At 44.7% G+C, this 72,089-nt stretch overlaps 1 protein-coding gene across 1 annotated transcript; it reads right to left on the bottom strand.

Annotated features, from left to right (window-relative positions):
* Positions 1 to 19,038: 19,038 nt before the first annotated feature.
* On the bottom strand, positions 19,039 to 53,482 carry MRPL42 (mitochondrial ribosomal protein L42). The gene is made up of 5 exons (XM_082252763.1): positions 53,315 to 53,482; positions 50,736 to 50,793; positions 44,560 to 44,644; positions 32,738 to 32,895; positions 19,039 to 19,198 (listed from the first exon to the last, which is right to left on the bottom strand). The coding sequence occupies exons 1-5, from the start codon at positions 53,421 to 53,423 to the stop codon at positions 19,153 to 19,155; spliced, it is 456 nt and encodes a 151-aa protein (XP_082108889.1). The 5' UTR covers positions 53,424 to 53,482; the 3' UTR covers positions 19,039 to 19,152.
* Positions 53,483 to 72,089: the final 18,607 nt, after the last annotated feature.

The raw sequence follows: 72,089 nt of genomic DNA, 5'->3' as shown, positions 1-72,089 counted from the left end.
TGCAGTAAATACCTGAAATCTGACTTGTATCTTAGGCAGACTTCTGGGAAAAGCAGTGAGTCAATCACACAAGCAGGAAATGATGTTTCTGGGGTGCGGTCAGTACACATTCTGTGTATAGAACACCTCCAGGTAGCCATATTGCATTTCCAGAAAATTACAGTGGCTGCAGATTGAAAAGGAAAGGTCATTTTTAATAACATTCAATTACAATATGACTTGTGTCACAATTGTGTACGCTATATTATTATTATTTTATTTGCTATTCCCCCCCCCCCCCCCACAAAAGTGGAGTTACCCTTTACGTAATCCCACTGTTGAACATCCTGGTTGTATGGTAATCCACCCTTGAATCTTGGCTCCTGATATCCATCCATCCCATGGGGATACTGGGATAAAGTGCAGCCAGACCCCCATCATGGGGTCAGAGTAGCTGGTAAGTGGTTTGAGAGTTGGATGTGCACTTTTTAGTGCAAAGATTTTGCTATCTACATTGAAATATAGATTTTTGTTGATACACAAACATAAATTAACTTTTTGCACAAGAGCACTTCTCTTCTTTTCTTCTGATAAATTTACTGGATTATTTATGAATTTTTTTTAACACTTTCTTATTTACAGTTTTATATATATATATATATATATATATATATATGTGTGTATTTTACTTGATTGAATAATTGTTATGAATTAATGCACTTTAGATTGTCAGCTCAACACCTTTTTAGTAATATTAATATGCATAATGTTTATGTGAGGCTGTCACTGAGAAATTATTTTTTTTTTACTATTTGGTGACACTTTTTGTGCAACTTATTTTTTGGTTTAGTTTTTTGTCAAGATTATGAATCCAGAAGGTCTTCCACTGACATAGTTTATGTACGAACACATTGCAATGGTCATGGAACTTTAAATGAGGCAGGTTACTTGATAAAGTACAAATTTATTAAAAGTAGTAATAGTAACACATTCCTTGATTTACATAAGTATATTTAATCCATTTCCAAATATAATACAGACATATGTTAAAAAAAAAGAGCTGACATAGGGAAATTTAATAAAGTAAATGCAGTAGAAGCCGTGAGCGTGTGTGTGTTCAGTGCGGTGTTGCTTTCGGCATCCAGAACCCTAGCCCTACTAGTTTCGTCTATTGATGTCTTCCGGGAGCGGCAAAGCGTGTTTGCTGGACAATACCAGCTTATTCACTGGTGAGTTTATTTAGTGAGACCTTTAATACACGGATGGTGGGATCCTCACGAATGTGCACTGAAGGCACTTATTATATGTGGATTTCTGGCACCTTTTTTGCACTATTCCTGCACTGGCACCTTGCTCTTTATAAAGACCTCTTTTGATGAACTGTGGACTTTTTAAATTATTTTTAAAAGAGTTTAGGCACTTTACATACATTTTCCAGGAAGCTGGTCAATGTTCTTATACATTAATTGATTTTATTTGCACTGTTTTGCACTTGCTCATGCATATATAAGAATGTATCTATTTGATGGCACTTAGCACTTTTTAAAAAATAATTAATTTATAGACATTTGACACACATAGAATTCTCACATATTTTCTAAGTTTGGATATTGTTACACCCAATTTTGGAGACATATCAAATTATAATATGGATCTTTGGTTCACATTAGCAGAGGATTACTAGGGAATTGCGCTGATTGCTATTTTCATATCACTTTTATGCAGATCACCTGCAATTAATTAGCAGCACTTTACCCCACTAATAATTGGTTACCTACCTTTGGTGTCCTGGGCGCCTGATCATTTATTTTTTCCTAATAATATCAGAGTTGTGTGTCTTGTAAATCCTCAAGAAAAGACTCCAAAGTATAATTGTGGAGAAAGGTGTGTGAATAAATTGAACAGAGGAGGAAGGAAAGAAAAAGTCCGTAGTCATGTGCCAAATCAATTAAAGTATGATTGCTCAGGAGTGAGTGAAATGTGAATCCAGTAAAAATAGATATAGCCCCTCAAAAAATCTTGTCTATGGTATTCCAAGTTCATAGAAGTGATCCCAGTATATCAAGTGTCGGACAGATATGTGAATTAAGGTCCTGTCTGTGAACGGCTTAATAGCCCAGTGGCCACGGGGTGGGTCCCCGCCAGTGTCATGCAGACGCCGAACGGAGGAAGGGAAACGGTATAAGACAATCCCACATCCATCGCGTGCATTGGAAATGGGTTCACTCGGACCCTCCCACCAGCGTCAGATGGAAAAACGCCCGACAAAAAACGTCAGGCGGCGTTGTGGGTCGGGCGCAAGTGCATGACGCCATTGCACAGCGAGACAGACCCACCCCGGATGTATCAGAGACAGGAATAGAGATGAGGCATCAGACAGCGCATCGCAACCCCAGGACATGAAGGCCCAAAGAAGCCCCACCCCTTACCTGAGCCAAATGGTAATGATAATAACAGAAACTGAAAAATAATGAAGAGAATCTCCCATATGTAGATAAGGACTACTAAAGTGGGATTTATTAAAGCGGAGTTCCGGGCACAAAAACATTTTTTCAATGAACATACCCCCGGGACAGTCAGGGCTAGTACATTCCACAATGGCTAGCCTCTGATCTGTCCCGGTTCGCACTTACCTGCAAGAAGAAATACTCACTTATAAAATTTCTTCTACAGCGTTGCCATCTCTGTTGTGGGCACCTGAAGCCAGCGCGATCCTCTTCTGCGTCCTCTTCCGTGTCTTCTTCTCCCAGAATGCGCCTGCACCGGCCACTCTCGTCACTTCCGGTGCGGCGCCGCATTCCTACACAGCTTCTGGGCATGCCCAGAAGCTGTTTAGCAGGGAATGCGGCGTCGCACCGGAAGTGACGAGCGGGGCCGGTGCTGTCGCATTGATTCCTGGGAGCGATGACGTTCAGCTCCCAGGAATCATTGCAAACCGGAAGTGACGGCGCGGGCCGCGGCCACAGAGGGAGGAAGTGGAGAATAGGTGAGTATTTCTTTCTACAAATACAAGGTGAGTAAAAAAAAAAAATAACCCTAACTATCCAATTCCTTTTCAGGTGAAGAAGAGCAAGCGGATGGGCACAAAATCGATTAGGTCGATTTTGTGACCGGAACTCCGCTTTAATACCATGGAAAAGGTATAAATGTTGCATACATGTCTTCCAACCAATTAATACATCAAAAAGAAAGATACGAGCTGAAGCATACAAAGACTCATGCCTCCATCCCTAATTATACATACAAACACATTGCAATAGTCATGGGACTTTAAATGAGGCAGGCCACTTAATAAAGTACAAATTTATTAAAAGTAGTAATAGTAACATATTCCATGATTTACATAAGTATATTCAATACATTTCCAAATATAATACAGACATACAGACAATCTCTCTTTTTTTTCTGACATAGTTTATGGAACGCTTCCATAAACTATGTCAGAGGGAGACCTGGATATATAATCTTGACACCCTTTCCCCCAGTTCGGCCTCAATGAGAAGTTGGAGATGGCTACCATCTTTTAGGAACACTAAATTTGAGTTGTCCATAGAAAAGTAAGAGAGGGGAAAACTTCAATAGGGACACTAGTTCTGGTGACCTGGGGGTCCTGAAGAAATTCTCTTAATTTGCACGGATCTCCTCACTTCCTGTTTTGGCTATGGGACAGGAAGTGAAGAGAAATCTCCCCAATGGGATGCAGATGGCAAAAAATAAACTGACAGGGGTTAAAACCCTCCCTTACTCTATCCAAAAAGTAAAGATTTGCCTATAGTTCTACTTTAAAGCATAGCTCCAGCTGGACTGTTTGTTTCTGCTTGTCGTCAATGCTGTTGAATCCCTTCCACTTGAAGTTCACCTTTACAAAAATATAAATTAATTAATAAATGCACATTTGTTTACAGGTGAAAAAAGATACACATTTATTTATTTTTTGTTAGGAGTCTGTAAAGCATTGCACCCACAATCAGCAGATTGTGGGTGTAATGCCACGGTCCTGCAGACTGTTTATGTAGCCGTCTGCCCGTACCTCCAATACGGCAGGGGGTTACGGAATGACAGGAAGCTCAATGAACTACCTAGAGCAATCAACAGTGCCCTGGCAATTCATTGAGAACTACAAGCCAACAGCCACAAAGGCTGTCGGTATTTGTAGTTAATAGAGATGGGCCGAACGTCCCCTGTTCGGTTCGCGGCAGAACTTTAGAACATCCGCAAACTGAAATCTAACCCCTTTGAAGTCTATGGGACCGGAACTGGAAAAATCAAAAGTGCCCATTTTGGAGGCTTATATGCAAGTATTTGGGCATACAATGGTTATGGAAATCCAGGTACTGCCCTGGGGGACATATATCAATGAAAAAAAAAGTTTGTAAAAAACATAATTTTTAAATGAGCAGTGATTTACTGATGTTTAAAGTGAAACCATCAAAATGAGAAATAACAATAAAAATGAAAAATTCCTTTCAATATAGTGCCTGGGGCATCCCCTTTAGTCTGCCTGTTAAGTGGAACGTCTGTACTGTGTATAGAGCCTGCTGCAGCAATAATGACATTTATAAAGCCAACAAAAATAACATTTTCCATTCAAGCTTTCTATATTTTATAAACAACGGCTTGAGGAGCCAGTCTGTATGATGAGGCCACAATTTAGTGCACTCAGAACAAGATTAGAGATTTTTTTGGATAAAATCTGGTGTCTCTTTCGCAGACTTTGGATAGAAGTAACAGTTATGGAAAAATTGGTCTTTGGGTGTCGGTGGTGCCTTTACAAAGTAACTCTATACAGGTACTCTTGATGAAAGCAAGAATTGGCCTTGCTGTCAAAATTTGCAATGATATACACCTGTCAAATAGGTGCGTAAAAATGGGTCTTTGAGTGTAGGTGGTGCCTTCACACTGTAGCCCTATACAGGTACTCTTGATGAAAACAAAAATTGGCCTTGCTATCAAAAGTTTAATGATATGTACTTGTCAAAAAGGTGCGAAAAATTGGTCCTTGGGTGTTAATTGTGCCCATGAAACCTACACCAAAAAAAAATTCTTCCAGATGAAATCAACACCCACAAAGCTAGGTAGCCTAGACAGTCTTTCAGGGATTCAAGATCCAGAAAGTACTTAATAGCAACATCGGCATCAGGGGCTTGATAGCTGCTGCTAATCCAGGACTGATTTATTTTGATAAATGTCAGCTGGTCCATGGAGTCTGTGGACAGACGCACTATCTTATCTGTCACAAAACCAACGGCAGTACTGAATGCCTGTTCAGAAAGAGCACTGGATGCAGGGCAGCCCAGCGGCTCTATTGCATACTGGGCAAGTTCTGACTAGTGGTCTAGTCTCATCATGAACCAGTAACCCAGTGGATCGTCAACTGGAAAGTTTTCCATAGCTGTTTCCACCCCTAGATAATCTCCCACCATTTGATGAAGACACTGCCGATGGGATGTGGAAGCTGACAGCCCTGGGCACCAAGGACTAAAAAAATTTTGAAGCAGTAGGAGACTCTGCTTGCAGGAGGAGGTAGTCCAAGTAGCCCAGTACAGCGATCCCAATGCTAGCACCGGGGCCAACACTTTTGTGAAGACCTGAGGAGCAAAGGCGAGACCAAAGGGTAATGCCACAAACTGATAATGCTCCTCTCCCACGGCAAAGCGGAGGAAGCGCTGGTGACCGACACATATTGGAATGTGAAGGTAAGTGTCCATGATGTTGATGGAGGCAAGAAAACCCCTCTGATGCAGGGAAGCCACCACCGTGCGAAAGACTTTGAACTTCTGCACCCACACAAAGCAGTTCAACGCCTGGAGGTCCAGAATTGGACGCACCTTGCCTTCCTTCCTAGGGACTGTAAACAGGTTTGAGCAAAAACCCCTGAAAACGTTCTGAAGTCGGAAACCGGGACAATCACCCTTTGAAGTAAAAGGTCTTGTACTGCCCCAAAAAGAGCCTGTAAGCGGACCGGGACTGTCGCACGTTGGAAGGAAGAACCTTACCGGAGGGTAACAATGAAACTCAATCTTGTAGCCGGACCGTATGATCCGTGGGTCCGGGAACTGGCGAAGAAGTCCCCCCACCCCAAATACCGGTGAGGTCGCACCTTCTTGCTGAAGGGGCCTTGTCCAGGGGTCTAGAGAAGCCCGCTCTTGACTTGCCAGACCAAGTTCACTTGGATCCTCCAGAGGAGGCCCTGAAGGGCTTCGATCCCTTGTCAGTCGACCCCAAGGGACGAAAAAACTTCTTATGAGCCGAGAAGGAGGGCCTACATCTACGACGAAGGTCCTTGCTCTTAGTAGCCTGCAGAAGAAAGGTACTCTCCCCCCCCCCCCCCGAGACCTTTAATGATGTCATCCAGGGTAGCACCAAACAGGCGATCTCCTTGAAAGGGAAGATCAGTCAGGCCTTTTTAGAAGTCTGGTCGCAGACTGCTATGGTGAAAATCGGGGGACTCCTCATATGGGGTATCGCCTAGCAACTCGCTTAGGGACCCCAAGGGGACGCTTTGGTCGTCCCCACTCTTTAGTGACAATTCTGTCAAACTAGGAGAGGAAAGGGAACATCTTTGCTGCTCTGGATTGCTTGTGAGTGCCAAAGGAAACCTGCTCCTCCGTCGCAGCTGTGTCCTCCAACTTTAAGTCTCACGCACAGATACAACCAGTGCATCCACCAGCTCCTTTTCGTGCACAGTTGCAGAAGTGAAGGAATCCTTCTCACTATCTGAGGATTCAGGGTGTGTGGCTACAGACTCAGCAGGGTGACCCACGTCCGCAGCGGCTGAATCAGATTCAGTATCTGATGAGAAAGATGAGGCAGGGGAAGGTGTTGGGCGCTTTATGCCAGCCCATCACCCAAAAGCCACCTCCACCCAGGACACAAAGGACTCCAGGACCGCCGTCAGTACATCAATGGATGGGACCCGTAGAGCCCCGCAGCCCCAGAGAGGGGATCAGGTGCGGAGATGTGCTCCAAAGACTCCATGAGTCACCAGGGGGACCCCACAAAAAAGTGTAAAACACTGCTAAGGGACAACCCCCACGCTCTGACAGCACCACCCTGTTTCCAGTCACAGAGCACCAATTGATCCTCAGCATAGAGGGAGAGGACCCCACCAGACTCACCACCCCGCAGAAACCAGGCACCGCAGCCACCAGGAGAATCTGCACTGCACGAGCAGCAATCAGGAAGCAAAAGGATCCAGGAGTCAGCACTGGGGAATGAAAAGGGGCTCCCAATGCTGAAAACGCCGCCCAGAAGACTCCACAGACATGGCCGCTGCAGTTTTCTATGGCAGACCACCACAAAATGGCCGCCGCTGTGTTCAAATAACTAAGCTGACTCCTTCATGCCTGATGCTGGGACTATGGCAGGAGTAGCTGTGGACAAGGAAGCAGAATAAGATGAAATAATGAAAGCAAGAACTTGCTGTCAAAAATTGATATGATATGCTCCGGCCAAACAGTGGCAGAAAAATTGGTCTTTGGGCGTTGGTGGCGGACAAGGAGGCAGATTAAGCCACTCTGGCAGCTGCAGTGGACTGCGCACTAGTCTCTGCTTGGGTGACAGAGGATGAGGCGGATGATGATGATGGTTTAGTATCCACCACCTCCTCTGTATGCTGTGGCTGGATGGCACTGGCAACATCACTAAACAAAGGAAACTCACCAGAAATACCCACCCCGCACAGGGGTATAGAGCAGGTATATAAATATATCCTGCCGCCAGAGAGATCCTGGTGTCCTCGCCTAATCCTGGGTGGGGATTAGGCGAGGACACCAGGATCTCTCTGGCCGCAGGATATATTTATATACCCGCTCTATACCCCTGTGTGGGGTGGGTATTTCTGGTGAGTGTGCTATTTGCTAGAGGGATCACCCAGCACCTCACCGCCCACCACGGGGTCACTCCTTATAGTTTGTTATAAGATAATCGTCACCTGCTATCAACATTGAACTTTGCTCATCATACTTGTATATATATTTCTTTACGGTCACCACACCTTTTGTATAGACACCAGCACCTATATTGGACTTTTTATTGCTTTTTATTGGCTGCTATATACTCTGTTTGCACCCATTTTTCACTTCACCTTTATACCCCAGTGTGTGGTTTTAGTTGGGATACTTTGATATGCACAGAGCACTTTAATTTGTCTATAGTCTTTATATTGTATGATGTAGATTTTTATACAGTTTATGTTTTGATCAATATTTTGTACAGCCATTTACGCACACATCCTTTTAAATATTAGTATTCATCCGTACTTTCTGTACCACCGTTATTATACATTTTTTATGTTCACACATATATGCACATATCACTTTATACGCCAATTAGGTATATTTTGTACACTAGAATTTTTTGACATTTTTTTCACATTTTTAATTTGAATATACAGCTGTACTTTTAGTGCTCTTTTTCCAGATTCTGGACTTCCTAGTGCAGTATACACAATTCTTAATTGTTTCTTTCACAAGCACTTTATCAACAGGATCACAAGCACTTTATCAACAGGATCACAGGATGATCACATTTAGTGTAAATAACAACATAACAAGACAAGTGGGGAACATAAGAACCCTAAACTTCAGAAGGGCAAACTTTCCAAAATTGTACTCAATGATGGAAAAGGTAAACTGGGACCAAACCCTGGGATCCCTGACCACAGAGGAAAAATGGGAATGCTTTAGGAACATATTAGGCAAAGGCATCTTGCAGTGCATTCCTATGGGAAATAAATTTAGAAGAGACAAAGCCAAACCTGGCTGGCTAAACTGTAGCGTCATAAAACTTATTAGGGGGAAAAAATTGGCCTTCAAGAAGTATAAATCAGAGGGCACAGTATCGGCTTTCGAGCAATACAAGGAGGCAAATAAGAAAAGTAAACAAGAAATCAAGATGGCTAAAATCAACTTTGAGAGACAAATAGCGGAGGATAGTAAAAAAAACCCAAAGAAATTCTTTAAATATATCAACAGCAAAAAAACTAAGGCAGAGCATATTGCACACATAATTAACGATGATGGGAGGATGGTTACAGAGGACACTGAAAAAGCAACCGTGCTAAATGCTTTTTTCTCGTCAGTCTTTACACAGGAAAAGGAGGGGTACACTGACCATGACTGTATGGTTAGTAGTAATAAACAGGACTTGCCACCATGGCTAACAGAGGGGGAAATCAGGGAAAGGCTGGATAAACTTAACACAAACAAATCACCAGGACCGGATGGCATACATCCGAGAGTACTCAAGGAACTCAGTAAAGTTATATCGAGACCACTGTTCCTGATCTTTGCTGACAGTATTAGGACAGGAGATGTACCAGGGGATTGGAAGAAAGCTAACGTGATTCCAATATTCAAAAAGGGCCAGAGGCATATCCCGGGAAATTATAGGCCTGTCAGTTTGACATCAGTAGTATGTAAACTTCTGGAGGGGATGATAAGGGACTATATTGTAGAGTTTGCTAAGGACAACAACATCATCAGCAGTAATCAGCACGGGTTTACAAATGGGCGTTCTGGTCAAACCAATCTCCTTACATTCTACGAGGAGGTGAGCTGTGAGCTAGATAGGGGGAGACCAGTGGATGTGGTGTACTTGGATTTCGCTAAGGCGTTTGATACAGTTCCCCACAAGCGCTTAATTTATAAAATAAGGTCTGCAGGTATCGATAGCAGGGTTTGCTCTTGGATACGGAACTGGCTAAAAAGGCGGGTCCAAAGGGTAGTAATAAACAGCGCATACTCAGACTGGTCTGAGGTGGTAAGCGGGGTCCCCCAAGGCTCAGTCCTGGGACCAACCTTGTTCAATTTATTCATAAACAACATTGAGGTCGGGATCAGTAGTTCGATATCAGTTTTTGCAGATGACACAAAATTGGGCAGGGCAATAACTTCACAACATGAAGCAGATATCCTGCAGAATGACCTGGACAAAATAACAGAGTGGGCAACGACATGGCAAATGAGGTTTAACGTGGAGAAGTGTAAGGTTTTGCACTTGGGGACTAAAAACATAAAATCACAATACACGTTAGGAGGGGAGCCCTTGGGGGAATCAAAAATGGAGAAGGATCTGGGAGTATTGGTTGATGATAGATTAGGAAACAGCATGCAATGTCAAGCGGCAGCTTCCAAAGCCAACAGAATATTAGCATGCATAAAGAAAGGGATGCATTCCAGAGATAAGACTATAATCCTTCCACTTTATAAAACTCTGGTCCGACCGCATCTGGAGTATTCCGTCCAGTTCTGGTCGCCAGTCCTCAGGAGGGATGTGTTGGAGCTGGAGAGAGTCCAGAGAAGGGCAACTAAACTAATTAGGGGATTGGAGGACTTTGACTATGAAGAGCGTCTACAATCGCTCGATTTATTCTCCCTGGAGAAGAGACGTCTGAGGGGGGACATGATAGCAATTTATAAATATCTTAATGGGGATCCCAGCTTAGAAAAAAAGCTGTTCATTCGAAGGGATTGCATGAGGACTCGAGGGCATACAATGCGATTAGAGGAGAAGCGTTTTAACCTCAGGCAACGCGGGGGGTTCTTTACTGTTAGGGCAACAAGATTGTGGAATTCTCTACCACAAGAGGTGGTTTCTGCGGGTAGTATGGTGGCTTTCAAAAGACTCTTAGACTTACATCTCAAGGATCAGAACATTCAGGGGTATGGGAGATGATTACAGCCACACATGCCTACACAGGTTGAACTGGATGGACTATTGTCTTTATTCAACCTCACCTACTATGTAACTATGTAACTATGTAACACCCTATAACATCTTTTTAATATTAGGCAGCGCCATCACCCTACCTTTCTTCTCCTTTTAATATATAGCCTTCGGACTATATTTTAGGGAGGCTGCAGCCTAATTATTTTTATATACTTTTATATATTTATATACATCCTCCTTTTTATCCAAATAGACCATTAGCGCAGAGTTTTATACTATTTATCTGCCTCCCCTTGTTGGCCTCCCAGACATGATTGGAGGCGCTTATTAACAAAATGTAATAAAGATGTGGAAATGTGTACGTGGATGCACTGTAATCAATGGAAAGCGGTGTTTGGTGCACTTTAACTTGAGTACTCACTCCACTGACATACTACAATATACTGCAGTGATGCACTGCAATATACTGTGGTAAACATGCACTAATATATACTGCGGTAAATGTGCAGTAATGCACTGATATATACTGTGTTAAACATACAGTAATGCACTGATATATACTGCATTAAACGTGCAATAATGCACTGATACATACTGCGTTAAACGCGCAGTAACGCACTGATATGTACTGCATTAAAACTAAAGTAACGTACTGATATATAATGCATTAAATGTGCAGTAACGCATTGATATGTACTGCATTAAACGTACAGTAATGCACTGATATATACTGCGTTAAATTTACAGTAACGCACTGATATATACTGTGTTAAACGTGCAGTAATGCACTCAGATTTACTGCGTTGAATGTGCAGGGTATGAGACCTTAAATAAGACCTTTCTTATAGGCCCCTTTCATCCGTTCAGTCACGTTTTTTTCAGTCAACATCCGTCTGTCATCCGATCCGTTTTTTTTAACGGATGAAAAATAGGGCTTTCATCCGTTCAAAAAAAAAAAACGGATGTTGACAGAAGTGGATGAAAATGGATGTAAATGAATGATCATTCATTTACATCCATTTTTTCATAGGAATGCATTGATGTCCGTTTTTCAGCCATCAACGGATGGATGAAAAACAGGTGAACAGTCCATATGTCTGAAAGGGGCCTAAATGGTGTTAAAGTAATCTTAGTAAACATTTGTGTAATGCCCCTTTCACACATACAGTTGAAAGATGAAAAACAGACATCAATGCATTCCTATAGAAAAACAGATGTAAATGGATGATCATTCATTTACATCCATTTTCAACCACTTCTGTCAACATCCGTTTTTTTTAACGGATGAAAGCCCTATTTTTTATTCGTTAAAAAAATGGATTGGACGAAAAACGGATGACAACATATGAAAAATGAATGACAACGGATGAAAAATGGATATGAAACTGATGTTGACTGAAAAATTGGTCACTTGATCTCAACTGAAGGGGTTTAGGGAGCCTAATATGCCTTTGCCCAAACTTACATGACTGTTAGCTTAGTATCTGGTAATGTGAACAGCTTTTTTTTTTTTTTTTCTGCAAATTTAAGGCAAATCAGTATTAAATATAAAAAGAATCACCTAATTCAGGGTTACCAATTTACAGACTTGCCTGTACAAAGGCTAGACCATGATGTCTTTTGCCTCTACTGGTGCTTCTGTATTCTGGCACTCTTTGTGTGTGTGTTTATATCAGTGATGGCCAACCTTGGCACCCAAGATGTTTTGGAACTACATCTCCCACGATGCTCATGCAGTGTATATGAGCATCATGGGAAATGTAGTTCCAAAACATCTGGGGTGCCAAGGTTCGCCATGAATGGTCTATTTACTTGAATAAACCTCCCGATCGCTGAATACTCCTGTGTTGACCATATTGCAGCCTAAAAGCAAAGCTGGGACTCTGGAGCTGGGCAAGGTGGATTTTTACCAGTTAGCCACACTATTTTGCATGAATGTTTGTTTGTACATATTTTGGGTCCCAGCCTTCACTGGGAACCCCAAAACCAAGACACTTTACTGAGCAAAGATTGACTTCAGTTCTAGTCAAAGCTCTGACCCTGCACCTTTAGCTTTAGTCTTTAATTATGGCAGCCAGCCTTAGTAATCATGTCACTTGATGGCTAAGAGGCTGTTTGATCCTGTCTTCTGTGATCATCCCCTTCTTCCACTGTCCCCTACTAACTTCCTGATAACACAGAGTCTATAGAGTCAGGATGCACATGCTCAGTTTGGTGTGTATTGCTAGAGAGTTTTTTTTTTTTCCTTGGGAGAGTGCACGTGTTCAGCACAGGGACAATCAGCACTGTCCAGACAGAGGGTTAGGGAACCGGCAGTCTAATAGGACAGTCAGAAAACTCCTCCTACAAGCTTTAACCAGTGCTTGACTGGATACTGATAGAAGTCACAAGACTGCTATATAATAATTATTTTCTCCACTGTAAATTGTAAAGTCCACTATGTATAGCCCTAGCTGGGGGCCCAGCAGGGTCAACCAGATATGAAGACATCACCAGGCCCGTTGATTGTTCTTAACCACTTAAGCCCCGGAAGATTTTACCCCCTTCCTGACCAGGGGGTATTTTGCGATTCGGCACTGCGTGACTTTAACGGACAATTGCGCGGTCGTGCGACGCTGTACCTAAACGAATTTGACGTCCTTTTTTTTCCCACAAACAGAGCTTTCTTTTGGTGGTATTTGATCACCTGTGCGATTTTTTGATCACGCGCTATAAACAAAAAAAGAGCGTCAATTTTGCAAAAATAACAATATTTTTCACATTTTTTTATATGAAATTCCCAAAAAAAAAAAAGTAAAAATCAAAATTTTTTAACATTTTCGGCCAATTTGTTTTATGCTACATATGTTTGGTAAAAAAAAAATCGCAAAAAGCGTATTTTGATTGGTTTGCGCAAAAGTTATCGCGTTTACTAACAAAGGGAAAGATTTTTGTCATTTTTGTTGTTTTTTTTTTTAACGCGTAATGGCGGCGATCTACGATTTTTTTTGCGGTACTGCGACATTGCGGCGGACAGATCGGACCCTTGACTGATATTTTTGACACTTTTGGGGTTACCAGTGACATTTCTACAGTAATCAGTGCTATATATATGCACTGTTACTGTAAAAATACACTGGCAGTGAAGGGGTTAACTTTATTTGAGAGGGAGGGGCTGTGTGTGTCCCTAGGGGCGTGATTCTAACTGTGATTGGCTGTGGCTTGAGGTGTAGTTACACTGATCAATGGTTCTACATAGAAGAACCGTATGATCAGTGTCTCTACACAGGGAGAACTGACAGGCAGCTTGTTTACACAAGCTGCCTGCCTTTCTCCCTCTCCCCCGACGATCGCAGAGTGACCGGCGGACATCGGGTCCGCTGGTCACACGCGCGGGGGGGGGGGGGGGGGGGGGTGCGTGACCACGCGGGAGCGCGCCGGCGGCGCCGCACGCTCGCTCCCCAGACCCTCCCAGGCTAGTGAGGTACCGATACGTCACTCTGCCTGTGAGGGGCTGACCACCGCAGTATATAGTCGTGCGGCGGTCGGCAAGTGGTTAAAATGTTGCTAAACTGGAAACAGTAAAATGAGTCTGTATATGCAGTAAAGAATGCTTGTTATACTCACTGTGGAACCTAAGGGGTTAATACTCTGTGTTGTGTAAAAAGGCTGTTTGATTCTGTATGCACAGATCCTCCCCTTCTTGCATTGTCTCCAAAACATGTCCGGATAAGACTGAGTAAATGAAATCAGGTTGAACATGCTCAGTTTGGTGTGTATTGCTAGATAATTTTTTTTTTCTTGGGAGGGTGCAGGTGATCAGCACAGGGCCAATCAGCACTGTCCAGAGGGTCAGGGGTCCTGCATCCTGACAGGACAGCCAGTGCAATAGGAAAACTCCTCCTACAAGCTTTAACCACATACTGCACATACTGATAGAAGTCATAAGGCTGCTATATACTACTGATGAGAAAAGGTATTTAGCAGTTTATATTTACTAAAATAATTGCATTTCCATGTTCCATGTACTGTGGGAGACCAGATATAATGAATGCAGGGTCCTGGGTTTAGTAACACTAACATTTGCAAAGGGAGCACTTTTTCTGTAGTTTGGCTTCAATTAAAACCTTGCAGCAAGCAGTACAGGGTAAAAAGCACTAGCATGTTTCCCCACAGGTTTTGTTTTTTTGAGGAAGTAAACCCATCCATTTAACAGTTTCAAAAAACAGTAAAGAAAACCCAACCAAACAATCCCATATACACAATCCTATACCTGCAGTTGATCCAGAGGAAGGCGAAAAAACCCCAGCAAAGCATGATCCAATTTGCTACAGCAGGGGAAAAAAAATTCCTTCCTGATCCCCCGAGAGGCAACCGGATATTCCCTGGATCAACTTTACCTATAAATATTAGTACCCATTTATATTTATATTATGTACACCTAGGAAAGAATCCAGTCCTTTTTTAAAGCAATCTAGTGAGCTAGCCAGAACCACCTCTGGAGGGAGTCTATTCCACATTTTCACAGCTCTTACGGTGAAGAAACCTTTCCGTATTTGGAGATTAAATCTGTTTTCCTCTAGATGGAAAAAGTGCCCCCTTGTCCTCTGTGTTGACCTTAAAGTAAATAACTCAACACCAAGTTCACTATATGGACCCTTTATGTTGCTCATATCCCCCCTTAATCTCCTCTTCTCAAGCAAGAATTAATTTAGTTCCTCTAATCTTTCCTCATAGCTGAGCTCCTCCATGCCTCTTATCAGTTTGGTTGCCCTTCTCTGCACTTTCTCCAGTTCCCCAATATCCTTTTTGAGAACTGGTGCCCAAAACTGAACTGCATAATCCAGATGAGACCTTACTAATGATTTGTACAGGGGCAAAATTATATCGCTCTCTCGCTGGAGTCCATGCCTCTGTTAATACAAGAAAGGACTTTGCTTGCTTTGGAAACCGCAGCTTGGCATTGCATGCTATTATTAAGCTTAGGATCTACCAGAACACCCAGATCCTTCTCCACTATGGATTCCCCCAGTTAGCCCCCAAGTGCATAACTTTACATTTATCAACATTAAACTTCATTTGACACAAAGTTGCCCAATGAAACAGTGCATTGAGGTCAGCTTGTAAGTTGGAGACATCCTGTAAGGACATGCCTGAAAGGTAACACTCGCATTGGTTGTGCTCTCAACCAAACTGTCAAGCTATCAAATGACTGGTGTCCCCTGCCTCCTCCCACTGCTGCTATGTAGGCAGACAGCAGCAGCCTGCACAGCTATTTGTAAGTAGACCTTAGGTATTTAGCTAAGATCGCCCATTTATTATCTGATGTGCCAAATTGAGTAGTCAGTGCACAAATGTTTTTTTAAAAAAAAGAAGCAAGAGCTGATTTTAAGATTGTACTTTAGAAAAAAAAAAATGTACAGTACATTACTGTAGGGAAAGCCCTCTAGGCAAGGCACAAGTCCAGGCTCAATGGGATAGAGACATTCCAAATATAGATGAATGGGGTTGGGATGAGGTTTGTGCTTCCTGTTTTAGCACAAACATCTCAACTAGAGACAAACTAGGGTCTTCTTTACACCAGCAGGACTGTGCAAAATGGGGAAAAGCATAGTGCTAAGGGATATTATACCTATGATAGCAACTGTCCAATGGTAACATCAATTTGGTCTCAGAAAATAAAATTTATTTCACAGAATTTTTAATAATTTGTAACTCAAAGTGGTGCCTAGTGGGGTATTTGGTGCTAGTGAAGTGCTCAAAAGGCCTACGACTACTTTTATTTTATCCTAGGAAGAATGTAGTATAACAACACTGGAGATCCTGGATATCAATACCTGGAAATAAAAAAGAAAATTGGTAAACGCGGTCCTCCCTCTCTATAGAATAACATAAAAGGCCAGAGGTGGTCCCCGCCACATTGAACATGATTTGTGGGACTGGGTATCATGTTTCAACCCTTTCATATATTCTACAACGTAAGTGTATTGACCACACTATTCTTACCTCTGTTTCCATCATATGGGTTCTGTTAGACCATAAAGGCATTTATATTAAGGATCGACCGATTATCGACAAAGCCGATATGCACTTTCCTCGATATTTCAGAATCTGCCCGAGGTTACCGATATTTCGGGAAAGTGCTTGTACCGGAGTGATGCCTGCAGCTAGGGGCATCCCCCCAGTACCGATGTCTATAGCCGACAGTCGGCTGTCTTGTAATGACAACCGATGTGGCTGAGAAGCCGCTCGGCTGTCTTTACAAGGAGCTGGGTCATTACAGGCTGCGCCAACACCCCCCCGCCCCTCCCACGGCTCGCCTGGGTCTCCTGTCCCACCGGGAGACCCGGGCAACCAGCCTGCATGGCCGCCAAAGACTCGATCAAAGCTGAATTCGGTTCTGATCGGGTCTCCATGTAAAAAAATAATTCTCTCCTTCCAGACCAGCATTGGGTGACGTCACTCAGGGGATCCTAACGTGCAGGGCAGGAGGCACTTTTCAGAACTCTGATTTGCTGCTACCTCAATGCAATGCCCCTGGGGGGCGGGGCTTGTGTCCGGTCCTTTAATGTCGGGGTGTCCAGCTGCCTGCAGGAGAGAGCGCCCTATCTGATCAACGAGGCCACCAAGATCTATGGGGCATCTGCCGGGGCTCTCAATGCTGCCGCCTTGGTGAGTCCTATGGAGAGACAGAAGGGGGGCTCTTGTGTACACAGCAGTTCGGCTTCTAGTGGTGCCAGAATGACATAACAAGTTTAAAAAATTACAGCATTCAAAACAGCCCAACCTGGCTGTTTGAATGCTTTTAAGTGCAGGAGGGGTTTGGGGTCTTTTAGACCCCCAGATCCCTCCACAAGAGTACCTGTCAAGTGATAATAAAAAAAAATGTTTTTAAATGTACAAAAATATCAGCCCATATCGGCTGAAACTGATATTCAATGGCCAAAATATCGGTATCGGCATAAAAAAAAACTATATTGGTCGATCACTAATTCATATAGATGTGAGAAGGCTGTTTCTTGCTTTGTCAATGTCTACTTTGTACTAAGAACACCTCCACAACCGCACACTGAGTTTTTTTTTTCTAAAGTTTTATTTTATGTTTAAAGTTCCTAATCTCCTCACCTAAACGTGTGAATCCTACCCTCATATGTTGCTGTTACAAATGTACTTTGGTAGTGCTACTGTTCTGTATGATGTAGATAATTGTACTATGTAATAGTAAAACAATACAAACTTACATAAATTAAAAAAAAAAAAAAAAAAATCAGGATGAAGCTATATTTAAATTATGCGCACAGTGGAGGAGGTGTCATTCATGTCATTATGCAGTACTCTGCTGTGCAAGAGACTATACTACAACCTCACTGCCGCTGTCATCAGAAAAAATGGTAGGCTGTTAAATGAGGCTCATACATAAATGAATCATGGCAGAGAGTTTCTGATTCCACATCCAAGATGATGGTACACAGCAGCAGTCTCAGGCCTGTTCAAGATCATAATATCATCACCATTACAGGTAGATTTAATAGCACAAACAAGGCAATTCTGCATAAAATCTTATGGGAAGATTGTTGACGATATTTATAGTATGGGGACAGGGTCTCTTTAAGAACAAAAATTTGATGTGGGGCCCATAAAGGTTTAAACAGCTTTGTAAAAATCAATAAATCCAAAAGCAGTCCTTTAGAGCAGCAGTCCCCAACATCAGGGACCGGCCTCAACGACACAACACAACCCCCTTCATGGAGTGGCAGGGGGTGGTGCTGCCTTTTACCTCGTGGGGGGGGGGGGGGGGAGGAGAGGGGCTGTCAACTCATTTGTGTGATCACCGCCAGTCACTTCCAGGGGGGAGGGTGTGTGTGTGTGTGTGTAGCCTGTCATCTGGGGGGGGGGATGTTGGCACAGCCTGTCACCTCTGGAGGGTGTGTGTGTGCAGCTTGTCACCTCTGGGCCAGCCCGGCTCTCCTCCCCCTTCCTCTCTGTAGGTAAAGTCACCACAGAGAGGGAAAGGAGTAGTTGTGCTAGGAAAATAGAAGTGGGCACCCTCTGGTGGTGGGAGGGTGTAAGTGCAGGTTTGTGCCAAGTAGGTCGCCTGCTGCCCACCACTACCCATGCAGCCTGGCCCCCAACAGGCTACTGACCAGCACTGACACATGGTCAAGGGGTTGAGGAGCCCTGCTTAGCGGCTTCTTATTTGGTAAAGTTTAGCATCTCAATACTCATGACAAAATCAAAATACAAGACAGGAAATTTCCACAATGATTTCTATCATGTAGTACAAGCATCTTAGAAACCCATTTAACTACTTAGCAGCCAAGTATTAAAAATTCCTTTTCTGCTTCAGCATCTTCTTTTTCAAGCTGTAATGCATTATGCAGAACAATAATGTATAGTATAAAAACACAGTTTTGGATACACGAGGCCTATGAAAATTGTCAAACTTTATTACCTTACTAATTATTGTGACTTGCATTGTCAGATATTTATAATATATTACATATACTGAACAAACTCAAGATCTTATCGGTCCCTTGGATGTTCTTTCTTCATTCGTCTTCTATGATATCTGAAAATTAGACAGTAAATGTTTTTAGAAAATGCAAAGATGATGACACAATGAACACTGAATACTTTACACTGATTTGTGTATTATGTTTGCTTTAAGGGTATGTCCACCCTTGGGGGGGGGGGGGGGGGTAGCTTCTTCCTAACAGCCTCCCCACTCCTCCTGTCCCCATTTCACTTATCTGTATTTGTTTTCAACCATCTGCTGCCTAGGGTTGCTGGCGTGCAGGTCTGTATTCCGGAAAACTCTGTACATAGCTCTGGAAGCGGTGTACAAGCATAATGTGCAATGGCTTCTGGTCATTGGAAAGCACAGCCATGTGACAGCACTAACCAAGGAGAGTCTCTTCTTACTTCCAGGACGAAGTGAAAGACCCTCTCATTAGCCAACGCGGTCACATGACTTCATGCTGCATAGATTAGGCTTCTGCAAGCTTCCGGAGCTGTGTATGGAGTTTTCAAGTGTACGGATCTGTGTAGCGGTAGCCATGTGACAGCAGATGAAGGTTTAAAGCAAATAAAGATAAGTGCAGTGGGGAACGGAGGAGTGGGGAGGCTTTGAGGATGGAATTAAAACTTTTTTCCAGGTACAAAAGGTAGATATACCCTTTAATGGTTAGATGTTTTAATATATGACAAAATCTCTTGCACAGAAGGCTTTTCAGAAGAATATTAAGGGATAATCAGCTTATAGGCCTTTGTAATGGGCAAATGCAGCTAGTTTTCAAATGCATTTTGTTTGCATCTGAGATCAGCTTGCAATACTTCTGAAATAATTCACAGTTTAGTGATAGGTGCATTTGACCTCCTCCAAGCTGCACGTGCATTCTTAGTAGATTGTAAAGAGCAAGAAACAGTTCTGACGTGAACAAAAGTACATTAATACAGACACTATCAAATTCGAAAAATTCAATGTAGCCAAAAAGCTGGCTGGGTTTTTTCTTTTTTTTTGTTACAAATGACCAAGTATATGAAAGGATGCTACAATATAACATGCGTTAGGATAGTCATATATATATATGACTGCGCAAATAGGGTGTGACATAAAATAATAAGTGAGTACACCCCTCACATTTTTATAAATATTTTATTATATCTTTTCATGTGACAGCACTGAAGAAATTACACTTTGCTACAATGTAAAGTAGTGAGTGTACAGCTTGTATAACAGTGTAAATTTGCTGTCCCCTCAAAATAACTCAACACACAGCCATTAATGTCTTAACCGCTGGCAACAAAAGTGAGTACACCCCTAGGTCAAAATTTTCAAATTGGGCCCAATTAACTATTTTCCCTCCTCAGTGTCATGTGACTCGTTAAGTGTTATAAGGTCTCAGGTGTGACTGGGAGCCAGAAGTGTTAACTTTGGTGTTATCGCTCTCAGTCTTTCATACTGGTCACTGGAAGTTCAACATGGCACCTCATGGCAAAAGACTCTCTGAGTATCTGAAAAAAATAATTGTTGCTCTAAATAAAGATGGCCTAGGCTATAAGAAGATTGCCAAGACCCTGAAACTGAGCTGCAGCACGGTGGCCAAGACCATACAGAGGTTTAACAGGCCTCGCCATAGTCGACCAAAGAAGTTGAGTGCACATGCTCAGCGTCATATCCAGGGGATGTCTTTGGGAAATAGACGCACGAGTGCTGCCAGCATTGCTGCAGAGGTTGAAGGGGTGGGTAGTCAGCCTGTCAGTGCTCAGACCATATGCCGCACACTGCATCAAATTGGTCTGCATGGCTGTCGTCCCAGAAGGAAGCCTCTTCTAAAGATGATGCAAAAGAAAGCCTGCAGTTTCCTGAAGACAAGCAGACCAAGGACATGAATTACTGGAACCATGTCCTGTGGTCTGATGAGACCAAGATAAACTTATTTGGTTCAGATAGTGTCAAGCTTATGTGGCAGCAACCAGGTGAGGAGTACAAAAACAAGTGTGTCTTGCCTACAGTCAAGCATGGTGGTGGGAGTGTAATGGTCTGGGGCTGCATGAGTGCTGCCGGCACTGGGGAGCTACAGTTCATTGAGAGAACCATGAATGCCAACATGTACTGTGACATACTGAAGCAAAGCTTGATCCCCTCTCTTCGGAGACTAGGCCGCAGGGCAGTATTCCAATATGATAACAACCCCAAACACACCTCCAAGACGACCACTGCCTTGCTAAAGAAGCTGAGGCTAAAGGAGATGGACTGGCCAAGTGTGTCTCAAGACCTAAACCCTATAGAGCATCTGTGGGGCATCCTCAAACAGAAGGTGGAGGAGCTCAAGGTCTCTAACATCCACCAGCTCCATGACTTTGTCATGGAGAAGTGGAAGAGGGCACCAGTGGCAAACTGTGAAGCTCTGGTGAACTCCATGCCCAAGAGAGTGTTCAGGCAGTGCTGGAAAATAAGGATGGCCACACAAAATATTGACACTTTGGACCCAATTTGGACATTTTCACTTAGGGGTGTACTCACTTTTGTTGCCAGCGGTTTAGACATTAATGGCTGTATGTTGAGTTATTTTGAGGGGACAGCAAATTTACACTGTTATACAAGCTGTACACTCACTACTTTACATTGTAGTAAAGTGTAATTTCTTCAGTGTTGTCACATGAAAAGATATAATAAAATATTTACAAAAACGTGAGGGGTGTACTCACATTTGTCAGATAGTGTGTGTGTTCCTTGGTTTGCAGTTATTATATTAATATATATATTATACTAAATGGAATGTAAATATGGTCACCTTTTTGTTTTTAACGCATACTGTTAGACAGGTTAATTTAGCTGGTTGCTGGCTGGTTGGTAAGTAGTGACTGGAAATCCCTTTGTTTTTGATCTGCGTTTGCCCTTCCAGTGCCCCTTACTATCAAGACCAGTTATAGGTGGGGGAGGTGGTCACTTTCTGCAATATCCTATAACGTTTATATTGGTCAGGCAACGCACTGACACCTGCCATTGTGCTGTGTGCTGGGTGTTCAGCGTGACCCTGCGCCTTTAAGGAGGGGTGGGCTCCCTCCAGTCACCTGTCCTCCATCTATCTCATCAGAATGCATGTGCTCCCATTGTGGAGACTCTTTAAAGGTAGAGTTAGGGACTGCAGATATCAGGGTGCCTTGGCGCGGCCTGCAGCTTACGCATGTATTTGCAAATGTGTGCAACTAAACCCCTGTTTTTAACGCATACTGTTAGACAGGTTAATTTGGCTGGTTGCTTGGTAAGTAGTGACTGGAAATCCCTTCGTTTTTGAACTTTTTCAAAAACTTTAAGGCCCCTTTCACACTTGTGCGACCTGAAAGTGACGCAAATTTGATGCGACTTGAAGCAATGCCTGTGTAATCTTGAGGTCTAAGGACCTCAAATCGCATTAAAGTCAGACCAAAGTAGTGCAGGCAGAGATATGGAAAGTACCTCATTGGATCAGCGTTTTAATCATGATTTGACTCCAACATACAGGAATTTAAATTTGGCCCTAATTTTGTCTTAATAAACAAAAAAATAAATAAAAATAAAAAAACAGAGAAAAAGGAATCTATTACACTTCTTCACTGAGGCCCCTTTCACACTTGTGCAACTTGTCCTGTGACTTGGGACCGCAAAGTCGCATGACAAGTCGTACACCATGATTTCCAATGATTACCATTCATATCTGTGCGACTTCAAGTCGCAGCAACGTCAAAGTAGTATCTGCACTACTTTGGTCCGACCTTGATGCAACTTGGTCTATAGACCTTGAGATTACACAGGCATTGCTTCAAGTCGAGTCAAAGTAGCATCAAAGTCGCACAAGTGTGAAAGTGGCCTTAAACAAATTATGCACATATATGTACATATAAAGAAAAAGCAAGGCAAAAAAAAAAAAAAAAAACAACCAAAAATATTTTGAATGTCACTCATATACTTCTTATCACCAACAATGCAGGAATATTGACTGTGTTAACCGGTTGCCGACCGCCGCACGACTATATACTGCGGCGGTCAGCCCCGGCCAGGCAGAGTGACGTAGCGGTACGTCACTAGCCTTCGCCGCTCTGGTGCGCGCGCGCGCGCACCCGCGGTCCCGCCGATGACTCGATTGGGGTCAGAACCGATCAGTCATCAGGTCCAGGCCAATCATTTTTGGTCTGGACCTGTTGATCGGTCCTGCCCAATCAGATCTCCCTCTAAGCCTGTGAAATGTAAACACAGGCTTAGAGGAGATGTGCCCTCCCCTCCCAACGGTCTTTTTGGATCCAGCGTGAGAGGAGAGCACATCTAATTGTAAGTACAGCACCAAGCACGTACATACACACTTAGATAGGCACATTTTACCCCCGATCGCCCCCCCAATTAACCCCTACAGCACCTGACAACACACACTATATACAGCATATAGCATATACCTATATACCTGTATAAGTGTGATTTGTGAACAGGTGTAGCACTTGCGACCCCCCCTTTTCCACTCAAATTACCCCCCACCCCCCCCTAATAAAGATTTAACCCACTGATCTCCCCTGACCCCCCCCTGATCACCGCCGTTAACCCCTACACCCTCTGTCACATCAGCACTAATACAAACGCAATATACGGTGTTATTGTATTTTTGTATTAGTGTCATTGTGATCAGAATTAGCGCAGGCGACTAAGTTTCTGTCCCAAGAAGGTTTAGGGTCCCCGCCACCCGCCCAATAAAGATTTAAGCCCCTGACCCCCCCTGATCACCCCTACACCCTCTGCCATAACACACACCGTATACAGTATATAGCATTTTGCTATATACCCGTATAAGTGTGATTTGTGGTCAGGTCTAGCGCTTGCGACCCCCTTTTTTCCACTTGAATTACCCGCCACCCCCCCTAATAAAGATTTGAGCCCCTGATCTCCCCTGACCCCCCCCTGATCACCGCTAGTTAACCCCTACACCCTCTGTCACATCAGCACTAATACAAACGTAATATACTGTGTTTTTGTATTTTTGTATTAGTGTGATTGTGATCAGAATTAGCGCAGGCGACTAAGTTTGTGTCCCAAGGAGGTTTAGGGTCCCCGCCACCCGCCCAATAAAGATTTAATCCCCTGATCCCCCCCTGATCACCCCTACACCCCCTGCCACAACGCACACTGTATACAGTATATAGCATTTTCTATATACCCGTATAAGTGTGACTTGTGACCAGGTTTAGCGCTTGCCACCGTTTCTTTTATCCGTAGGATACCCGCCAGCCCCTTCCAATAAAGATTTAAACCCCTGATCCCCCCCTGATCACATCCCGTTAACCCCTACACCCTCTGTCACATTAGCACTAATACACACATAATATTCTGTTTTTACTGTATTTTTGTATTGGTGTCATTGTGACTTGAGGTTGCTCTAGCTAGCTAGTGGGGAAGGAGGTTTAGGGTCCCCGCCACCCCCCCCCAGATCCCCGGCGCATAGTTTAGAAGTAACCCCTTGATTACCACACACGCACGCACGCACATACACTTCCATTTCTAGTATAGTGTTTGAACAGATCAATATCTGATCTGATCAGAGCTATACTAGCGCCCCCATAGTTTAGGGTTCCCAAAACGCGGTGTTTGCACGATCAGCACTGATTCCGGCCAGCACCTGTGTTTAACCCTTTCACCCAGGTAAGTGTAGTAATCAATAGATTACTGTCACTTACAAAAAACACAAGACACAAAACCGCTGTGTTAGCAGAGTCAGGCCTGATCCCTGCTAGCATTAGCAGTTTTTTTGGTAGCGCTTGAAATAGTCTTCGACAACCAGGTGCTTTTATTACCTGTGAGTCGCATCACTGTACGGGTAAATTTAGTTACCAAAATGTCTAAACGTTCGTACAGTGATGAAGCTATTTACAGTATAATGACCATGTCAGGTGAGAGCGATGGGGAAGCCTCACCGGCAGAATCAGGGTCAGTATACGAACCAGATGACAGCAGCGGCTCCCTGACAGACAGCTCCGACGACAGATGGGTCCCTGTTAGACCCAGGCGTACCCGACCCCATTCTGGAGTTGTTGAAATGCAGGAATCGCAGGGTGCTCGTATGGAGCAGAGTGTGGTTACTAGTGCCGCTCATTTTTCTGGCGACCTGGCAAGCGCCAGCGGCCTAGTACAACCTGGACCTAGTACAACCAGCACTGCAGTAAGACCTGGTGACGTGGCGAGTCCCCTAAGTGCAGTTGAAGCTGGTGCGGTGGCTAGCACAAGTAGTGGCCCGCAGCCACCGCGTATTCGAAGACAGGCCCGTAGAGCCCATAGTGCCCTCCCTGATGCGCTGGCATATCCCAATTGGCAACCCACTGATTCTACAACGCCAGTACTTCCCCCATTCACCGCCCAACCTGGAATCCACGTGGAGACAGCTGGTTTTACGCCCCTGAACTTTTTTGAGCTGTTCTTCACGGAAGATCTTTTCAGATCTATTGTGGATCAATCAAATTTATATGCTCAACAATTTATCGCCGCCAACCCAAATTCGCACCTTGCCAGACGATTCGGCTGGAATCCTATAACGGTTTCCGAATTTAAGATCTTTCTGGGCCTTTCCCTCCACATGGGCATAACTAAACAAAGTGAATTGCGGCTATATTGGTCCACTAGCCCAGCTCACCATATGCGCATGTACTCTGCCTCCATGTCCAGGGGGAGATACGAGCAAATTCTGCGATTTATGCATTTCAGCGACAATGAAATCTGTCGTCCTCGGGGAGACCCTGCATACGATCGGCTCCACAAAATTCGGCCCCTCATAGACCACTTCAATCAGCGGTTTGCAGCCTTGTTTACCCCCGAACAAGTTGTCTGCATTGACGAGTCCCTGATTAAATTTACTGGCCGTCTTGCTATCAAACAGTACCTCCCCAGCAAGCGTGCCAGATACGGGGTCAAGTTGTATAAGCTCTGTGACAGGGCCACAGGCTATACAGTTAATTTCCGTGTCTATGAGGGAAAAGATAGCACTGTGGAGCCCCCGAACTGCCCAGACTACATAGGGAGCAGCGGTAAGATTGTTTGGGACTTGGTGTCACCCTTATCCGGAAAGGGGTACCATTTGTACGTGGACAATTTTTACACAAGCGTGCCACTATTTAGTCACCTGCTTGATTTACAAATTGGCGCATGTGGCACCGTGCGACCTAATCGCCGGGGCTTCCCCCAACGGCTTGTAAATTCCCGTCTTAGTCGGGGGGGCGAGAGCCTGCTTGAAAACGGACAAATTGCTTGCGGTGAAGTGGAAGGATACACGGGATGTTTATGTTCTGTCCTCCCTTCACGCAGACACGACAGTCCAAATCCCTACGGCAACTGGCGTTATGGAGAAACCCCTCTGTGTCCACGAATATAACCTTAACATGGGAGGGGTGGACCTTAACGACCAGCTTTTGGCGCCGTATTTAGTTGCCCGTAAAGCCAGACGCTGGTACAAAAAAGTGTCTGTTTACCTTTTCCAATTGGCTATGCTGAACGCCTTTGTCCTATACAGGGCGTCAGGACGAACTGGACCCTTCCGGGAATTCCAGGAAGCGGTCATCCTTGCCTACCTGTACCCAGGAGGCATGCCTGCCCAACTTCCCCTTCCAGATGCAGTGAGCCGGCTGCATGAGAGGCATTTTCCTTATGCCCTCCCGAGTACCCCTACCCAAATACGACCCCAAAGACGATGTCGTGTCTGTAGCAGGCGCGGATTTAGGCGTGACACCCGTTATTGTCCCAAATGTCCTGACCAACCTGGTCTCTGCATCGGGGAATGTTTTGAGCGCTACCATACACTAGTGGAGTATTAGTGTAGGGTACAGCACGACACAGTGTAGGGCACACAAACACAGGGTCTCGAAGGATGTTGGATGTCCATCGACATTTTGAGAGACCCAAGCTGGAAGAGAAGATCGCAGAAGATCGCACTCCCTCCCAAATCAAGAAATAAAGGAACAGTTAGAAAGTAAAATAAAAGGATCCAAAAACTGTTGTGGTGTCAGTAATTTTATATGTCCTTCTACTCCTTCCTACTATACTTTTTTCAATGTCCTTTGTTTGTTTTTTCATTCTTTTGTGACCTGTTTCTCTTGCAGGTAATTGTCGGCTACCATGCATTGATTTTATATATTCTGACACAAACAGCATTTGCGCTCAGCATATATGGATACCTTTGCTGATAGCAGCTGTGGTGATTTTCTGATTTCAGCACTGCAGTTAAAATCTTATTTTGGTATACGTGGATAGTGCCGTGTATACCCATCATTAAATTCAGTGGGTGGTTGTTTGGGCGGTTAATGATGAGAATCCAAAAACTTTTGTTGTGTCAGTCATTTTATATGTCCTACTCTTCCTAATGTACTTTTTTTTAATGTACTTTGTTTGTTTTTTCATTCTTTTGTGACTTGTTTCTCTTGCAGGTCCCTCGTCGGCTACCACGCATTGATTTTATATATTCTGACACAAACAGCGTTTGCGCTCAGCATATATGGATACCTTTGCTGATAGCAGCTGTGGTGATTTTCTGATTTCAGCACTGCAGTTAAAATCTTATTTTGGTATACGTGGATAGTGCCGTGTATACCCATCATTAAATTCAGTGGGTGGTTGTTTGGGCTGCATGAAAAAAAAAAACCTATATGCCAAACAAGGACCAGCAATGTACTGGTACGTTGCTGGACTTTGAGTGGTTGTACCAGGATGATGCCTGCAGATTTAGGCATCATCTTGGTATCGTTTTTTACAGCCAGCGGTCGGCTAACATGTAAAAGCAATCCTAGCAGGTAATTGGCCGCTAGACTGCTTTTACATGCAGTGGGAGGGGTCTCCCCCCCCCCCCCACCGCCGCCTTCCGCAGCCTTCCGTGGTTTTTCTCGGGCTCTCCTGTCCCACCGGTTAACCCGAGAGTGCAGCCGGTGGTTCAGTTATCTAACCATAGAGCTAATTGAAGATTAGAATGGCTCCAATCATCTCTATGGCCTAAGATGCCGGAGGCTACGAGCATTTCATGACTTCTTTTTCGCCAGAAATAAACAGGGCCATTGGGAAATTGGGAAAGTATTTTATCACACCAATTTTGGCGTGGTCAGATACATTAAGGTCAGAGGAGAGATCTAGAGTATAAAAGACCCCAATTTTTTTAAAAAAAGAGTACCTGTCACTACCGATTGCTATCATAGGGGATATCTAAATTCACTGTGATAACAATAAAAATGATTAAAAAAATTAAAGGAAAGGTGTCAAAATAACATAAAAAAGCAAAAAAAAAAAAAAAATTGAGCCCCCCCCTTTCCCCCCGTGCTTGCGCGCAATGGCACAAGCGTTGGTCTAGTGTCATATGTAAACCGCAATTTCAGCATGCATGTGAGGTATCGCCGCGATCGCCAGATCGAGTGCAGTAATTTTTGCAGTAGACCTCCTCTGTAAGTCTAAAGTGGTAACCTGTAGAGACTTTTAAAGTTTTTAAAAATGTACGTACGTTGTTGCCGCTGCGCAGGCGTGCGCAATTTTTAAAGCATGTCATGTCAGGTGTCTATGAACTCGGCATAAGATCATCTTTTAAATTTTACCAAAAAAATTGGAATTATATAGTGTATTTGTGCAATAAATTTAAAAAAAATGTATTTTTTTCGCAAAAATTGCGTTTGGAAAATCTGTGCGCAAATACCGTGTGACAAAAAAATTTGCAACATCCCCCATTTTATTCTATAGGGCCTCTGCTTTAAAGAAATATATAATGTTTGGGGGTTCAAAGTAATTTTCTAGTAAAAAAAAAAATATATTTTTTCATGTAAACAAAAAGGCACAGAAAAGGCTTGGTTTTTAAGTGGTTAGAAGAGTGGGTGATGTGTGGATAAGATTGAGCATAAAATGCCGGGACAGTTCAAACACCCCCCAAATGACCCCTTTTTGAAAAGTAGACACCCAAAGCTATTTGCTGAGAGGCATGGTTAGTCCATGGAATATTTTATATTTTGCTACAAGTGTCGGGAAAATTATTATTTCTTTTTTTTTTGTTGTTTTTTTACAGAAAGTTGTCACTAAATGATATATTGCTCACACATGCCATGTGTATATGTGAAATGACACCCCAAAATACATTCTGCTGCTTCTCCTGAGTACAGGGATACCCCATGTGTGAGACTTTTTGGCAGCGTAGCTGTGTACGCGCCCCCGAAAACCAATCCACATCTTCAGGTTTTCTAATGGCGTAAATTGCTGATTTTACCCCTGACTACCCGTCACAGTTTCAGAGGCCCTGAAATTTCAAGATAGCACAAAACCCCCCCAAATGACCCCATTTTGCAAAGTAGACACTCCAAGCTATTGGCTGAGAAGCATGGTGAGTCCATGGAATAGTTTATATTTTGCCACAAGTTTCGGGAAAATAATTTTTTTTTTTTTTTAACACAAAGTTGTCAGTAAATGATATAATGCTCACGCATGCCATGGGTATATGTGAAATGACACCCCAAAATACATTCTGCTGCTTCTCCTGAGTACAGGGATACCCCATGTGTGAGACTTTTTGCCAGTCTAGCCGCGTACAGGACCCGGAAAACCAATCTGCACCTTCTGGCTTTCTAAGGGCGTAAATTGTTGATCTCACTCCTTACTACCTATCACACTTTTGAAGTCCATAAAAGGCCAAGATGGCACAAAACCCCCCCAAATGACCCAATTTTGCAAAGTAGACACTCCAATCTATTTGCTGAGAGGCATGGTGAGTATTTTGCAGCTCTCATTTTTTTTGGAAAATGAAGAAAAAACAGGAAAATGCATTTTTTTTCCTCTTTTTTCAATTTCCAAAACTTTGTGACAAAAAGTGAGATCTGCAAAACACTCAACATGCCTCTCTGCAAATAGCTCAGGGTGTCTACTTTCCAAAATGGGGTCATTTGGGGGGGTTTTGTGCTATCTTGGAATTTTAGGGCCTCCGAAACTGTGATAGGTAGTCAGGAGTGAAATCAACAATTTACGCCTTTGGAAAGCCTGAAAGTGGAGGTTGGTTTTCGGGGTCCTGTACTCGGCTAGACTGCAAAAAAGTCTCACACATGGGGTATCCCTGTACTCAGGAGAAGCAGCAGAATGTATTTTGGGGTGTCATTTCACATATACCCATGGCATGTGTGAGCAATATATCATTTACTGACAGCTTTGTGTAAAAAAAAAAAAAAAAAAATATATATATATATATATATATATATATATATTTCCCGGAACTTGTGGCAAAATATAAAATATTCCATGGACTCACCATGCCTCTCAGCAAACAGCTTGGGGTGTCTACTTTCCAAAATGGGGTCATTTGGGGGGGGTTTTGTGCTATCTTGGAATCTTAGGGCCTCCGAAACTGTGATAGGTAGTCAGGAGTGAAATCAACAATTTACGCCTTTGGAAAGCCTGAAAGTGGAGGTTGGTTTTCGGGGTCCTGTACTCGGCTAGACTGCAAAAAAGTCTCACACATGGGGTATCCCTGTACTCAGGAGAAGCAGCAGAATGTATTTTGGGGTGTCATTTCACATATACCCATGGCATGTGTGAGCAATATATCATTTACTGACAGCTTTGTGTAAAAAAAAAAAAATATATATATATTTCCCGGAACTTGTGGCAAAATATAAAATATTCCATGGACTCACCATGCCTCTCAGCAAATAGCTTGGGGTGTCTACTTTCCAAAATGGGGTCATTTGGGGGGGTTTTGTGCTATCTTGGAATTTTAGGGCCTCCGAAACTGCGACAGGTAGTGCAGAGGTGACATGAACAATTTACGCCATTAGAAAACCTGAGAGTGTTGATTGGTTTTCGCGGTCCTGTACACAGCTAGGCTCCCAAAAAGTCTCACACATGGGGCATCCCCATACTCAGGAGAAGCGGCAGAATGTATTTTGGGGTGTCATTCCACATATACCCATGTCATGTGTGAGAAATTTATCTTTTAGTGACAACGTTGTGTAAAAAAAAAAAAATTAAAAAAAAAAATTGTAATTTTCCCGAAACTTGTGGCAAAATATAAAATATTCCATGGACTCACCATGCCTCTCAGCAAACAGCTTGGGGTGTCTACTTTCCAAAATGGGGTCATTTGGGGGGGTTTTGTGGTATCTTGACATTTCAGGGCCTCCTAAACCGTTATAGGTAGTGAGAAAATGCAATGAAAAATGTACGCCCTTTGAAATTCTGATGGTGGTGATTTGTTTTCCGGCTCCCGTACACAGCTACGCTCCCAAAAAGTCTCACATATGTGGTATCCCTGTACTCAGGAGAAGCAGCAGAATATATTTTGGGGTGTAATTACACATATACCCATGGCATGTGTGAGCAATATATCATTTCAATGACAACTTTGTGTAAAAAAAAAAAAAAAAAATTTTTTTAGTCATTTTTCAAACACCTGTGACAAAAAAATAAAATATTCAATGAGCTCAACATGCCTCTCAGAACATTCCTTAGGATGTCTACTTTCCAAAAAGTGGTAGTTTGGGGGGGGTTTTGTACTGCCCCGCCATTTTAGCACTTCATGAAATGAGATAGGCAGTCAGAAATTAAAGCTTCGTAAATTTCAGTATTTACACCATAGTTTGTAGACGCTATAACTTTTGCGCAAACCAATAAAAATACGCTCATTGATTTTTTTTTTGTCAAAGACATGTAGCTAAATATATTTTGGCCAAAAAAATGACATAAATTGAGTATATTGGATATTTTTTAAAAGACAAAGTTGAAAATGTCATTTTTTTGCAAAATTTTCGCTCTTTTTTTATTAATATCGCAAAAAATAAAAAGCGCAGAGGTGATCAAATGCCACCAAAAGAAAGCTCTGTTTGTGGGAAAAAAAGGACGTAAATTTCGTTTAGGTACAGCATTGCATGACCGAGCAATTATCAGTTAAAGTCACGAAGTGCCAAGTTGAAAAAAGGGGTCTGGTCCTTTAGCAGCCAAATCCTCCGGGGCTTAAGTGGTTAAAGTAGAACTAAAGGCAAAACTTTTTTTTTGTTTTGGATAGAGGGGAGATTCATTCGAACCCCTGTCAGTATTTATTGCTGTCTGTGCCTCTGTTAGGGAGATTCCCTCTCTCTATTTGTCCGATTTACTATGATCACTGAAAGTAAAGGAAAATCCCAAATTTTGGGCTGTCTCCAGAAAAGTAATATAGGGGATATCTTCCAATGGAGACACTAGTTCTGGTGAGCTGGGGTCCCCCCAAGAAGTACCTTAATTTGTAGGGATTTCACCTCACTTTCTGTTTGGATTATGGGACAGGAAGTGAAGGTTAATCTCTGTAATAAGACACAGATGACAAATAAAATATGACAGGGGTTATAAACCTCCCTTGCGCTATCCAAAATGAAGTTCTACTTTAACTAAAAAAAAAAAAAAAGAGTACATTGTAGGAAAGAATGCCTGTGTGTCCTATGAGCAATGTGAAAGTCAAAATCTCAGTCAAAGAGGACTCGTGTGATCATCAAGATACTAGATTAGAGATTTGTGAGAAATGGATAGTAGTAATTATTTCTGGTTTTGGATTTTGGTCATATAAATAGAAAAGTAGAATGGTAAAAAGGTAGACATGCTATGATTTTAACTTACTGTCCTACAGGGTACCATCGGTGCTTGGTGGTATAGAACATTTTACTGAGCTCTTCTATTGTTGGATCCCGTTTTGAACTTGTATCAATCAGTCTGGCTTTTAAGACCTGATCATGATTTTCCTCATGGTTCTCTATTGGGTCTCGTCTGGGAAGAGGCTGGACAAAACAGTAGTTACAAATTCAGTGAGAGCTTCCAAAAACGCAGCTTTATAGGAAATCTAATATCCTAGAGTGCAACACAGAAAACTTGGTTATTTTAAAGTACAACTAAAAAGATCCTGTAGAACAGTAAACAAGCCCCAAATACAGTAGGGCTGGTTCACACTCTTGCGAGTGCAGCGATCGCATTTAAATATCGGAGCGCACTGCTCCTTTCATTACATGCGATCGGATGTGCGGTGCAAATTCAGCCATACACTTTGTATGGCTGAAATTCGCACTGCACCCGCACAAAAGATGCAAAGGACCCTTTTTTCCAGCCGCATCAGATCGCACAGTGGTTCACACTTGTGCGATCCGATCCTGTGCGAACTGTCAGAACGCACTACGATATGCGATCAAACTGGGGGTGTCGTTAACATTTCATTGACACCCCCTGCAAATCGCATATGGCAGTGTGAACTGCCAGATGTGCGTTTGCGATGCGGGAACAGGCTGCAAATTCACAGCCTTCCCGCATCGCACAAGTGTGAACCGGGACTTACTATGTGATACACAAGCCTCAAAGTAAACAAAAAAAATAAAACTTTTACCTTTCATATGTCGGTTCACACATGTGATGCGGGAACCCTGCGAATCCGCAGTGGGTTCCCGCATCGCATTCAACTCGCAGGCAGTTCACACTGCCATATGCGAATCGCTTGGGATGTCAAAAAAACAGTTAACATTGAAAAATTAGGGGTGCGCTGACAAATCAAAGCTGCTACCTGAATAATGTTGTGTGATAATGTGATGAAAATGAGGTGCGCTAAATGGTAACTACAGTGACAATAGCACAATGTAAATAGGATAAACATATACCAAATACAGTGTAAATAATAAGATATGATACAAATTAATGCAATGACAAATGAAACTGCAAAGTTCAAAATGCACCAAATGTCCCAAAATTAGTGAACCGTGAGTGATATCAAAATGTTCCAAAATTCAAAGGTGAATACAGGTGAACGAAAAATCAAAGTCCAATAATGATCTTCACCAAGTGCTGCAAAGACACCTTAAAACTAAATAGTGATGTCTCCAGTGTTAAGTGGGTAAAGAATCCCGCCACCAGCTAGTGTTCCTCCTTACCAGATGGGATAAGGTGGAACGCAGAGAAGGCTCTGATCTTTAGATGGAAAGGAGATATCTTTAAGTCACCACCCAGTGGTATAATACCGATGGCTTCTTACCAAACAATGGATAGACCAAGCGCAAGGTAAATCCAGTTGTGGATACTCATCCAATGGGTTGGTTGCCAATAGTATTGTCCCGCTCCTGCTGCCAGTTCGTGCTACTATTTACTCCCCCAGATGGACATGTGTGGGGCAAAAGATAAACGGACCATAGTGTATTATCCCCGGTGAACGTTTATTGAATAAGGTAATGCACTTACATTAAAGGATGGCAATAATAGCGGTAGTGGTAGTAGATACGCTGAGCCCGGCTGCAGACAGGGCTGTGCGTGACGTCTGTGGCGGCGCGACACGCCTCCTCTCTAACGACGTTTCCTCTGAATAGGCTTCTGCTGAGATAGGAGGGACGTGCGCGCCACCACATCCGCCTTTAAGAAGCTCCAGGATGATTGCCACTTCTGGTGTCCGCAGTGTATGTGCGGAAGTCATACAGCCTGATCAGTCCGACATTGAAAACATACAGAATCGACTCCAAACATCACGATCTATTAGTTCTGATATACAGAAACATGACATATTGTGTCAATATATAATTTGAAACGATCTATGTTAATAGAGGTCGGGACTCTGGAAGTCTGCAAATCCTCTAACTTCCTGTGCCGGCATATAAACATAAGCAACTTCAGGAAATGGGGAAATATATAGTAATAGGACAAAACAGGTCCTGTACTAAAATGATCATATAAACAATGAGCATAAAAATGTTGGTAGATTAAAATATATAAAAATTACATGAAAAAACATTTATTTCCATAAAATATACGATAAAATGATAAAATGGTTAAAATGACTAAAAGAATAATATGTGAGACTAAACAAGGGTTCAACTATTATTTATATGGGCGTTGATGTCCCATTCAATGTTGTGTCCCACGGGCCTGAAGCATTTCATCTCATAGATCCAGAAGGTTTCCATTCTTGAAATGGATCTTTTCATGTTACTACCACTCCAATGAGGTGTATATTTCTCAATCACTATAATTTGTAGATTTTTTGGGCTTTTGTGATGGCATTTGGAGAAATGTAGGGAAACTCTGTGTCCTGGGAACCCTTTTCTTATATTAGCAAGATGTTCCCCTATCCGGATACTGGCAGTACGTATGGTTCTCCCAATGTATTGCCGGCCACAATCACACTGGAGTAAGTATATAACTCCCTTAGTGTGGCAAGAGATAAAATCTTTGATGGCATACTCCTTTCCAGTAGTGTTGGATGTGAACTTCTTGGTTCGTATTGTCTTTGCTTCTTTGCAGATCTGGCAATTTCTGCATGGAAAAAACCCTTTCATATTTGGGAAGAATTTTGGTACTGTAGGTTGTTCTACTGGGTTACTGGCAATGAGATCTTGTAAATTCCTTGCTTTCCTATAAATCATATTAGGTTTGTCGGGCAAGGAAGGTCCCAAAATTTTATCCCCTTGAAGGATGCTCCAGTGTTTCTTGAAGACATGAGCCACCTGTAATTGTGGGAAAAACGGGTGACAAAGGCAAATTCAAATTTTGACTGAGAATTGTTGGTCTGATGGGCCAGTCTTGGTACAATAAGGTCTTCTTGGGTCTGTTGGCATGTTCGTTCTATTTTCTGGTCCAATTTATGTGGCTCATAACCTTTTTCTAAAAATCTTTGTTTTAGGACATTGGCTTGCTCTTTAAAATCCGACTCGCGTGTGCAGTTGCGTCTAATCCTTTTAAATTGTCCTTTCGGAACCGATCTCAGCCAATTAGGGTGATGGCAAATGTCCATGGTAATAAAACCGTTTTTGTCGGTTGGTTTAAAATATGTTTTCGTAATAAAACCAGAGCCATGTCTTAAAATCACAAGGTCTAAAAAGTTAACAGATGTGGGGCTAGATTCATAAGAGAATCTGATTCCCCAACTATTACAATTTAGCTGGTCCATAAAAACTTGCAGTGATTCTTGACTCCCTTTCCAGATAAAAATTGTATCGTCTATGTAGCGCCTCCAGAATATAAGTTCTCTGGTCCTGTTGGAGAAAATGTTACGATCCTCCCACAGGGCCATGAAGAGGTTCGCTACACTGGGGGCAAATTTGGCCCCCATAGCTACACCTGTACGTTGGAGGTAGAATCGTTGATTGTAATAAAAGTAATTGTGTTCCATGCCGAATATTAAAAGATTTCTGTGCCACGGGTATGTATTGGTTGGTATCTAAGAAAGTGCTAACCGCTTCATACCCCATCTCGTGCGGAATTATTGTGTATAAAGACGCCACATTGGCAGTCACAAGCAATACATCTCCCTCGATATTCAAATGTCTTATTTCCTGTCTTATTTTAGTTTTAAGGTGTCTTTGCAGCACTTGGTGAAGATCATTATTGGACTTTGATTTTTCATTCACCTGTATTCACCTTTGAATTTTGGAACATTTTGATATCACTCACGGTTCACTAATTTTGGGACATTTGGTGCATTTTGAACTTTGCAGTTTCATTTGTCATTGCACTAATTTGTATCATATCTTATTATTTACACTGTATTTGGTATATGTTTATCCTATTTACATTGTGCTATTGTCACTGTAGTTACCATTTAGCGCACCTCATTTTCATCACAAAAAAACAGTTAACGACATCCCCAGATCAGTTTGCATATCGCAGTGCGAACTGTCAGTTTGGACATTAAGCGGATCGCATAGGTGTGAACACCCATGCGATCAGATTCTGGTGCGCACCAAAAAAAGGGCCCTGTGCGACTTTGGTCCGATTGCAATGCGAATTCAGCCATACACTCTGTATGGCTGAATTCATAACGTATAAACATCGCATGTGTTTGCAGAGCAGTGCGCTGCGAATCACATGCAATGTCTGACATCGCATACGTGTGAACAAGTCTTTTTTTTTGTGTTCAACCAGCGGGTTTTATGAAAAGAAAGAAATGACTCGATTTCCTCATCCACACACTTGAGGTGGATGGGGGAATCCTTCCCGCTGAGCGATAGTATTCTAACAGTATATGTAACTATGTAACTTCCCCGCCATCAGAAAATACTGATCAGTGTCAATTTGTAGATTGACTTCTGTACAGCCTCCCTGCCAATACATGGATCGAAATTTGGGCAGTCCCTACTGAACCAACCTAATTTTGATTTAAGTATGGCCGGCTTTAGCCAAATCCTTTATCTGTGTCTCTGGGAAGCGTGGTGTGTGAAACTGCAGCTCACTGTGGGAGGGTTTCAGCAACAGGAGCCATGCTGTCAGTCCAAAAGACAGGACTGGGTATGATCAGGTGCTGACTGACAAGATAATTGCTGGTGATCAGCAGTGACAATGCTAATAGCCACTCCTCCTGCAACATTTTCTAATCTTTGTAGTGCAAGCACGCACAGCTTATATGAGGGACAACTCTGCTCTGAACTCCGGAACCGTGCAGCATTAGTACTACACCATCACAGAAAGCTGCATTATTAACAGATATTTGCGAGACTACAAGAAAACTACAAGCTTTTTTTTTTTTTTTTTCAAAATGTACTTTATGTATTAAAAGTCCTAAGAAAACCTCCATGCTGGTATGATCATTTCTGAACTTATGTCAGGAACTTTAGACTAAGGCTTGCTTTCTCCAACTGAGGAGCAACTATATCCGCAGTGCCATGGAGAATTCTTTAATCTCCTAATTAGATAAAACCACTCTATGGCCGCTCTGGCAATGGTACACGGGTGTTCAATCTGTGGCCCTCCAGCTGTTGCTGAACTACAAGTCCCATCATGCCTAAGCCTTTGGGAGTCATGCTTGTAACTGTCAGCCTTGCAATGCCTCATGGGGCTTGTAGTTCTGCAACAGCTGGAGGACCAAAGGATGAGCACCCATGGAAGGTAGAAGGCAAAACATTTGTAAAACATCTTCTCTTCCTGTTATAACTGGCATAACTTTTATCTTATATATAAAAATTGCTAGTGGGGGTAGCTCAATCCATACACACTTTAGACAGCTACTATCCAAGCCTCCCAGTCTGCATAAGATCCTATTACAGCATTGTCTAAAATTTAACCACCCCCCATCCGCGCTACAGCCTATATACGGCTGCAGCGCGGACTTGAATTTTCGGGAGGCCGTTTTTAAACGGCCTCCCAGTGACACGCCCCCAGCGCGCTCCCGCGAGCGCGCTGCGGGGAAAATCTGTGTCGGCCGTGTCCCTTGGACACGGCCGATCACAGATCGTGGTGAATGGCCAATCACAGCGGCCATTCACCACGTGATCGGGCCGTCCAAACATATGAGATCATCTCTCATCGCCGGCGCTCCTTCCTCACACGGAGCCTGCAGTGTGAGGAAGAAGGGGGAGCCTCACAGCGCCGGGGACACAGGAGAATGTAATCAGGGCACCGATCACCAGTGCCCTGATTACTAAAGGTAAAAATACACACACAGTGCCCCCCCATCAGTGCCCGCCATCAGTGCCCCCCATCAATGCCCACAATCAGTGCCCATAGTGCTGCTAGTCAGTGCCCATCAGTGCCTGCTCATCTAGGCACTGATGAGCACTGACTGGCAGCACTATGGGCACTGAGTGTGGGCACTGATGGTGCTGCCCATCAGTGCCGCTCATCAGTGCCACCCGTCAGTGTCCAGTGCCATCCGCCAGTGCCCATCAGTGCCGCCTATCAGTGCCGCCCGTCAGTGCCGCCTCTCAGTTCCCAGCAGTGCCACCTGTCAGTGCCCAGCAGTGCCACCTGCCAGTGCCCAGCAGTGCCACCTGCCAGTGCCCAGCAGTGCCACCTATCAGTGCTCATCAGTGCCGCCTATCAGTGCTCATCAGTGCCGCCTATCAGTGCTCATCAGTGCCGCCTATCAGTGCCGCCTATCAGTGCTCATCAGTGCGGCATATTAGTACCTCCTCATCAGTGCCCATAAGTGCCACCTCATCAGTGCCCATAAGTGCCACCTCATCAGTGCCCATCAGTGCAGCCTATCAGTGCCCATCAGTGCCGCCTCATCAGCGCACATCAGTGAAGGAGAAAAATTTATTTTCAAAATTTACTCGCAGAAAATAAGAAAAACTTTTTTTTTTTTTCAAAATTTTCTGTCTTTATTCTTTTTTTTTGTAAAAAACCCAGAGGTGATTACATACCACCAAAAGAAAGCTCTATTTGTGTGAAAAAAATGATAAAAATTTCATATGGGTACAGTGTAGCATGACCGTGCAATGGTCATTCAAAGTGTGACAGCGATGAAAGCTGAAAATTGGCCTGGATGGGAAGGGTGTTTAAGTGCACAGAAGGCAAGTAGTTAAAGTGATTGTAAAGCTTCAGTTTTTTCCTACAATAATAAACATGACATACTTACCTGCTCTTCTGTGCAATGGTATTACTATTGTAATAAGCTGTCACTTTTCTCCTCTTTTGGGGTTCCCCACCAGAGTTCTTGGCTCCTCCTATCTCAGAGTGCCCCCACAGCAAGCTACTTGCTGTGGGGGCACTCATGCAGGCGTACTCCCAAGCTGTCTATAGATTTGATGGACAGCAGCAGGAGCAAAAGATATATTGCAGCTTACCAATCATTAGATGTGATGGCTGCATTCGATTTCTTTTTTAGGCTTTTCTCCCATATGTTTTCACCTCATGATCTGGCCGGTAACACACTTGTATTACACTGCTCCCACTCTAGATATTTAGAGCACGGGAGAACATTTGGTCAGCAGCCTTGTCAATTGGGGGGGGTGTTTAAAGCGCATCAAGGCCACGCCACTGACAGCCTACCTATGTATCTCTGTTATGTGCATATCCATGGGATGTCTGTAAGTGTATTTTGGTTTATTTTTATGAATACATTTTAGCAGTATTATATATTTATATTATATTTTGCTCCTCTTTGGTTCATTTGCAACACCTTGGCCGAATTGGAGTCTTTCTGGTGATATACCTGCTACAAGATTTCACTGGAGGATTTCACACTGATTTGGATTACCCACCCACATCATACAACCTGGTTTGACCCCTGTGCTATACGGTACCTTGGGTCCTAGCCTTCTGGTGAGCGCATAAAATCTTTATTCCCTGTTGGTGTTGGGATCTGCCGAGCACTGTGATCACTCACTGCTTAACTGGACATTTTATGTCACTCCTATCACGTGGGACTGTTACATAGTTACATAGTAGGTGAGGATGAATAAAGACAATAGTCCATCCAGTTCAACCTGTGTAGGTGTGTGTGGCTGTAATCATCTCACATACCCCTGAATGTTCTGATCCTTGAGATGTAAGTCTAAGAGTCTTTTGAAAGCCACCATACTACCCGCAGAAACCACCTCTTGTGGTAGAGAATTCCACAATCTTGTAGCCCTAACAGTAAAGAACCCCCCACGTTGCCTGAGGTTAAAACGCTTCTCCTCTAATCGCATTGTATGCCCTGGAGTCCTCATGCAATCCCTTCGAATGAACAGCTTTTTTTCTAAGCTGGGATCCCCATTAAGATATTTATAAATTGCTATCATGTCCCCCCTCAGACGTCTCTTCTCCAGGGAGAATAAATCGAGCGATTGTAGAAGCTCTTCATAGTCAAAGTCCTCCAATCCCCTAATTAGTTTAGTTGCCCTTCTCTGGACTCTCTCCAACTCCAACACATCCCTCCTGAGGACTGGCGACCAGAACTGGACAGAATACTCCAGATGCGGTCGGACCAGAGTTTTATAAAGTGGAAGGATTATAGTCTTATCTCTGGAATACATCCCTTTCTTTATGCATGCTAATATTCTGCTGGCTTTGGCAGCTGCCGCTTGACATTGCATGCTGTTGCCTAATCTATCATCAACCAAGACTCCCAGATCCTTCTCCATTTTTGATTCCCCCAAGAGTTCCCCTCCTAACATGTATTGTGTTTTTATGTTTTTAGTCCCCAAGCGCAAAACCTTACATTTCTCCACGTTAAACCTCATTTGCCATGTCGTTGCCCACTCTGTAATTTTGTCCAGGTCATTCTGTAGGATATCTGCTTCATGCTGTGCAGTTATTGCCCTGGCCAATTTTGTGACATCTGCAAAAACTGATATCGAACTACTGATCCCGACCTCAATATTGTTTATGAATAAATTGAACAAGGTTGGTCCCAGGACTGAGCCCTGGGGCACCCCGCTTACAACCTCAGACCAGTCTGAGTATGCGCTGTTTATTACCACCCTTTGGACACGCCCTTTAAGCCAGTTCCGTATCCAAGAGCAAACCCTGCTGTCGATACCTGCAGACCTTATTTTATAAATTAAGCGCTTGTGGGGAACTGTATCAAACGCCTTAGCGAAATCCAAGTACACCACATCCACTGGTCTCCCCCTATCTAGCTCACAGCTCACCTCCTCGTAGAATGTTAAGAGATTGGTTTGACAAGAACGCCCATTTGTAAACCCGTGCTGATTACTGCTGATGATGTTGTTGTCTTTAGCAAACTCTACGATATAGTCCCTTATCATCCCCTCCAGAAGTTTACATACTATTGATGTCAAACTGACAGGCCTATAATTTCCCGGGATATGCCTCTGGCCCTTTTTGAATATCGGAATCAAGTTAGCTTTCTTCCAATCCCCTGGTACATCTCCTGTCCTAATACTGACAGCAAAGATCAGGAACAGTGGTCTCGATATAACTTTACTGAGTTCCTTGAGTACTCTCGGATGTACGCCATCCGGGCCTGGTGATTTGTTTGCGTTAAGTTTATCCAGCCTTTCCCTGATTTCACCCTCTGTTAGCCATAGTGGCAAGTCCTGTGTATTAATACTAAGCATACAGTCATGGTCAGTGTACCCCTCCGTTTCCTGTGTAAAGACTGACGAGAAAAAAGCATTCAGCACGGTTGCTTTTTCAGTGTCCACTGTAACCATCCCCCCATCATCGCTAATTATGTGTGCAATATGCTCTGCCCTAGTTTTTTTGCTGTTGATATATTTAAAGAATTTCTTTGGGTTTTTTTTACTATCCTCCGCTATTTGTCTCTCAAAGTTGATTTTAGCCATCTTGATTTCTTGTTTACTTTTCTTATTTGCCTCCTTGTATTGCTCGAAAGCCGATACTGTGCCCTCTGATTTATACTTCTTGAAGGCCAATTTTTTTCCCCTAATAAGTTTTTTGACGCTACGGTTTAGCCAACCAGGTTTGGCTTTGTCTCTTCTAAATTTATTTCCCATAGGAATGAACTGCAAGATGCCTTTGCCTAATATGTTCCTAAAGCATTCCCATTTTTCCTCTGTGGTCAGTGATCCCAAGGTTTGGTCCCAGTTTACCCTTTCCATCAATGAGTACAATTTTGGAAAGTTTGCCCTTCTGAAGTTTAGGGTTCTTATGTTCCCCACTTGCCTTGTTATATTGTTATTTATACTAAATGTGATCATCCTGTGATCGCTAGAGCCCAGGTTGTCCTGGACTCCTACCTCCGAGATTATGTCTGGGTCATTAGTGATCAATAGATCCAGGACTGCGTTTTCTCTATCAGGGGAATCCACCAACTGGGACATGTAATTATCCAGTAAGGTTTCCGTGAATAGGCGGGCCTTCTGTGAGTGTGTAGTCCCCTCGTCCCAGTCAATGTCGGGATAATTGAAGTCCCCCAATATGATGACTGATCCCAATTTTGCCACTTTACCCATTAGTGCTAAGAATTCCAGCTCTACCTCCTCCCCTTGGTTAGGTGGCCTATAAGCAAACCCCCACAATTACTTTCCCCTTTTCTCCTTCCCTATGGAGTTCAACCCACACAGATTCTAAATCCATGCTCATCCCATCCGTAATGTCACTCCTTTCTATCACCTTTATATTGTTCTTGACATAGAGACATACCCCTCCCCCTCTTTTTCCTACCCTGTCCTTCCGGTACACAGAATACCCTTGGATATTTGCCAGCCAGTCATGTGAGGGGTCGAACCAAGTCTCTGTTATTCCCACAAGGTCTATGTCCTCCTCATGTACTAATATTTCCAACTCATCCATTTTATTAGCTAGGCATTAGCATATACCCTCTTAGTTTTACGGAAGTTAAGCGCAATTGGCGTCTATGTTTATTCCGGTTTGGTCTGAGATTTTCCAGCACAGACCTGCCAATTGACATTGTGGACCTACTGTCGCTGCTGACCCTACAGCTGCCTTCAGTCCTCTGCTCCCTCCTGACTGACTCTACTTCTGAGCCCTCCCCCCCGTCTCCTAGTTTAAAAGCCCCTCCAACTTGGTGGCCATCTTTCTCCCCAAAAGAGCTGTACCGTCCCCATTAAGGTGCAGCCCATCCTTACTAAAGAGCCGGTAGCCGACTGAGAAGTCAGACCAGTTCTCCAGGAACCCAAACCCCTCCTTCCTACACCAGTTCCTCAGCCACTTGTTAAGTTCCCTAATCTCCTTCTGCCTCTCCTGTGTGGCTCGAGGTACAGGCAGTATTGCAGAGAAAACCACCTTGGAGGTCCTTTTCCTCAATCTATTACCTAAGTCCCTGAAATCGTTCTTAAGGATCCTCCACCTACCTTTAACTTTGTCATTAGTGCCCACATGCACCATGACCGCTGGGTCATCCCCAGCCCCGCACAACAATCTGTCTGCCAGATCTGCGATATGCCGAACGCGGGCGCCCGGTAAACAAACTGTTCGGTTCACGAGATCTTTTTTACAGATTGCCCTCTCTGTCCTCTTGATAATTGAGTCCCCCACTACCACAAACTTTCTAACCTTTCCTGAGTTACGGCCCCCCTTCTTCCTGGAGCCGTCCCTCCCCTGGCAGCTGGGGGAGGGTGCATGCTCCAGCTCTGCCACCCCTGAGTTGATATCCCCCTCAACCTGCAACTCAGCAAATTTGTTAGGGTGTACCAACTCAGGATTGGCCTCCCTGGCACTCATCCCTCTACCCTTCCTAACAGTCACCCAGCTGCGTACCTCTGCTGCTTGCGTCTCCTCTATTCCTCCCTCCTCTATGGAAGTTACTATTAACGCCTCATGGGTTTTGTCTTTTAGACATATATTGTTTAGTGCTCAATAACCAAATCTCTGATAAAATGCACGAAAAACAAACAATTGTAATTGCAAAGCTATATTTCATTTTTAAGAAATAAATCAAAGAACCTTATGTGTGGTAGGATAGTGCAAGGCCTTTGGATCTGGATGTTAAATAGAGCAGACTACTGCAGACAAAGGCATGTGACCGCTACAGAGGAACTGCACTCCTCAGCAAAATAGAAATACCAGATGACACTTCATTTCTATGTCACATCCTAATGAGGTGACACTCTGCGCCCCTTCCCATGAATCATCATTCCCTTTCCATTACCCTGTCATAACTGGTGTGAAAAACTGCACCACAAGTTTACAAAGATGGAGGAAGTGTATAAACATGTTTCTACCACATAAGGGAAGACTGGAGGTTCATTATTAATACAAATTAGGAGTTATATACAGTACAATAAAAGAAAATAAAACAAAAGCAGGTCATTAGTTTCAGGTCTTACTCTGGTATGTTCATATGGAATATCCACCGAAGGATGGTAGCAGACAATCGTTTTCCCATCAGAAGTCATTGCCAATTCCACTTTACTAATAAGTGAAAAAAAAAAAAAAATTCCATATGAAAATGTTCAATCCCAAACAACTAAGTATAGAAATTTGAGCTTATGTTTAAAGCAATAATAAAGCCTTGTTTTGTTTTTACATAACAAACAAGTTATGCTTACCTGCTCTGTGCAGTGGTTTTGCACAGAGCAGCCCAAATCCTGCTCTTCTCGTGTCCCACGCCGGCGCTCCTGGCTCCTCCCTCCTGCCAGGGTGCACCCACAGCAAGCTGCTTGCTCTAGGGGCACCCAGGCAGGTGCTCTCCCAACCTGCGGCTCAGTGTGTCCATTCACACACAAACCTGCGGCTCTACCCCCCCCCCCCCCCGTCTCCTTATTGACCCACAGCACAGACTGACTGACAGCAGCGGTAGCCAATGGCTCCTGATGCTGCCAAAAGCCAATCGGGAGTGCGAGTCCCCAGAGAAGCAAGGCTCTCGTAAACATCGCTGCATAGAGAAATTGCTAGTGCCATGCAGGTCTCCTGCAGACTGTCAGTGGGAACTGTCTGCCCATACATTGTACAGACAAGCAGTTTCTCGCTGACAGGAAGACCCAATGAACTACCACAGCGCAGAAAATGAGGTTGATAGTTTTAGTTCATCCATTCAAAGAGCCCTGTGAAGGAAAGACACGCGCTTGTTTCAAAAAGTGACAGCTGGTACAAGAAACTTCCTTTCGCACTAAGTGCGGGGATCGCCTAGCGGCTGCAGAATCGGTAGCGGGTTACATGTTCCACCCTAAAAACAAGTGGAATATGTAACATATTCCCAAAGGTGAACTTTGTTTGATAAGGGGGACGCATGAAGTTGCTCTGCAAAGCTTAGTTGGACTATACCTTTACAAGTGTATACCTGCTGTCTTCTATGCATAGCTGTTTCAGTCCCCATGCAAGGGGTTTTATTGCGTGTATTTTGACAATATGGAACACACAATGTTTACTTATTAAAATTTTATTGGTTTTCTTTCTGACTTTTTGGTCAATGTTCTTTTTCACTTAGAAAAATTAGAAAGGTTTTAATAAACATTAATGGATACAAAAAAAATTAGATAAATAGATTTTCTTACTTAATAATAAATCTTATTATTTTTACCAGTGTTTAGTGTCACTTTAACTTACATACACATCAGTACTACTAATATAATAAGTCTTTGTAATTCTCAGATAAATCAAAACCATCATATTTACAGCAATACAGGTAAAACGCAGAGAGAATGTGTGAGGCTAAAAATGAGATTTACAGCTACCATTGTGCCAACGTGAATTAATAGGCTGCATACTAGTTCTGTTTAACTGCAAATCATACAACGGTTCTAGATCGAATGTGCAGCTGAGGCGACAAAAAATACAGCACCTAAGGAAACTGCCCCACGCTGCTTGCGAGATTCTGGAGATACCAGGAAACTACATACGGTTTGGAAGACATTTTTATAGGTGGCAAAAAGAAATTTGCATACAATCATATTCCCTTCCTACAGTTCTGGATTAACTCCAGGAAGGTGTTAAAAAGGATTTGTTGCCCAGTACCCTAAAGTGATTGCAAAGTCTATTATTTTAAATAAGACACAGAGCGACCCCCATCCTCTTCTTCTGGGACCCCGTCCGCTGGAAGTGGCTTCCTATGGTGGCACACCTATGGGCTTCATCCCAAGCAGCGCTGACTGCATCCACAGACAGCGTGGCTCTGCTCTGCTCCACTACTTGCTTGTCACAGGATTTGACTGACAGTTGCCCTTAACAAAGCCTGTGAGAGTGGGAAGAGCTGCTACAGATGGGCACAGCACAGGATCAAGTGAGGACTCAGGAAAGTTTAAGGGGAATGAAGGAACGATACGGGTAGTGGAACATTTTTTTTACCCTAATGCACAGATTGCATGAAAAATGTTCAGGCTTTAGAACCACTAAGGTGCTGGTTGTGGCCCTTTTTGGTTTTCATGAAATTAGATTGACAATCTGACTTCTAGGCTTATATAGTTGTCTTTTTTAGGGCTCAGTGCCTCCTAGAGTATCATGGCCTGATGGATTAGAACAGGGATGCACAATTCATATCACCAGACGCCCATGAAATGTAGTTCTGGGCGCAGGGCAGCTATTTTCTTTTTTTTTTTTTTTTAACATTTAACCCTGCTGTGGGCAAGCAGCAAAATTTGCTTGTCGGATGGAAGCATTCGGGCAGCTGTGCTACCGCCAAATGCTTCCACACACCCTAGTAAATTGCCCCTCCCCCACTTGCCCATCTGCGGGCCCAGGACTGGCATAGTGGGTGCCACTGGGTAGAAGGGAGGGGAGTGGACACATGTCCACTCTCCTCCCCATCTTGTTTCTGACCCAGAAGTGACGTGTATGACATCACTTCTGGGTCCCTGTTGAGTTTCCCCAGCCATCAGGGGGCCAGGAAAGAATGTAAAGCAGTGCAATCCGCACTTTATGACATTCAGTGGATCTCTTTTGGTCCCTGGATGTCTCATTAAGGAGAACCTGTCACCAAAAATGATCACATACAGGACTTTTTGTCCCCTAAGTGATGAAAAACAAAACGTTTTCATTACACCCAAGCACATAAAATCCACCCCCCCCACTCACACACACACACATATATATATATATATATATATATATATATATATATATATATATATATATAAAAAAATGTAAAAGCAGGTCTTGGGTCGCCTACGCATGAAAGAGTCGATTACCATACACGTTACATATTCCTGCGTTCGCCAGAATGAGAGGAATAATTCTAGGACCAGACCTACTCCATACCACTAAACTTATGACCTATAAGGAGCTTTTAAAGCCCCCAGGAAGCCGGGTCGGCGCTGGACGGAGCCCACAGGAATGCCACGGCGATGCGCTACAGCTGTTTGTTTGATTCTGAATGCCTGATGATCATCTCCCAAATGTGAGTGTAATGAGCTATATGTTTTTATAAAACTGTCAACTTTTAATGCACTATTGGAGCATCTTCTTTCCTTTGTATATGACTGCTACTCTCTCCGAGTGTTACCGGGAATATCTGAGGAATGGTTATTGGTGCTGTTAATACTGTGGATCCCATGCAGCTTCTCCTGTCTTTATGATTAGATGCCTGCTTTGACCACCTATCATTTAGTGGTCATAGTTTTCTGGTAAGGAGATCCCTATTGCACCTGGGGTGTGAAGTGTGTTGATTTCTTCCTTTAAGTCAGCCCTTCCTCCTTGCATGGTCTTACGGCTTCTTATCTTCTGGAGTGCTGTTATTTGGGACTATTATTTATTTATTCACGATATTACTTGCATGGTTTTATATGTCCTTTAGCGCTGCACTATTCGCATTATATAATTCTCTGGAAGTTTGTATTTTTCCAAGTGTCAGCAGTTCCCCTCAATAGCGCAGTGTTACATTTTGTCCAGTCTTTTAAAGTGTTGCCTATAGAAAAAATACATTTTACCAAAAAATTGCATAATTTATTGCGTCTTTGTGGTAATATCGTGTGATAATTGGAACTACCATTATTTTATTCTCTGGGGTGTCTGCTTTCAAAAAAAAAAAAAAAAAAATGTTTTGGGGGTTTTATGTAATCTTCAGACCTAAAATTATTTTTTAAACGTGTGCAAAAACAAATAATGAAAAAACAGCTCTGGCAGTGAAAGGGTTAAAAGAGAACTTCACCTTTGGGATCATTTAGGGTGGAACATGTAACATGTTCCCGCTCCTGCAGCGGCTCGGCGATCCAAGCCCTCTGTATGACAGCAGTGCGGGTAAAAGTTCCCCATACCAGCTGTCACTATTTGAAAAGAGTGTGGCCATGTGGAGCTCCGCCCACAGGGCCTCGTTATTCATTCACAAGAGTTCTCTGAAATAAACAACTACAAGTACCGACATCTTTTGCAGATGTCGGTTTAGCCTCGGTTCACACTCGGGCGACCTGTGAGGCGACCTGGTCGCCTCACAGGTCGCCGCAGGTCGCCTCCCATAGGGAAGCTGCGGACCCGTTCTGATAGGAGCGACACAAGTCGCTCCGACTCAGAAAAAGGGTCCGGAGCTTCTTTGGGGCGACCAGGAGGCGACCGCCATAGACTTCAATGTTACGAAGTCCGTGGCGGCCGCTCCGAGGAAGTAGCGTCGCCCCAGTGTGAATGGGGGCTTATAGTTCTTACTGTCAGTGTCAAACTGCCTGTTTTGATGTACAGGCAGTCAGATTACCTTGACAGTCTGCAGGAGTCCTGCAATTCACCAGCGATCTGCTGGTTGCTGGTGCAATGATTTCTAGGCTCCTAAAAAGAAAAAAAAAAAAAAAAAAAAAACGGACACCAGAGCTTGATTTGGCTGCTCAGCACCCAAGTGCTTCTGTGTGTGAGGGTAACCTGAAGGAAAAATGTTAACTTATTTATTTTTTCTCATGGGGGCCGGTGCCTCATTTTTCGCTTCTGCTGAGCATTAGGAGAGAGCCCGACACTCCCCTTTCCTGTTAAACTGCAAGGTCCCACCCTTCCCTGCTAGTCCCTGGGTGTGGTGCTGGAGACAGGCAGGGAGGTGAGGAGATAAACAGCACAAGATTAAAAACATTAAGCCTGGGTTGACACTACTGTGATGCAGGAACCAGCACAATTCTAGTGCGGGTTCCCCTTTCGAATCTCTCCCGCAGGCAGTTCATACTGCCCTCTACGAACAGCTGTGGGTGTCAATACAAAAAGGTAATGACACCCCCAGATCTGATTGCAGTGCGAAATGTGAATTCAGACAGGAATCGGATTGCATGGGTGTAAACACCCATGCGATCTTATTCCAGTGTGGGAAAAAAAAGGTTCCTGCACCACTTTTGTGCGAATGGGATGCAAGTTCAGCCGTACAAACTGTATGGCTGAATTTGCATTGCACAGACATCGCATGTGATCTGCACAGCAATGTGGTTAGAATCACATGCGATCTCTGTGTTCGCAATAGTGTGAGCCCAGGCTGAAAGTTTAGGTTGCCCTAAAGCCTCTTTAAAAAAAAAAAAATCACAGACATTCCTAAATCGCCTCAGATTTAGGGCTGTGTTCTGCTCCCCCCTCCAAAAATGAAAAGTCAGCAGCTACACATACTGTAACTCTTGACTTTTAATATTAGGACACTTACCTGTCCTGGAGTTCAGCAATGTCGGCACCACAGCCAATATTTCCATCGGCTTTCGGATGTTGCCACCGCCATTGCCGGTAAGGGAACCTGGCAGTGAAGCCTTGCGGCTTCACGGTGGGGTCCCTACTGCGCATGCGTGACGCGCTCTCCTACTAGCCTATAAGCAGAGGAAAGAGGAGGGGGGCCGAACTTCTGATGTACCTCACTGCGGCGAAGTCCGAGGGAAGTGGGACCAAATGTGGCACCGGAGCAGGGGAGGAGACATAAGCGGAAGTTCCCCTTTTCAGTGGAACTCCGCTTTAAATACAGTTTTGGTTAAAATTATTTCTTTTTTTAACAAGGCAAGTAAATTGGGACCACGTCTGAGTCCCTTGGACAAGTAGGTTTTTAAAAAATGTCCACACCCCTGTTAGAGAAACTATTATTTCAGCATTCATAAGTTCTGGCCAGTTGCTACCACCTCATCCCCAGGTATGTTTACTGGTTTATCCTCCCAAGTAGCTGTCCTGGAAGATGATTTAAAACTGGGGTTACACTTACTGCGAATGGTTTTTCCAAGAATCTTCCAGGACAGTGTCCGTATTCCCAGCCAGATGTTTTTGGTTTAAAGTGACGGTGTTTGAAACTGTTGCATTTTTACCTAAAAATTCCCCTTGTGTACATTGGTGGAGGCTCTTTGCTTACAACAACTGAGGATGGGGGGGGGGGGGGGGGCTTTTTAATTTCTTTCTGTTTTGTGTTTCCTGTTGAAGGTGGAGCCAAATCATTCCTCAGGTAGCTGCACTGGAAGATTCTTGGAAAAACTGTTACCGGTGTTTTTTTTTTGTTTTTTTTTTTTATTCAAACAGATATATATATATATATATATATATAAAAAATGTAAATAGTATATTTAGCAAACCAAAAGTATACTGTTAGGGTTTACATACAGTTAAAGGACAGGTAGACAGCCTGTAGAATAAAATTACATACCAGTTGTAGTCATCAGGAAGAGCTGAATAAGTTGATTTTGCACAGTGTAAACTTTGATCTGAGAAGGGAAATATAATTTAGAGCTTTATATTCAAATGGTAATATCATGGGACTTTAAGCCAAACAGTTTCATGTATGTAGACAACACATATCAATATATTCAATAACTGTAATGAAAGTGGACCTGTGTGCTATCACATGTACTAAATGGACATTTCATTGTAAAGAAGGCACCACCAGATACATGCACATCATTTCAGAGGTCAGGTGGAATTCATATCACTGATATGCAAATCAGAAATGGCAACCATGGAAGCTGGCCCCTTGTCTGCATATCAGAATGGAAGCTTCGGAGCAAAGTGTATCCAAACCTACATTTTAAAAATATGCAGGTTTCCTTATCATGCACATGTAGGTTTGCATTTCTTTATGAAATCTTCTTCTGGACGCGCCACAAGACATGGCCAGGGACCCCACAGGCGCGCCACAAGACGTGGCCAGGGTCCCCGCAGGCGCGCCACAAGACGTGGCCAGGGTCCCCGCAGGCGCGCCACAAGACGTGGCCAGGGTCCCCGCAGGCGCGCCACAAGACGTGGCCAGGGTCCCCGCAGGCGCGCCACAAGACGTGGCCAGGGTCCCCGCAGGCGCGCCACAAGACGTGGCCAGGGTCCCCGCAGGCGCGCCACAAGACGTGGCCAGGGTCCCCGCAGGCGCGCCACAAGACATGGCCAGGGACGGCAGGCGCGCCACAAGACATGGCCAGGGACGGCAGGCGCGCCACAAGACATGGCCAGGGACCCCACAGGCGCGACACAAGACATGGCCAGGGACCGCATGCGTGCCTCAAGACATGGCCAGGGACCGCAGGCGTGCCACGAGACATGGTCAGGGACAGCAGGCGCACCACAAGGCATGGCCAGGGACCGCAGGCGCGCCACGAGACATGTTTAGGGACCGCAGGCGCGCCACGAGACATGGCCAGGGACCGCAAGCGCGCCACGAGACATGGCCAGGGACCGCAGGCGCGCCACGAGACATGGCCAGGGATGGCAGGCGCGCCTCAAGACATGGCCAGGGACCGCAGGCGCGCCACGAGACATGGCCAGGGATGGCAGGCGCGCCACGAGACATGGCCAGGGACCGCAGGCGCGCCACGAGACATGGCCAGGGATGGCAGGCGCGCCTCAAGACATGGCCAGGGACCGCAGGCGCGCCACGAGACATGGCCAGGGATGGCAGGCGCGCCACGAGACATGGCCAGGGATGGCAGGCGCGCCACGAGACATGGCCAGGGATGGCAGGCGCGCCACGAGACATGGCCAGGGACCGCAGGCGCGCCACGAGACATGGCCAGGGACCGCAGGCGCGCCACGAGACATGGCCAGGGACTGCAGGCGCGCCATGAGACATGGCCAGGGATGGCAGGCATGCCACGAGACATGGCCTGGGACCGCAGGCGCGCCTCAAGACATGGCCAGGGACGGCAGGCGCGCCACAAGACATGGCCAGGGACGGCAGGCGCGCCACAAGACATGGCCAGGGACCCGGCAGGCGCGACACAAGACATGGCCAGGTACCCCGCAGGCGCGCCACAAGACATGGCCAGGGACGGCAGGCGCGCCACAAGACATGGCCAGGGACGGCAGGCGCGCCACAAGACATGGCCAGGGACCGCAGGCGCGCCACAAGACATGGTCAGGGACCGCAGGTGCGCCACAGGGCATGGCCAGGGACCGCAGGCGCGCCACGAGACATGGCCAGGGACCGCAGGCGCGCCTCAAGACATGGCCAGGGACCGCAGGCGCGCCACGAGACATGGCCAGAGACCGCAGGAGCGCCACAAGACATGGCCAGGGATGGCAGGCATGCCACAAGACATGGCCAGGGACCGCAGGCGCGCCACGAGACATGGCCAGGGACCGCAGGCGCGCCACGAAACATGGCCAGGGACCGCAGGCGCGCCACGAGACATGGCCAGGGACCGCAGGCGCGCCACGAGACATGGCCAGGGATGGCAGGCATGCCACAAGACATGGCCAGGGACCGCAGGCGCGCCACAAGACATGGCCAGGGTCAGAGACTGCAGGCATGCTTTAGGAGTTGACAGGATTCTGGAAACAGCCATAAACCTGAGGCACATTTCATGAGACTGCTAGACATCAGTGCCATCACAACCCCTTTACATTTGTACATCGGAAAACCCCCTTTAACAGTTATTTGGTGCACATTTGATTTTTCTCTCAGCAAGATCCATAATAAAAGATCAATAAAAAATAAAAATATAGACAGCACAAAAAAAGGGGTGAAGAAGAAGAAATAGGGCAAACCTATGTAATTACTAGAAGCTGGTCTGAAGAATATTTTTCCTTTATTGCCTTGAGTAAACACAGACCACTATCTTCAGGGGCCACAGGGTGGACACCTGGGGTGTACATACAGAATAGGTGATGCTGGAGCGCATGCGTGCTAATAAGAGAAAGGTCAGAGAGAGACTGATGATCGGTGAGAAGGTCGGGGGATCATTGCTGTATATAAAGGTGACACAGAGCCCACACACCCCCTGCCATGTGTCACCTCACCTCCGCCTCGCCCTGTGCTTCCTCTCCCAAATACAGCCGGCAGGGAGCAGCGGACAGCCCGCACACCGAGCAACACCCCCCGGCACCCGATTACTACAGCTGCCGCCATGATGATGACCGACGGAGGAAGCGGAAACCGTACACACAGCACTAAACATCCGGGTCACCAGGGTGGACTGGAGGAGAGTGCAAGGAACTTCCTGTCCCCTGGTTACCATGACGACGTATACACCTCACTAATCTACATCACACACAGCACACAGAATGCCTCCTCTCCATGGATAGACTCACAATCGTTTCTTCATATTAAAGCAGAACTAAAAGCAAATCTTTTTTTTTATTAGTTTTGGACAGAGTGGAGAGGGATGTCATGTTTTTATTGCTATCTGTCCTCCCATTAGGGAGATGTACCCTCTCTATTTGTTCTGTTTACCATTATCACCAAAAGTAAAAGAAAATCCCAAACTTTGGGTTGACACCAGAATATTAACCACTTTAGTACAGGGCACTTTCACCCCATTCCTGCCCAGGCCAATTTTCAGATTTCAGCATTTTTGCACTTTGAATGACAATTGCGCGGTCATGCAACACTGAGCCCAAACAAATTTTTTTATCATTATTTTAAACAGATAGAGCTTTCATTTGGTGGTATCACCACAGTTCTTTTTTTTTTTTTTTTTTTTTGCTAAACAAACGAAAAAAGAAAATTTTGGAAAAAAAATATGTTTTTCTTAGTTTCTGTTATAAAATTTTGTAAATAAGTAACTTTTCTCCTTTACTGATGTCCGCTGATGAGGCTTCACTAATGGGTACTGATGAGGTGGCACTGATTGGCACTGATGAGGAAGCACTAATATGCAGCACTGATGGGCACTGATAGGCGCAACTGATATGCAGCACTGATTAGCATTGATATGCAGCATTGATGGACACTGATAGACAGCACTGATAGGTGGCACTGATATGCAGCACTAATGGGCATTGATATGTAGCACTGATAGGCAGCACTGATTGGCACTGATGTGCAGCATTGATGGACACTGATAGGCGGCACTGAAATGCAGCACTAATGGGCATTGATATGCAGTACTGATGGGCACTGATAGGCGGCACTGATAGGAAGCACTTATGGGCATGGATAGGCAGCACTGATTGGTGGCGCTGATGGGCACAGACAGGCATCACTGATGGGCACTAAAAGGCAGCACTGTTGGGCACTGACAGGCATGGCTGATAAGCACTGATTGGCAGCACTGGTGGGCACTGAAGAGCGGCACTGATGACCAGTGCCCTGATTGTCATTGCAGATGTCCCAACTGAGGAATGCTGCTCACCGACTGCTCTCCTCATGCGCTGTCAGTGTGAGGAGAGGAATGCTGATAACCGACATTTTCTGTTTACTCTGTGATCACATGGTAAAGAGCCTACATCATAGGCTCTTTACTGTGATCAGTGATGCGCTGTGTCCTAGGGACACAACACACCACAGTTCGCCACGCACCCCCACGTGCCACATACGTGGCGAGAATGGGAGGATGTCATATGAGTGCTCCCTCCCATCTGTCATTTCACTATACGGTGGGCGGAAAGCAGTTAATAGAGAGGAAATCTTCCACAGGGGGATACTAGTTCTGGACAGGAAGTGAGGGGAAATCTCCTCAATGGGACACAGATGGCAAAAAAAAAAAAAAATTATAGGGGTATAACCTTCCCTTACTCTATCCAAAATGAAAAAGAAAATACTTTGCCTTCAATTCACTTTTCAGTATGAAATACTGTAGTAAGAACCTTTGTCAGATTTGTGCTGTCTTTCTGTACAGGACTAGGGAGAATTTCCCTAACTTCCTGTCCAAAGGGCTGCACTACTTCTGCCTAAAATTTAAAATTCTCATCACAATGCTGCACTAGTAAATATAGCTCCATAAAACAAAAACTGTGTCTGTCTTCATTTCAGGCTGCAAAGCAACAAAATGTCATTTATTTTAAAGGGGATGATTCTTTTCTATACCCACTAAATATATCTCATGGAATCATTTTAAAATAGATTGGTAGCAAGCCTAAATAATACCTTTTTTAGCTACAATGAAGAAGAGTGTCATTCCTGTTGGTGACCCCGCTTTGGAGATCTATCCCTATTTCCTGCCCCTGTAACACCTATACAAGGATAGGCGGGGGTGTGCCTGATGCACCCAGAAATGAAAACACGTCTTCTTCTTCCTCTAATGTTATACTTTGTATCACAGAATGAGAGTATTCCACACACACTGACAATGTTACAATTTCCTCTTTGACATCCCACTTCGTACAGTGACCTCATTCTGTACAATACGACCCCTCCTGCAACCAGTTCTGGCTTCACTGTCTCGTACTGCGCATGCTCCTCTGTACAGTATGGGCGCCTAGAGTGTCTATGGATGCCGTGCAGCAGTGTGAGGATTCCGGCCGTAAAGGGACATCTTGATCCCGGCATCCGCTGTTGAGCCGAGTAATCAGCTCTGATTACCACAGCAATGGATCAGAACTGGATTATCCAGGCCCTGCAGGGGACCATAGACCCCAAGATGAGGCTGGCGGCCGAGAAAGAGCTCAACCAGGTGGGGGCACCTACAGGGCTCTTGGGGTAATACTGTTATTCAGGTGTATTGCTAGGTAGGAAAAAGACCAGGGGATTGAGCCCAAAGGTAAATTTGATCCTACAACGTCCCTTTCCGACATCAGAAGGGGGCATGAAGATCAGCGCCAGGAAGCTTTGCCCGGCGCTGGATTAAAGGTGAGTGTAACACCAATAAGAGCATTTTGATGGGGCGACACCTCTAGACCCCTTTACATTACACAGGGTGCAAGGTTCAGGAGTGTATTGTACGGGGTGCAAGGTTCAGGAGTGCGTTGTACGGGGTGCAAGGTTCAGGAATGAGTTGTACAGGGTGCAGGGTTCAGGAATGAGTTGTATGGGGTGCAAGGTTTAGAATTTAGTTGTATGGGGTGCAAGGTCCAGGAGTGCGTTGTACGGGGTTCAAGGTTCAGGAATGTGTTGTATGGGATGCAAGGTTCAGGAAAGTGATGTACAGAGTGCAAGGTTCAGGAATTAGTTAAACATTGCACACTTAGCTTAAAATCTCGATTAGCAGTATACAGAAGCAGAGGGAACAATGGTGACATCAGATGCATGAGTGCAGCCGAGCAGGATATGCAGTGTAACATCTATCCAAGACAGCCAGTGATTGGTGGGCAAGCTGGGGGCAGCCACAATGAGAGTGATTGGAGCTGTCAAATTAAAGCACTGATGTCGGGGATGGGCAGGGCCGATATGCGGGGCTCCGCCCCTTTGTTTCGCGCATAGACAAACAGCCGGCATCGGCGGTGTGTATACATTGCTGGCCGGGGAGAAAAGTGGCAGGGGCGGGACCAATTGTAACTACTATATGTGTACCCACAACGGTGTAAAATTCAGGTTTATTATACACCGCTGTGAATGCAAATTCAGTAGTTACAAATGGTCCCGCCCCCTGCCACCTTCTTCCCCGGCCAGTGGCTGTTTGTCTATGAATGGGACAAAGGGGCGGAGCCCCACATATTGGCCCCGCCCACCCTGACATCAATGCTTCATTTTGACAGCTCCACTTACTGTCATTGTGGCCGCCCCTGACTTGCCCACCAATCACTGAATGCTGAAAAAAAGAACGGTAATGGGGGCAGCCCAATTAACGGGCCGGGACAAGGTAAATTACCCGGTACAGGCTCCTATTTGCTGGAATTGTCCCGGCAGAAACGGGACAGTTGGCAGGTATGGCATCAATCCCTGCCCCCAAGGAGCTTACAATGTAAGGACCCTATCTCACATTCATACATGGCCAGCTTAGACATGGGCCAATTAACCTTCCAGCATGTCTTCCGAGTGTGGGAGGAAACCCATGTAAACATAGAGAGAACGTGCAAACTCTGTAGATAATATTTTGGTTTGGATGTAAACCAAGCACCTCAGTACTGCAAGACAGGAGTGCTAACCACTAGTGATAAGCATGTGTTCAGTCTGAAGTCAGGTTCATTGGAACGTGAAACATAGCTGTCATTGCTGGGCCAATAAGTCATGGCAGGATATTTCCTACTCTCCCCTAGTGGGAAGAGTGCTTTGCCACACTGCTTTGCCGCTGCAAATGTTTTACGGTGGACACCATGCCAACATGGGGCATAAAGAACCAAGGTGGGGGAGACCGACTAGGTTCAGATCTGGTCACTGACCTGCAATACAACAGAGAAAACATAATCTTGTGCTCAAATCTCAATAGCTTGTACATGTATTTAACCTATCAGGTGCTAAAGGGGTGTCACCACCGTGTACTACATACACATAGGGCTCTTTCAGATGGGCACTGAGACTGGTCCTCTGTGCCAAGCCACCTTTTGCCAAAATGTGTCAAAATTTGACATGCGGGCAGAAGCAGCTGAATCCGAATGCACAGTGTTTGTGGATCTGTACGCCCACTTCTATGGGCTCCCTGCGTGCAGCTCCAAGGTGGATGCAGATGCACCATAAAATGGCTCAGCATGGAGAACATGTCTCAGCGAGTGCCTGTCTGAATGAGCCCTTAGGGGAATTTATCAAATCTGGACCAGGTAGAATCTGGAGCAGCAATGCATGGCAACCAAACAGCTCATAGTTTTCATTTTCAAAGCTTAATTGAAGCTCCAGATTCTGTCTGCTCCACTTTTAATACATTTCCGTCACTTTGTTTTACGTTTTATAATTCTGACCACTGCCCTCTATGTACATAAAATTCTTCATAAATGTGGTTGTAAAGGCTGAAGGTTTTTTTACCTTCTGTGTGCTGCTCCCCCCACAGCCCCCCCAAATACTAACCTAAGCCCCCTCTCGATCCAGAGGGAGAGGAGAGCCTTGGCTGTCCTGGACTCCCTCTCCTCACTGGCTGAGACAACAGTGGCAGCAATTGGCTTCTACTGCTGTCAGTCACAGCTAGTGAGAAGGGGGGACGGGGCCGAGCTGCGGTTTTATGTTTCTTATTGACGCATAGAGCAGGGTTCAGGAGTGAGCACACATCAGGAAGGAGCCAGGAGTGCTGGCGAGGGACCTGAGAAGAGTAGGATTAGGGCTGCTCTGTGCAAAACCACTGCACAGAGCAGGTAAGTATACCATGTTTGTTATTTTTTTTTTAAGCCAAACTTTTAGGCTAGGTTTACACTGAAGGCGGGTTTAAAATGTAAAACTGGCAATTCAGTGCGAGTTCTGGGGCGATTTCAGTGACATCTGTGCGGGTTCATCATCCCCCCACACACAGTAATGTACTTTGCTTCCCCCATGGTAGTGTCCTTTCCCCCCCCCACAGTTGTGTCTTATGCCCCCCCCCACACAGTAGTGTCCTCTGCCCCCCCCCCCCCCCACGCAGTAGTATCTTTTTCCCCCTGTCCCCTTCACATTGAACCCCCAACTGTAGTGTCCTCTGCCCCCCCCCCCCCACAATCGAGTCCAGTGCCCTCCCCAAAACAGTGTCTTCCGGTCTCTGGTTCCTAAAGCATTTTCCTTTGCCCCCCACGTTAATGTCCTCTGTCCCCACCCCACTGTTCTTTTCCCACATCACCCCCCCCCCCAACACAAACAAACAAGATCTGCTGGAGTTAACTTTTCACAAACTGGTAATTAGTTGCTAGGACTTGTTGGCATCCTAGCAACCAATCACCTGCTGGTTAACTGAGGATGCTACTGCTCCTGCCCTCCATCCAGTACTGTGCTGCCTCCCGCTAACCACTCTGCAGTCAAGATGAAACCAGTGGAGGCTGAGGGGAGGGACCAGCATAGCAGGAACTTGTGCGCGATCTGCCTGCGGCCAACAGGTAAATCGTGATCAACGCCTTACCAGCCCCCGCTGTACATTGTCTTCCCATCCTACCATTATCTCAGTATCGTTTCTTACTCTGGCTCAACAGAATCCATATGTTCTATAGTTCTAAAGATGACAGTAGCTACCATATCCTACTTGATATTTGAGCCCAACTTTGGTAAATCAACACTCATGACTTTTACAGTGGTAAACAGAAACTACTTTGTATTAGGTGACTTTACCTAATAAAATGAACATACAGCAGGGCTCAACAAACCCCAGGCACCAAGTCGCAATGGAGACAAGAAATTTTGTCCCGAATGCTTCCACACACTCCGTGCATGCCCCCCCCCCCCCCCTATGTATCCTGGGCTCCACTTGCCCATCTGTGGGCCTAGGACTGGCATAGCAGGTGCTGCAGGGTAGGGTAAAGGAGGAGAGTGGACATATGTCCCCTTCTTGTTGTTGACCCGAGAGTCAATTTTGGGTCCCCGTTAACAGTTTCCCCAGCCATATAGACCAGGAAAGAATGTAATACAGTGCGATGTGCATTGCATTACATTCAGTGAAGCACAGGGGAGACATGCAGGATGTTCTAGACCCAGGATGTCTTATTAAAGAGAACCTGTCACCAAAAAAATCCTCAAATAGGGGTATTTAAAAAAAAAAAAAAAATGAATGTTACACTGAAGCACATAAAACCCCCCCCCCCCAAAAAAAAAAAAAATTGAGCCACCCTCCGGACCCCCACATATACACATGTACAAATGTAAACGCAGGAGGCGGGGTGCCTACGCCTGAAGACGTTATTTGTGATACACATATTACATATTGCTGCACACGCCGGAATGAGAGCAATGATTCTTGCACCAGACCTCCTTCGTATCGCTAAACTGACGACCTTTAGGGGACTTTTAAAGCGTCGCCTTTGGAAAATATAGGCTACTGAAGTTTGTCGCCATTTCACAGGTACACGCAAATTTAAGGTTTGACATGTTGGTAATCTATTTACTTGGTGCAACCTCTGCTTTTATATTTTACGGAAAAATTGGGTAATTTATTGCGTTTTTGTGCCCACTAAAATTAATTTTTAATGTGTTTTTTTACTGAAAAATTTTGTTCCTACACCTTTGCGGTCGTATCGTGTGACATAAAAAATTGAAAACTACCACTATTATTTTTTCTAGGGTGCCCGCTTTTAGAAAACATATAATGTTTGGGGGTTTTATGTAATCTTCCGGCCTAAAATCCTTTTTTTAAAAGTGTGCAAAAAAAACGAAAGTAAATGATCCAGTTAAATGTATAAAAGTAAATGTTTTAATAGTCATTAGAAACCATCTCATTCAACACATGAACCTATCAATATACAGTATGTGTGAAGTGTTTTGACAGCTACTGAAATATGTTTAAGCAATGAGTAGTGACTTATTAGAATTTCAAGTAGTACGCTAGACACAGTCTAGACATTGATCAAATAACCAATATGAGGTGCGTCAGTGGAACACACGGATTAACATGGACCTGCACCTGTTGTGTCTTTGTACATAAAGTGACAGCTAGAGGACATGGTCTCCTCTGTTTATGCCTCTATGTCTAATCACAGGCTTCCTTTTAAGATTAGTTTCATGTGGAAAAATATATATGATAATTTAACATATGTTTTACATTTTTATTACATTATTATATTTATTACAGTTTATTAATATACATACACATAAATAGAAACTATTATCTGAATGTTGTAGCAGCAACCAAATAACCACATTTGGGTGTGTGGGTAGATTTGTTTGCATTATGAAAATAGACGCTTTCCGCATACCACTGTTTTATGTGGCTCTGAAAACCATATTCAACCACTTAAGCCCCAAGACCAGGCCCTATTTTGCGATTCGGCACTGTGTGACTTCAATGGACAATTGCGCGGTCGTGCAAAGCTGTACCCAAATTAAATTGACGTCCTTTTTTCCCCACAAACAGAGCTTTCTTTTGGTGGTATTTTATTACCTGTGCGATTTTTATTTTTTGCGCTATAAACCAAAAAATTAATTTTGAAAAAATAACAATATTTTTCACATTTTTTTATATGAAATTCTCAAAAAAAAATGTAAAAATCTAAATTTTTAAACATTTTAGGCCAATTTGTTTTCTGCTACTTATTTTTGGTAAAAAAAAATCACAATAAGCGTATTTTGATTGGTTTTCGCAAAAGTTATTGCGTTTACTAACTACGGGAAAGATTTATGTCATTTTTATTGTTTTTTTTTAACTAGTAATGGCGGCGATCTGAGATTTTGTTTTGGCGGGACTGCGACTTTGCGGCGGACAGATGGGACCCCTGACTGACATTTTTGACACTTTTGGGAGTACCAGTGACATTACTACAGTAATCAGTGCTATAAATATGCAGTTACTGTAAAAATTGCACTGGCAGGGAAGGGGTTAACTTTACTGGTGATCAAGGGGTTAAGTATGTCCCTAGGGGCGTGATTCTAACTGTGGGGGGGGGGGGCGTGGCTTGTGATGTAATCACAGAGACATATGATCCTACATAGCAGGATCACATAGCTTCTGTGATGATCTAAGGGAGAATGACAGACGGCTGTGTTTACATCAGCCGTTTGTCTTTCTCCCTCTCCTGCGGGAGATTGCGAGTGGTCGGCGGCCATTGGAGCTGCCGGTCACACGCGCTGGCTCCCCAAGGAACGAGCGGGGGTGGAAGCTCGCCGGCGGCGGCGCGCGCTCGCCCCCTACAGTCTTGTGGGCGAGTGAAGTACCCCTACGTCACTTTGCCTGTAAGCGGGTGAGTGCTGCAGTAAATAGTCGTTAGGCGGTCGGCAAGTGGTTAAAGCTTTGCTCCACTTTTGTTGATCTCTGTACATTGCAGGGATTTTAGCAAACTTTGTTGCAGATTCCTACCTTTTGTTATTCTGAAGAAATCATTGTTTGTTCCTCTGTGCGGAGTGGGTCTAATGGGAGTGGTTTCATAATTATCTATCAGCTGTGGCAGCTGCAGGGCTCTAATGAGGAAAGCTGCTGGGTCTGCATCCCTTTAGACGTGTTCCTATTTGGAGTATTTCACCAAAATGACATTTTTGTTGCAGGGGATGCCTGAAATCTGACTTGTACAGACTTCTGGGTAAATTGGTGAGCCAATCACACAAGCAGGAAATGATGTTTCTGGTGTGTGGTCAGAACACATTCTGTGTGCAGAACAGCTCCAGGTAGCCATATTACATTGCATTTTCGAAAATGACATAGCTGCAGATTGAAAAGGAAAGGTCATTTTTAATAACATTCAATTACAATATGATTTGTGTCGCAATTGTATACGCTAAATTGTTTTTTTCTTTATTTGATGATTTTTTTCCCCCCACGAAAGTGGAGTTACCTTTTAAATAGTCATTATAATGAATTGCAAATGACTGCAACTGGGCTTTCGAAATTGCAATTTCTGTTCATGATATAATGCATAGCTCCCAACTGTCCCTGATTTGGAACATTTTCCCTCTGTCTCTCCTTCCTCCTCATTTGTCCCTCATTTTGGTCTTATCTATATAGTTTTATATAAAATGCACCTTTTATCTCTCAAAAGGTGTTTCCCAGTGCTAAACCTTTCATCCAGTTTCTAAATGGCTGCATTTATAAATTTCAAATACCAATATAAAAGAATAGTAGTGGTAAAAAAAAGGGGTGTGTCCTATGCCTACATACTTTTGCTAATAGGTGTCCCTCATTCCCCTTCTCAAAAAAGTTGGGAGATACAGTATGTATAATGTGGTAGGCAGATGATTTTGCAGGAGAACGGAAACCCCTCTACATTACTACGGAAGGGATCAGAGGTGGAAGGGAACCTCTGATCCCTGTTTTAGGAACCCTCCACCCTGTTTTAGGATCTGTGTTAGCCCAAGTTCACACTTATGCAAATTCTATGTGGATCAGATGCGATCCGAAAAGCATAGATTCATATGTTATGTGAAAAAGCATTATTTCCAATGAAGGCTGTTCACATATATGCGTTATAAATTTTATCCGGTTAAAAAAAAAAAAGGGGTCCTGTGCGAGTTTAGTGTGGTGCAAATTTCAGCTCCATAGACTTCTATGGGACCGGATTGAAATCGCAGTCCAGTGTGTACATCACTGCAGGTTTTTTTTTTGTCTAGATTTTATAGAAAATAAAATTACAGATGTGACCACTAGAGATGTTGCGAACATAAAATTTTCCGTTCGCGAACGGCGAACGCGTATTTCCGCAAATGTTCGCGAACCGGGCGAACCGCCATAGACTTCAATAGGCAGGCAAATTTTTAAAACCCACAGGGACTCTTTCTGGCCACAATAGTGATGGAAATGTTGTTTCAAGGGGACAAACACCTGGACCGTGGCATGCCGGAGGGGGATCCATGGCAAAACTCCCATGGAAAATGACGTAGTTGACGCAGAGTCGGGTTTTAATCCATAAAGGGCATAAATCACCTAGCATTCCTAAATTGTTTGGAATAACGTGCTTTAAAACATCCAGTGTGTGTATACGATCAGGTATGATGTTGTATAAATCAGGTAGTGTAAGGGTTACGCCCGCTTCACAGTGACAGACCAAACTCCGACAGACCAAATTCCCCGTTTAACACACAGCAAACAGTCCATTTGCACAACCGCAAACTCCCCATTTGCACAAGGTTGAATACCAAGCTAGCCATGTCCCGTTCCTTGTCCTCACTGACCTCATTAAAGGTCTCTTCCTCCACCCAGCCACGTACAACACCAAGGGTCCCCGAAAGGTGACAACAAGCCCCCTGGGACGCCTGCTGTGGTTGGTCTTCCACCTCCTCAAAGCCACCTTCCTCCTCTTACTCCTCTTCTTCAGACTCCTCTCTCTGCGTTGCTGCAGGTCCAGCAATCGATGACGACAAGGCTGCTTCTGGTGGTGATGTTGACCACAACTCTTCCTCTTCATGCTTATCTACGGCCTGATCCAGAATTCTTCGCAGGGCACGCTCCAGAAAAAACGCATATGGCATGAGGTCGATGATGTTGCCTTGGGTTTGACTGACCAGGTTTGTCACCTCCGCAAAAGGACGCATGAGCCTACAGCAATTGTGCATGAGCGTTCAGTAACGCGGCCAAAAAATACCCAGCTCCGCAAAGGCTGTCCTTTTAACTTAAAAAAATCTGTTCTTACCAGTTTAATCTCTGTTTTGTCCCCTATCAGGGGCCACTGTATGGAATAGATTTTAGGAACCGGGAGATGGAAAAAGATTGTTGGTCGGTCCTCTTACTTCCAATTTGGGCACTGCGCGTGCGCCGTGCAATGTACTGTGCCACCCTATATGAGTGGTGTGTTAAGTAGTACTATTCTCATCAGTTTAATCCCTGTTATGTCCCCTATCAGGGGCTGGTGTATGGAATAGATTTTAGGAACCGGGAGATTGAAAAAGATGGTTGGTCGGTCCTCTTACTTCCAATTTGGGGCACTGCGCGTGCGCCGTGCAATGTACTTTGCCACTCTATATGAGTGGTGTGTTAAGTAGTACTATTCTTATCAGTTTAATCCCTGTTACGTCCCCTATCAGGGGCCGGTGTATGGAATAGATGTTAGGAACAGGAGATGGAAAAAGATGGTTGGTCGGTCCTCTTACTTCCAATTTGGGGCACTGCGCGTGCGCCGTGCAATGTACTGTGCCACCCTATATGAGTGGTGTGTTAAGTAGTACTATTCTTATCAGTTTAATCCCTGTTACGTCCCCTATCAGGGGCCGGTGTATGGAATAGATTTTAGGAACCGGGAGATGGAAAAAGATGGTTGGTCGGTCCTCTTACTTCCAATTTGGAGCACTGCGCATGCGCCATGCAATGTACTGTGCCACCCTATATGGGTGGTGTGAACACAGTAAAGTCTGTGGGTCTGTGGCCTCTCACACACGGGCAGGCAACTGCAATATATATATACAGTGGGTACGGAAAGTATTCAGACCCCCTTAAATTTTTCACTCTTTGTTATATTGCAGCCATTTGCTAAAATCATTTAAGTTCATTCTTCTTCCTCATGAATGTACACATAGCACCCCATACTGACAGAAAAACACAGAATTGTTGACATTGTTGCAGATTTATTAAAAAAGAAAAACTGAAATATCACATGGTCCTAAGTATTCAGACCCTTTGCTGTGACACTCATATATTTAACTCAGGTGCTTTCCATTTCTTCTGATCATCCTTGAGATGGTTCTACACCTTCATTTGAGTCCAGCTGTGTTTGATTATACTGATTGGACTTGATTAGGAAAGCCACACACCTGTCTATATAAGACCTTCCAGATCACAATGCATGTCAGAGCAAATGAGAATCATGAGGTCAAAGGAACTGCCTGAAGAGCTCAGAGACAGAATTGTGGCAAGGCACAGATCTGGCCAAGGTTACAAAAAGATTTCTGATGCACTTAATACTTAGGACCATGTGATATTTCAGTTTTTCTTTTTTAATAAATCTGCAACAATGTCAACAATTCTGTGTTTTTCTGTCAGTATGGGGTGCTATGTGTACATTCATGAGGAAGAAGAATGAACCTAAATGATTTTAGCAAATGGCTGCAATATAACAAAGAGTGAAAAATTTAAGGGGAGCTGAATACTTTCCGTACCCACTGTATATATATATATATATATATATATTAAAAAAAAGCAGACCGATGTACCAGCCCTAAAAAGGGCTTTTTGGGGTGCTGTCAGGACGCTGACCTTACAGCAGATGGGTCTTTGAGGACTGGAGTGGACACAGAACACTGGCCTAGCTATTAATTCAGCACCAGCACTCTCCCTGCTCTAACTAACACTGCAGCTTCAGAATGAATATAAGATGGATGCTGTCCTTGCTTTTTATAGGAGGTGGGAGGGTCTGGGAGGGAGGGTATGCTGATTGGATGGAATTTGTCTGCTGACTGTGAGGTACAGGGTCAAAGTTTGCTCAATGATGACGTATAGGGGACGGACCGAACATCGCATATGTTCGCCCGCCGCGGCGAACGCGAACAAGCGATGTTCGCCGGCGAATAGTTCAGGACATCTCTAGTAACCACTCCCCTCACAAATTCGCACTAAATTGGCATGGAAACCGCACACGCTAAGAAGAATTCGCACTGCAATGTAAAAAATTTGCACCGCATCAGTATGAACTGGGGCTTAACCACTTGCCGCCTGCCCCCTGTCAAATGACGGTGGAGCAATGAGGCTCTCGTTCCAGAAACGTATGATGGCGCCTCAGAACGGCCGCTCTCGTGTTCCCATGGGGGTGCGCAGTGTGGTGCGCTGTGTTCCTAGGTAAGGGTGCGACCCACGATCTTGGCAAAGAGCCAATAGCGCAGCTCTTTACCCATGTGATCGGTTATGTCCAATCATAGTCGATCACATATAAATGCGGAAGTGCTGTTTATCGGAACTCCTCGCCTCACACTGTCAAGAGTGTGTGGCAAAGAAAGCCGATCAGTGGCTCTTCCTCGAAGGGGTGACCAGGGCATGTAATCAGGGCACTGATCATCAGTTCAATCCATCAATTACCCCAACCAGTGCCCACTAGTGATGCCAGTCAATGCCCATCAGTGGTGCCTATCAGTACCACCTATTAGCGCCCACCAGTGCCACCTATCAGTGCTCATCAGTGCCACATATCAGTGCCACCTATCAGTGCCCATCAGTGCGGTATATTAGTGCATCCTTATCAGTGCCACCTAATCAGTGCCTATAAGTGCCTCCTCATCAATGCCCATAAGTGTCACCTCATCAGTGCCGCCTCATCAGCACACATCAGTAAAGGAGAAAATTTACTTATTTACAAAATTTACTAACAGAAACTAAGAAAACTTTTTTTTTTTTTCAAAGTTTTAGTTGAATAAAATTTAATAAAAAATAAAAAACCCAGCGGTGATTAAATACCACCAAAAGAAAGCTCTATTTGTGTGAAAAGAAATGCTAAAAATTTAATTTGGGTACAGTGTTGCATGACCGCACATTTAAAGTGTGACAGCACTGAAAGCTGAAAATTGGCCTAGACAGGAAGTGAGTGAAAGTGCCCAGTAGGCAAGTAGTTAAAGGGCTTTGCTTTGTAGAGATAGGCAAATGCAAATACAACTCCACCAGCATTTGTTTTCAATTGCAAATCCTTCTACAACTATTAAGTCTATTAACTGACAGGCAGACCTGATCGGAAAGCCCCTGTGAAAGGTGACTAACCCACCAATATCCCATTCCCATTTCCTAGGTTTAATATCCTTCCCATTAAATCACCAATCATGTTGTGAATTAGTGGCAGTGCCCCACACTGGCACTGCCCCTGAGTGTGTCTTATCATGCCATTGCCATTAGTTCTACATCTTCTTCTGACAATCAATTAGACATTTAGTTCTACACATTCTTTTGACAGATACTCTTCACCGCCGCTGCTCACGTTACACGTGTCCCGATTCCCGCTTCCTCTCTCCTCCAGGCTCCTCTCCTCCACGGGCCGCAGCTCCGCCCTTCCTGACTGATTTCAGAAGGGAATCCCCGGCCCGCCCCCTGCAGCTGTCGGAAGTGCAGAGAACAGACCCACCAGGGTTATAGGTAATTTGCTCACAGTTAACTCCTGTTGACCTGTAGGAGCTTTAAAACATTGGCTATGGAAAGTATAAGGTACTGCAGTTTGTTGCCGTTTTATACAGTAGGTGCATACAATTTTAATACTTGACATGTTGGGTATCTATTTACTTGGCACAACCTCATCTTTTTTGTTTTACCAAAATGTGGGTAATATATTGCATTTATGTTCTCTAAAATTAACTCTAGTGCATTTTTTTTTATTAAGCATTTAGTTAATTGAGGTAAGAGAAGCCTTGGGTTGGGCATCAAAGTGCTACTTTTATTACTATATAGTGAGAAGTTGGGCAGGGGTTGTCAGGAGAGTTATGGCATGTTAGCGAGACCTCCCTCCAGGTCCCATTAGACTCCTTTGTAGTCTCTAATGGGGCCTGGAGAGGGCTCTTTCTAACAGAGACTCTCTAATTGACACAGAGAGGGCCTATGTTAGAGCAATGCTGTGGGTTTATATTTATTATGGTGTTGTATCTAGTGCTGTGGAATTTTGTCCAGTGCTCTGAATCTTTATCTTGTGCTGTGGGTTTTCACTTGTGCTGTTGGTGTAAATTTTGTGCTGTGGTTTTATGGCTGGCGTGGTGGTGCCATGAGTTAAAGTTGTTGTAAACCCACTTTAAATATTTTTACATATAGGTAAGCCTATATTAAGGCTTACCTATAGGTGCTATAAATATCTCCTAAACTTGCACCGTTTAGGAGATATTTACAGCGCATGCAGCCGATGACATCATCGGCGCATGCGCTCTGAAGGAATGGCCCCCCCGTGCTATTCCTTCAGAGCCCTATGCCGTGAACGGCGGCTCCCGCGCACATGCGCGGGAGTGATGTAATCTCACCTCCGGCCAATCAGATGGCCGGAGGACGCGATCCAGGAAGCAGGACGGCTGAACATGTTGGCCATCCTGTCGGCACTGCGGGGGCTTCATTTTTAGGTAAGTACGTCATAATGAGCTAGTATGCGATGCATACCCTTGTCTTTATAGTTTTTTTTTTTTCAGAGGGTTTACTTCCTCTTTAATAGCTGGTGAAGTGGATCTTTATCTGGTTCGGTGGGTTTATATCTTGTGCCATGGGGTTAATTTATAGATCTGGTGCTGTGGCAAGTCTTTTGGGTGCAATCTAGTGCTGTGGCAACTGCTGTGGGTACAATCTGGTGATGTAGCCTGGTGATGAGCAGAGTATTTAATGATCCCCATCTCTTTTTAGAAATGGATATCCGCAAATTTTTTTTAAAAACGAAAATTGGATGATGTAGAATCTGATAAGAGAGCAAGAAAAGAATCCAGACATGGTGAAAAAGAGGCAGAATCAATCACAAGCAGTTGTTCAGGTCCAGTTCAAGCTCAAACAGAATGTAGCGATGTTGATGCTCCTGTAAATGATATTGGATTGTATTTTAATTAATCAAAAAAAACTAACAGATGATCTTTTTTTTGAAAAATTCTTTTTATTGTTTTATAACAAGAAAAAAATACAGACAGTGACAAACACCAGTCCCTAACATGGCGGGACGGCACAACAACCCTACCCAACCCTCCCCCCCACCCTCCCAACCCTGGCAGCTTACCTATAGAACCGAGTAAAACATAGGGGGGGGCCGGGGGCGGCCGGGACAGCAGAACCCGTCCAGACCGCCCCCCCCAGGCCCAGGGGTACAGGACAAAAAATATATATGACAACTGGATCAGAACACAAAGTTACAGGTCAAAAATAGCAGAGGTTTCCTGACTGAAAGAAAAGAACCAGTGAGAGTGCGGGCCCAAATAAACCATAAGATACAGACACTTCCCATTCACAATTAGCCCGCCGTCTCAGTGGATTCCACCCGTGCCTTCCACACCTTCTCGAACTTTCGGAGACAACCACGGGACTCGTAAGTGGCTTTATACAAAGGTAAAACAGCGTTCACCAGCCCCTTCCAGAAGGGTATCGAAGGGGGTGACACTTTTCTCCAGTGTAGTAGGATGGCCTTCTTGGCATAAAACAGTAGTATAATCAACAGCGTCCTATGAGCCACCGAGGGGACCACCTCCTCCACCAGGCCCAGGAGACAGACGCTCTGGGTCAGCGGAACCGGAGTCATAAGCACCCTTCCAAGGCAGGAGACGACCTCCGACCAGTAGCGCTGAACCAGAGCACAGTCCCAAAATACATGTCGGGCATCCGCTGGGGCAGCCGAACATCGCCAACACTCAGCGGACACCGACGGAAAGATCCTGGCCAGGCGGGCAGGCGTATAATACACTCTGTGGAGAAATTTAAATTGGATGAACTTATCTCTAGCCGCCACCAGGTGTTTAAAGGGATCTGTCCACAGGTCATCCCAGTCGTCCCCCTGCAAGTCAGGAATATCTTCCGTCCAGCGCTGCTTGCAGCGCACAATCCCCGGAGGGGTGAGGCGGAACAGTTCCTTGTAGACAGTAGACAGTGTTTTACTAAGGTCAGGGTTAGTCAACATCAATTCCAGGTCCGACGGCACTGGCTCGATCCGGAGATCTGCAAACTGACTCTGGAAAGCGTGCCGCAGTTGTAAGAAACGGAAGAAATAAGTCGTGGGTAAGTCATGTCGGGAACGTAAGGTGTCAAAGGGGACTAGTGCACCCTCGGTGGTAACGTCCCCCAACGTCTTTATACCAACAGCAGCCCATACCCCAGGGTCCGGGAGGTGGTAAAAATGGGGAAGTCTGGGATTCATCCACAAGGGGGTAGAAGGTGAGAAACCAAGGTAACTAGGGCACGCCAGCTTCACCGTCTGGCCCCACGCCTTGATCGTAGCCTTCATGGAGTCGGTCAACGGCAGATCGGTGCTCACCCCTCGAAATAATGCCAGGCGTAAACTCTCATAGGACCCCAGGTGTGCAGCCTCCAGAACCGTAGCCGAATCCTCCGCATCCGCCCTCAACCAACGTCTCGCAAATACCATCTGCCCAGCTAGGTAATATTTATGCCAATCAGGAAGAGCAAGCCCACCACTGGCCTTGGGCTCCTGGAGGGCCCGCAGGCCTATCCTAGGGGGCCCAGGAGACCACAAAAAGGATCCGATGATGCCATCCAACTTGCGAAAAAAGGCTCGAGGGACCCAGGTAGGGGAGTGCCTCAAAAAATACAATACCACGGGAAGAAACTTCATCTTCAATAAGGCAATACGCCCAAGCAACGAGAGCGGGAGCCTCCTCCACACCTGTACCAGCTGTTGTAGCCTAGGCACAAGCGGGAGGAGATTCAGGGAGTAATAATCCCCCGGGCACCGCGTGACTTTAACCCCCAGGTACGTGAAGGAGTCCACCCAACATAGGGGAGGATCAGCAGAGGAGACCGCCACCGGCGCCCCAGTAAGGGATAGTACGGAAGATTTCCCCCAATTCACCCGGAGCCCGGAGTAGGAGCCGAAAGTGTCCAGGATGCGTAAAACCGCCCGTAGGGAGGGACCCGAGTCTCTAAGGAAGAGCAGCATATCGTCAGCATACAGAGCCACGCATTCCCTAATGGATCCCACCTGAATGGCATCAAAGGCATTGGAAGTCCTGAGAGCGGTGGCCACCGGTTCAATCGTGAGGGCAAACAAAAAGGGAGAGAGGGGGCAACCCTGTCGGGTACCCCGCCCCACCCCAAAGTACTCAGATTTGGCCAGACCCAGCCGAATGGCCGTACGAGGAGAGGAGTATAGTAGTTTAACCCACAGCCGGAACGTAGGGCCGAAGCCCATCAGCTCCAGCACTTTATGCATGTACGACCAGTCGACCGAGTCAAAAGCCTTTTCAATATCAATAGAGACCACAATCCGCTGCGGATAGTCAGCAGCGGGTAGCTGAAGATGGGTAAAGAGGCGTCTGATATTGGTATCCACCGACTTCCCAGGCATAAAACCCGTCTGGTCCGGGTCAACCAATGTATGGATGACCCCCGCCAGCCGGGACGCCAGAATTTTGGAAAGGACCTTCAGGTCTGCATTTAAAAGGGCTATGGGCCTGTAGGAGGAGCACTCCACAGGGTCCTTACCTGGTTTCAGCAACAACACCATGGTGGCATCGAGCATGGAAGGGGGAAGAGCTTTCTCCTCCAAACAATATTGAAATAGACTACTAAGGCGTGGAGCCAGCTGCTCAGCAAATGATTTATAAAAATCTGCGGGGAACCCATCCGGACCCGGGGCCTTATGCGGAGGAAATGCGGCAATAGCCTTTTCCACCTCCAAAGGGGTAATAGGGGCGTCCAGAAGGGCGCTGTCGTCAGCAGTCAGTGTGGGGAGGTCGAGACCTTGAAGGAGCAAGTCCATGGCAGTGTGGTCGTAGTCAGTGGCAGGGGTATACAAGGTCTCA

This window comes from Pelophylax lessonae, assembly GCF_965119305.1.
Source record: "Pelophylax lessonae genome assembly, chromosome: 4".
Lineage (NCBI taxonomy): Eukaryota > Metazoa > Chordata > Amphibia > Anura > Ranidae > Pelophylax > Pelophylax lessonae.
The sequence above is the reverse complement of the archived record's forward strand: the minus strand, read 5'-3'. Positions and strand labels throughout refer to the sequence as shown.

Excerpts from the sequence above, each read along its gene's own strand:
- MRPL42 (XM_082252763.1), bottom strand. The coding sequence starts at position 53,423 with ATGGCGGCAGCTGTAGTAATCGGGTGCCGGGGGGTGTTGCTCGGTGTG. Across the intron at positions 44,645-50,735 it reads CTTCCTGATGACTACAACTG|TAAAGTGGAATTGGCAATGA; the intron begins GTATGTAATTTT and ends TTCACTTATTAG. Across the intron at positions 32,896-44,559 it reads TTCCATATGAACATACCAGA|CCTCTTCCCAGACGAGACCC; the intron begins GTAAGACCTGAA and ends TGTTTTGTCCAG.